General features: G+C 38.6%; 2 protein-coding genes across 2 annotated transcripts; one reads left to right on the plus strand and one right to left on the minus strand.

Annotated features, from left to right (window-relative positions):
- Positions 1 to 22,604: 22,604 nt before the first annotated feature.
- Positions 22,605 to 28,992, minus strand: LOC121907525 (carboxypeptidase O-like). Its single transcript, XM_042427133.1, has 11 exons — positions 28,925 to 28,992; positions 27,554 to 27,617; positions 27,233 to 27,334; positions 25,820 to 25,930; positions 25,608 to 25,724; positions 25,269 to 25,362; positions 24,460 to 24,552; positions 24,136 to 24,245; positions 23,688 to 23,772; positions 22,912 to 22,992; positions 22,605 to 22,817 (listed from the first exon to the last, which is right to left on the minus strand). The coding sequence occupies exons 1-11, from the start codon at positions 28,990 to 28,992 to the stop codon at positions 22,606 to 22,608; spliced, it is 1,137 nt and encodes a 378-aa protein (XP_042283067.1). The 3' UTR covers position 22,605.
- Positions 28,993 to 29,732: 740 nt separating this feature from the next.
- On the plus strand, positions 29,733 to 34,954 carry LOC121907623 (melanoregulin-like). The gene is made up of 5 exons (XM_042427288.1): positions 29,733 to 29,883; positions 30,046 to 30,301; positions 33,570 to 33,660; positions 33,794 to 33,960; positions 34,769 to 34,954. The coding sequence occupies exons 1-5, from the start codon at positions 29,807 to 29,809 to the stop codon at positions 34,844 to 34,846; spliced, it is 669 nt and encodes a 222-aa protein (XP_042283222.1). The 5' UTR covers positions 29,733 to 29,806; the 3' UTR covers positions 34,847 to 34,954.
- The last annotated feature ends 18,245 nt before the right edge of the window (positions 34,955 to 53,199 follow it).

Genomic DNA, 53,199 nt, shown 5'->3' on the forward strand with positions numbered 1-53,199 from the left:
ATGCAACAACGGTGGATTTCCCCTTAAACAAAAGTTTCATTGCTGCCCTCCCATCCGCTGTAGGATGCTAAGCAGCAAGTCTTTTTTTTCTGCAGGGTCCCCCACTCAAAAATGCAATTGCACCTATCACGATTCATCATGATGTTACTTTCAAGTAACTGAAAGACACAACTGGGGCTGCTGTAGAGGAAGGAACTGTCAAATGTGAAATTCAAGGTTTGGAAATATCATTACTAACCTACAGTGCAACTGCAACTACAGCTAAATATCATAACCAGCTATTAATGCTCAAGCAAACAGGAAAGAACATATACATGTTTCATTTAATCTTTTAGTGCATCTATTTGAGAAACTTCTCTTGAACTTTATTGTATTGTTTATTAGGAACAGTGTTTGCTGTTACCAAGGCAACAGCTCGTCTTCCTTCCTCAGCTGTGTTTACCATCCCCAAACTTGTGTTTAATAAAAAGAATAGATGAAAATAATATGAAAAAGTTTCACTTTGTGTTGCATGCATTGAACCTGTGAATACTGCTGCATTTAAGAAAATCTCTTTCCTTGTCTCCTTTAGCCACCACAACAAAAGATCTGGAAAGCCCGTTTGACACCGTTGGACTTCAGTCCCTTTTTCTGTTTTTCCCACCAACATTTCAGAATGAAGGGGCTGCAGTGGTGGGTATTAATGGAGGATATCTGCAGGGCAGATGCACAATGGAGGATTCCCAGCATGGCTACCACACAGTGTCTACACCACGCTCGTTTTATGATAAGGGAGATCTATGGCTTGAGATTGGTCCCAGGGCAGACCAGTAGACACTATAGCCATAAAAATACACAAGCCATAAAAGAATGTGTGTGTGTGTGTGTGTGTGTGTGTAAAAGACAGAGAAAACACATTTGCATTGTGTGTGTGAGCGCGTGCGCGTGTGTATGTACATAAAAGAACGAGCTTGAAGAGGCCAAAACAATCAACCAGTATCAGCACTTTATGTTAGAGAGTACTATATCACCGTGACAACAAAGGCAGTAAAGGGTTGTATGGTGCTGTAAAACATCGTGTGATTCTGCAGTGAGATGATCGTTAGCACAGCTGGTTAATTGCCTGACCACTCCTCTCCTGATGCACACACATACACTCACCGTCCCAGCGTCCTGCACATGTGTGTATAACATTATATATGTGTGTGTGTGTGTGTGTGCATCCAAAGAGACCCGACAAACAAACATAGGAGGACTGTGCGCATTGACAAACTATTCCCCAAAGAAGCCATAAAGATGTATGATGGATGAAGGGAGAGGCTGCTCAGTATAATCAGTCAAAGAGACAAGGCTGCATTCAGATGCTGCTTGTTGTTCCAAGACAAATTCATCACACCGCAATTAGTTTGCAAAGCACCAACCCTGCAGTCTCTTTATTACTTTTCTGATGTAACCTCCACATGCACTACATGTAGTGTTTGTCAATATATTGTAGCCTCTGTCCCATTAAAAAAACATCAGGGTGTTTTGCAGTAGCGTTGTCACTTGAAAGAGTTGAAACTAGGATTTTTCGTGCCATCCCCAAAAAGCATTCGTTGACTTTTTAAAGCACTAATTAGTATTTTTGTATTAACAATGGATCAAATGTCTGTATGTGTGTAAAAGTTGTTGCTTGAAGTGACTAACCCACAAAGAATTCCCCTCAGCTCTGTGGTGTTATAACATCTTTCAGTTCATTGTTATAGTTTTACAAACTACAACTTCATCAGTCTTTTGCTGGAAACAGCAGCTATTAAACCCACCTACCCTCAGGAGGCCAATAAAATCCACTAATGTCTGTTTAAGTATAGTAAGCGCTGATTTTCAAAACTTGTGATCAAGATACTGAGCCAGAAACAAAGTCCAGTACATTATACCATATTAAGTAAAAAAGTAAAGTTGGGGCAATACCATATAAGTACATCAAGCTAACATTTTTTCCTTTTTTACCCTGACTGGCCAATTCTCCTGCTCTGTTGTTCCTAACTCCCACTTTTTATCTCTAAAGGTGAACTGTAGGCATACCAGAAGTAATTGCTAGTTTGACAAGGACATGTTCCCTTACTGGCTTCTTGCCTGCCCACACTGTCAATTGAGTTTGAAGGGGCCAAACTGGACGTGCCAGCTCTGGGAATTAAACCTGTGCCTCTGTGATTGTGGACGAGTACCTTTTCCCCTGTACCATTTGGGTGCTTCAATCAGTGTGTCGAATTCACACACACTTTTTACCTTAAGCTATCACAACCACTGCACTTTGTACCTTTGGATTAAAATAATGTATCTAACAAGAGTTCATTTTGTTATTGTTCATCTGAGAGAAATGTATGTGTCATGTACCTCAATTTTTGTTTGTGTAAAGAACCTGTAAAAAATGTAGAACTGATTAATCAATTAGTTGCCAACTATTAAATTAATCACCAACTATTTTTATAATTGATTAATTGTTAATTGAGTCATTTTTTAAGAAAAAAAAGTCAAAACTCTCTGATTCCAGCTTCTCAAATGTAAATATTTTCTGGTTTCTTTAGTCTTCTATTGTAGTAAACTAAATATCTTTGGGTTGAGGACATCATCTTGGGCTTGATCGATTACTTTCACCATTTTCTGACATTTTATGGACCAAACAACTAATGAATCAAGAAAATAATCGACACATTAATTGATTATGAAAATAATCGTTAGTTGCAGCCCTAAAGCAATATAAGTAAATAATAAAAAAGCTATGGTGTATTATCATCTACTGGTTGGACATGTGGGGTACAGGTGATTGATTCTTGACCAATAAGCTTCATTCACTGATCTTTTTTGGTTTATTATACATTATTAAATTCATTTTAACATTACTACTTATTAGCCAGGGCACTCAATGATCCTCTCAGCCTTATATGCTGAGAGGATGTCCAACATGGCTTCCTATGGCATGCAACCAAACCCTAAGACAACACAGACAAGCACATAGACAAACAAAGGGAAAGCACTTCCATATGCCCCACTGTACATGTGTGTGTGTGTGTATGTGTGTGTGTGAGGTCTGATAAAACCAATGTATTCGCAAACAGAAGAACAAGTGTCAGACTCATAAAAGGCATCTGTCAAATAACTTTCGACACTGTGCATGGTTTTCTCATATGAGAGAGAGAGAGGTATCTGTAGTATAAACAGCGCCGGTATCCTGTGACCTATAAATCAGACAGTCTTGTGTTAACAGTAGTGGTTGAGTGAAGGGTGTGTGTAAAGGATCATTAATTGAACTAAAATCACACTACCACCCTGTCTTTCATCCATGAAATTCCTCTTCTCTCCATCATCCCATGTGTTCCCGGTACATTGTTTTCTAAGGTATGCCATGCAAAATTTCAGCATACATTATGTGGAACAAAAATATTCCAATAGCATCATCAAAAGTGAGAAAACTTGAGCTTGTATTTGCTTTAGGAACTAAAAAAAAGTTATAAAGATTTGCAAAATGAACATAACCTGTGACACTGTTTGAACTGAGACTTGTTTCCATTTTTCTGCAGAAAGATATGCATCACTTACGCACTGCTGGTGGATAAACAGTTGCTCCCCCGCTGTAGTTCTGAAAACAAACCTACTTTCATCTTCGAAACGGATCAGTCTGCTTTCTTTGAAACACAATAGTTATGGGCAATACCGCTGTTTTTTCTTGTCTTATAAAAAGTAAGACTTTAAAACGGCTACGATTGATATTTTTTATAATAGCAATGTATCAAATGACGATGTTTAATGTCTAGTGGTGGAAGACATATTCAGTACCAATACAGCAATATAAAAACTAAAAGAAGTTTTTGCAAGGTTGTTCCAGTCCCTCCGAGATACATGCACACTGCCAAAGTCATGGAAACTCTCAATAATCAGGCATGTGCCAGAAAAGCCGGGCACAAGTATGCTGAATAATTGAAGCTATGGATAGAGTTCTGGCCAGTCACTCAACCACCACTGTGGCCAGCATGCTACACCCCCTCCAGTTTGCCTATAAGAGCGACAGCAGCAGAGAAGATCCGGGCATATCCTTTAGGATATGCCAGAGTTCTATTTGTGGATTGTAGCTGAGCTTTTACATCAATGAAAACGGACGTTCTCTTGAAAAGTCTCATTGATCTCAACATTAACAGTGGGTTAGTTCTCTGGATCAGAGATTTTCTTTCCCGCCGCCCACAGAGGGTCTGTGTCAGTGAGAGCATGTCAGACGTGCTCACTGCAAGCACAGGCTGCCCACAAGGTTGTCTTCATTCCCCTGTGCTATTCTCTCCTTTTACTAATGCATTCATGATCAATGAGAAACATTTTAGACTGTTTAAGTATGCCATGACATGGCCTTAGTTGACCTACAGAAAACAGACCCTTTAGGTGAAGCTGCCTATCTAGCCCGCACTCTCTAAGGCTCTCTATCTGTACAAAACAAGTTTTGAAAATAGAGCCTGTTTCACTTGATGGTCAACATGTTGAAACTGTTGAAAGCTTTAAATATCTTGGTGCAGTTCTTGACTTCCAGGTGAGCTTCTCTGAAAATACGGAGTATATTTTCAAGAAATGTTCACAGTGACTTTATTTTCTCAGAAGAGTCAGCAGCCTCTGTGTTAGTCAGCAAATTTTAGAACTAGCATACAAAACTTGAGAGTTTTCATCTTCCTGCCTGGCACGGTAACTTAATTTGTAGATCTAAGAATAAACTTTCCAGGGTTGTCCTGATGGCCAGCAGGACAGTTGGCAAACCCCAAAAATCCTTGATTCAACTTTTTACGGACAAAGAAGAAAGAGAGGAGTATCCCAGCAGATAGCTCCCATCCTCTATACAGACAGTTTGAGCCTTTGAGCTCCAGGAGGCGCTATAGAGTGCCTTTGACTACTAAAAACGTATTTAAGAAGTCCTTCATCTCAAGTGCCATCAGTATTCTTAACTTTGCAAAGTGACTGATGAGATTTAAGCCACATACATGAACTGTTTAATGTGTAATGTGACCTTGTAAGAATCATGTGTGTCCTTGTGTTTTGGGCAGCTGAAGATAATTATCTACCCTGGTGGACAATAAAGATATATCGTATTCTATTCTATTCTATTCTATTCTATTCTATTCTATTCTATTCTATTCTATTCTATTCTATTCTATAAATACTCCAATACAATTAAAAAACCTGCATGAAAAATCCTACTTAAGTAGAAGTACATAAGTATTTTCAGCTTGATGTAGTGAAAGTATTGCAGTAAAAGTAGTGGTTTGGTCCCTCTGACTGATATATTATTATATATGACATCATTAGATATTTAATACTGAAGCATCAGTGCGTAAGTAGCATGTTACAAAAGTTACAAAGTTCTGATACACAAATCTGTGATTCATGATGAAATATTGGATAATTTGAACATTTATTGAAATGAAACCATGTGAGAAGTTTAGAGGGAAAAATCACTATTTGGTGGAGGTGTTAACAACTCATAGACATCTGAAATGTGACCCCGACTACACACTGCTTTATGTAAGACATCAAAAGCCAAAAAGGTTGGAAACCACTGGTTTCATCTTTAGCAATGTGTTGTATTTTAAAAGCTTGTTATATTATCCATTGTGTCAAATCTTCATCTGAAAAGTAACTAAAGCTGTCAAATAAATGTAGTGGAGTAGAAAGTACAATATTTCCCTTCAAAATGTAGTGGAGTTGAAGTATAAAATAGCATGAAATGGAAATACTCGAGTACAAGTATCTCAAAATTGTACTTAATGGCAGTACTTCAGTAAACGTACTTAGTTACTTTCCACCACTGGTAATGTGAGAGGCGTCGCGCGTAGTGATAAACCTACAGAGAATTCTCACCCAACTCTTCATCTTCCCTCAGCTCTGAGGAACTCTGTAGCAAGTTTCAGCTGCAACTTTATTATTTTGGTTCACTCTCACCACTCTCATAGAATCATTTTTGGAGGCAGCTGCTGAGAAAAAGCTCTAAAAAATCCACTGCACACTACCTGCTCAGCACCTAACGGCAAAGAGACACAATTAGTGACAAGCTGATGAACATTTCAAAGCTAAAGAGCCAGATATATCCCTCAGGAGTTGCTTGAGACAAGAGCTAAAGGAAAGTGAATATTGTACTTATCATCAGGTGGCCACGAGTGAATGATAATGTTGCTGCGTAACTGCTGGATGTGTTAATAAGCAACTGTTTGAAAACCAGGCCATTTCAACTTTAAAAAGTGATGATGTGACATTGTTGTGTTCACAAATGCAGGTTTAATGTATGGCTGTTATGAGTCGAGCCTTGTGTGACCCTTATAGGCTTTCATAGTTTGTGTCCCACCAAAATTAGCAAAGTTTTGGCTGTATGCTAAGTGCTAATAAAGCACCGTGGCTAAGCATCGACTCTGTTTTCTCTCACACGCTCCCTTTCTTACAAATACCAGGACCATCATCCAAATACCATGACTGATATAAATTAAAAAGAAAGGTTTCTGGTTACATAAAGAGGGGAAATTGCTATAAATTGACAAAATTAGATTCATAAACCACCAGATTACATTACACTAAGCGCAGAGGTTAGACTTCCTCCAGTGTCTTATGTTTAACAGAAATTCTAAAAGTTTTGTTCGTTAAACAACATTCAACCAATGATCAGTGTTCACAGGACTTTATCTTTTGTTCACAAATCAAAATTTGATGCTGATCATGGGTAGAATCAACAATGAAATGTACATATTTCATTTAATAGGCCTATTGTTCCATAATTTCTTTGCAAACAAAAAAGTCTGTTTTAATATGTTCATGTTAGATTAATTTGACTCTCAGTATTACTCTTCCTATTCTCAGTTTAAGGAATACCACTCACCTATTATGACCAACCATAGTGCATCATATAGTGAAATGCAGATATTGAGCACAGGGTCATATGGATGGTTTTAAAATCTGCATATTTTATATTATCTATCATTCAACTGTTAAGCAACAGGCAGATCTCCCAAAACCTCTGTGATTAGCTTTCACATACCATGTAGCAGTTGAGTGAAACAATGCAACATCCTCCAACTTCAGCTGTCCCCACATTGTGTTTGTGCATGCATGACCTGCTTTTGCACGTGACATATATGTGTGCAACAGTGTGTGTAAAGTTTGTGTGTGTGTGAATGTGTGTGAATGTGTGTGAGTGAGTGTGAGTCAGTTTATGGCCAGTCAGCACTAATACAGGCACTCAACCATAATGAGTAATGAAGGGGCATCAATAACAGCCATGAGCGACATATCTGACAGGACAGCTTTTAATAATGGCCACCGTCAGCAGAGAGAGACAGACAGCCAGACAGAGAGGGAAAGAAAGAAAGAAAGACTTGCAGAGTTAGACAGAGATGGAGGAAGAGATGGAGTGAGAAGGGGAAGGAAGCAGACTGTTGATATTGACGGATGGATGAAGATTAAGTAAAAGCAAAGGAGGGAATTAGAAATGAAGACAGATTAACTAGAGAAAATGTGGCATGGAAGGATCCAGGGTACATCAGGGTACAGATCTCCAGTCTATCAGATGACACAGGTTCAAACCCAGAAACTTTGGTATGTGAAATAATCTAAAAACCTCATATTCAGTTTTGGTGGTGTGACGCACATTAAAAGAGCTGCGTCTATTACTTCCCAGTAGAGCCAGAAGAAGTGCAAATACATGTTTGCACAAGATCCTTATACAAGATCCTTATATATACTATCTTGTTTGCATAGTACACAGTTTATGTTGTGCACAAAAGACATTAGATCCATCTTATTCTCAAAGGTTATTGTCTCATGAGCACAAGATGTAAGACAAAATGTTATCTTTCGGGAGGGCTTTATTTTTCAAGGTTTGGTAGTCTTGCTTGTTGTTAGCAAGCATTGGGTAAATAAGCCTCGCATAATTTTCTCCAACAATTATCACACATTGTGCCGAGCAACACTTTTGTTTATACTTTTAATCTTGGAGGCAAAGGTAATTCAGCAGAGGGCTCTCAGAAATGGCAAAAAGGTCTCTCACAAATATATATAAAAAAACTTCCTGGCCAACCACTGCATCACTTTCTCTTTGACAGTCTTTTTTGCAAATCACTTACTAGATTCCGGGCATATAAAACCCTCTTTTGCATAAAGTTAAAGAGAAAGTTCTATTCTCATGTCTTAGCTTAGCATAAAAACCGGAAGCAGGGTAGACCAGCTAACCTGGCTCTGTCCAAAATAATAGTGAGCTAGCACAGGAAAAGAAGACACTTGAGAATTTCTGATCATAACATGACAAATTTGGATCTTACTTAATCTCCTTGTGAACTACAACTCAATAAACTTTGTCCAAGATAATTTTGAATTCAAACTTCAAAAGCGACTTTTATGCTTAATCTTTATTAGTTAACTACACCAAACTCATGCTCATTTTCTTCCCCGCCGTTGTCTCGTTTTGTGTCTTATTTTCTTTCTTTAAATGCATGTTCACACAGATTTCAGAACATATGAAACTTTAAACTGAAATTTTAATGAGAGTTAGATTGTTATTGATCTATATAGAGAAGATTATGGGGCATATTGATAATTATGTTGTAAACATGGAAGGTATGGAAACCCGTTTCAATTTCCCTCATGGTCTGTAGGAAATGACTCTGCTTTATAGAAAACAAAACCAAAGGCAATTAAAGCTTTTCGCAATTCATCACTAAAATTGAATTGTGTGAAATACAACCCAGTCATTATAGGCCGGCTGCTGGGCCACTGCCAGACACTGAGATATATATAATTTTTACAAATAATTGAGAAAAGCAGAAGAAAATGGATAGCACAATTTTAATTAGTCTGAGCTTTGTATTATGTTATCATGTGTGCCATGATAATAAAGAATACCCACAGCCAAGCAGGGATAAAGTGTCTAATGAATGGTATGTCTATTATTACCTTAATCAAAGTGATATCATACAATTTGGGTTGACAGAGAGACAATTCAGTGGAAAAGTAATATGCAGTTGCAGGCGGGTATGTCTCTTTTCAGTGTCTGGTTTCATGTTTTTAATGAAAAACCCAGGTGTCTCTGCAGCAATTTCTTCTGGTTGACAGACCCACAGACTGTCTTTGGACATGAATATGCATTTAATACATTCTGGGATTGTGCAAGTATGAAAGATGGACAGAGAGAGAGAGAGAAACAGATACAGACAGGCACACAGACAGATAGACAGACAGATAAAAGCTCCATCGTCCATCTTATTTAAAATGTAAATGGTTGTGTTGGGATTGGTTAGGCTTTCCCTGCTAACGAGGCACACTGGGGTGATAAATGGTGCTTTAATTCTGAATAGGAATTGAACTACAGGCCTGGGAAACATTAGTTAAGCAGCATGACACTCTCCCCATCCATCTGTGCCTCAACGCCCTTCCTTTCAGCTTTTCTTTCCGTCCATTCTGTCACCTTGGTTTACCATTAGTCAGACACCACGTCCTTCCTCAGCCATTTATCAATCTATTGTTTCCTCCCTCTTTCAAACCATCCACTACTCTTTAAAACTCTTCTTTCATTTCTCCTCCTCCTCCTCCTTCTTCTTTAGCGTTAACAGCTTATCACAATCATTCTACCCTTGTGTTTATATTATATTCAGCTTTTAGCTTATGCATTTCTGATTAAATTGTCCAAAGGTCATATCTGAATATCTGAACTTTTTATCCCATTTTAAAATTATAATCCCTAGCATTTTTGTGATATTCAACCCCATTTTTTCATACCACTTACGGTCGGCATTTCTTCCAGCAATAGCCTTTTACATTCAGTAATTACCTCTTTATACACTGTATCACGTTTAAATATTGCAGGGAGTAATAGAAGAAGAAGGACTAGCCAGTTTGGGAGTGAGTTGTCACTGTAGATGCACACCTCCAACTCCTCAGCGAGATAACCAACTCCTTTTTACTGCTGTGTGGAAAACTACTTACGCTGTGTGCAGCGTGAAATCAGATTGCAGTTGCTCATGGCATGATGGGAAAAGGCTGATTATTGACTGACGTCTTTATTAAAACAATGTTAGTCTGTTGGGCTGCGCTGTAAAAAAATCTGATAAAATTTAATTTGACAGGCATTCACGTTCAAATATTAAGATTCTTATTTCAGAGAGACAGTTTGGGTTGCAACACAAGATTGAAAAATGTCAGAAAAATGCAACGATATTTAATAATGATATCATTAAAGTGCGAGGGAAACCCTCCATCAGTACTCCTTTCATCATTCGTTTCCTTGCCTCATCCCCTCCTCCCCCTCATCCGGCTTTCCTTACCATCCTCCCACCTACAGCATTCATCATTCACCACCCTTCATCCCGCCACTGTTTCATTCTTACCTTCTCTCCCTCCTCCCCTACAACATATTATTCCTCACACCGGCTATCCGTCCAGCCGGTACGATCCCTCCCACTTGTGCCCTTTTTCATCCCACTTTATCTCACCCTTACATCTCTCTCTTTCCTCTTTCCTGACTCTCTGCAGCACCACACCCCGCCACACATGCCTACGTGTTACATGTTCTTCCCATCTGTCAATTCCCCTCCCTTAAATCCAGACACTCGCCTCTTCACCTGTCCACCTCTACATCCCACTCTAACAGTTTATCCCTTCATCCTGTTCTCTACTTTGGTGGTGTCACAAAAACTACCATCCTGTTTGGTGGGTAAATCCTTCCTCCATCCTCCTCCACCTATTTTATAGACCTTTTGTCTCACCCATTCTTTCTACCAGTAACTCTTCCCCTTACACTTTCTGTGTATGAGCTCTTTTTGACAGCATGAGGCCATGATATTACAGGCTTAGCCATAACACAACAATCTATTCCTCTCAGCTTATGGTCAATCCATCTTCCCCTCTATACCTCTCTCTCTTGCTCCCTCCATCCATCTACCACCTCCCCTCTCCCCAGTGTTAGATATGAGCCAGCGGCAATGTAATGATTGGTTTAAACAGGTAGTCTGTATGCATGGAGGCTCACTAAACTATACTGATGGCGTGTGTGTTTGTGTGTGTGCTCTCCTCGGTGTGTATATGTGTGATATGAGGCTATGCTCACTCTTTATCACATTATCAAGTACCAGTATGATGAGTGAGTGCAGCCAGGAATTCATAGCCAAGTGTGTGTATGTGTGTGTGTGTGTGTGTGTGTGTTCAGTGGTGTTACTATCTCCTCGGGTACTCTGTCAGGGTTAAATCAGAGTTTATGGCTAATGGGGACACAGTGTGGGTCTGTGCGTTGAGTTATTCTTGCATCTGACACACACTGTAAATGAGAAAATGGAGCGTGACTATATGTGTACCTGTGTGTGTGTGCGTTCTGCATCCTTAGTATTCGATCTTGCATGTATATATAAATATTTAAAAAAAAGACTTTAAGGCCCCATGAAATGCTGTTGTCTTAAGTGTAAACCAATGGGCTGTTAGTTTGAGCAGGAAATTTGGATGTGATTGTTGAAAAATTTGTAATGACTTTATCAGACTTTTCGGTCACACTGAAGATGCACATTTTCCAGGAAGTTCTTTAAAGCTCCACTGTGAAGTTTCATGTTTTCACCTAAATGCGTTATCTGTGTATACTTGAGGCCATATATAAAAGTGTTGAATGCATTTCTTCCACATAAACCATTTCAAAGCCATTTTTTGGGGAATATTTATATAATATATATTAAAACCTTCATATTTACCCCTGTTAGAGGTCTTCTTCTACCCTTTTTGCTGGTGCATTGCTGCAACTAAACTGTCAATCAGTGGAATAGCATGAAACCACTGGCAGGAATGTGTATCCAGTCACCCATGTGCTTTTGTACTTATATGTGTGTCCTTGTATGCATGCTAGTACAAAGAAAAGGGGGACTGGCTCACCAAAACATTTCTCTGTACTACCACTAGTGGTATCAAAACTGCAGTGGAGCTTTAAGTGAGGAGAGAAGATACAGGTGTGCTTTAATAGACTACTTATAGTTTCCATTACTGTAGTTTATAGCAACATCTGTTCATCTAGCTCGTTGTGTGACCTCAGCAGTCATATATAACTTTATAGGTTTGATTCATTACCTATGCAAACCTTAGGAGAAATATCAAAACAGTATTTTTTAACCTGTTATCCAGGAGTGTCTTGTATCTTCAAAGTATTGCTGTGATCTTACAGATGTCTGTCTGGGGTGAAACCAACATCTAAATCCAATATTTCCACCAATTGCTGACTGCCATGGCCTGCACAGTGGACTTGATGTACGTTCTGGTAGAAGAAGAAGAAGAGCAGAGTTGAGCAGCACCATCCATGACGTAGGGTACGCTACGTGACTGACAGATGGAGTAATGTACAGTTAGTGGTGGCATCACAAGTGGGGCTCTGTTCTACCATCTTAAATGCAACAAGTACTGTACTACTTCTGTGCCAGTCTGATAAGACTAGTGGTAAAGATTTGTGTGTGTGTGTTTGAGTATGACAGAGAAAGAGGGAAGAGAAAGACAGAGGAAGAAGTGCTTTCTAAAGGGCACATGCTTAAATGAAAACAAAAGGGCACACCATCCCTGGCTGCTCTTGTGAGATTTGCATTAGAATTAGTTGAATAAATAAAATCCAAATGTTGTGTTTCCTCCAGGGTTGAACAAAATCACTTTTTAGTGCTGCTTGCTGTAACAATAATATCTTCTCTCTTTTGAAATCATCGAACAATCTTCATTTATCATGAAAGTCATCAGCAAGCAACCTGCCTGGTTGCTGTATCTGGTCTGACCCTGAATGTCTGCCACCAACGGCTCTGCAGCTTTATGACTCAGACATACAGCACCAGTCAAAAGTTTGGACACACCTTCCCATTCACTTGAATGAGAAAGCGTGTCCAAACTTTTGACTGGTACTGTAGCAGCATGAGAAATGATGACACCCCGACAGATGCAGGAATTTGCTGCTTATGTAGGCTATAGGGCACTCTCTCCTGAGAGGACAGGCACCGGTTGTCTCCTATGTGTGCACATCCATCCCTGATTACTCCAGAGTATTATCCATCTTCTACTGTGGATGTGTATTTGTGTGTGTGTGTGTGCACTTGTGTGTCTAGTTGCGTGAGTGGGTGAACAAGTTTATGACGTAACATTAAAGAGCACCACACTTATTAAGAGAGAGACAAAGGACAGAAAAGAGTCAGAAAGAGACAAAAATGGAGGAAAAAATGAAATATAGATGGAACTGATTTTCAGCCCAATTTTACACCTGAAAACAGTGGAAGATCAGCAGAAGTCTTTGAGATGGTTTAAACTGCTCATAAAATAAGTCAGGCTTTTAGTTCACAGTTGTATGCTCATTTGTGTGAACTGCCACCTACACACAGAGTGAGTGAGAAAGGGTTAGACTATGAACAATCCTTGTGATATCTAGCTTTCATCATTTGAAAAACAATCTAAATGAGCACACCCACAGGTTGTTGTTTTTTTTGCCTAACACAACTTATCTTGATATAATCATTTGACTCTACTTATTATGTGATGCCTGCTGTAGTATGTTAAGAAATTTAAACCTCCACAGTGTGAATGTATAATATGTGATAAATGAATGCTCTAAATCAGTCTAACTTGCAGCTGGCATACAGGATACAGACAAAGTACATCCAGATGTAATAGTTTCTGCTGTGCTTCTGTTAATCACATGTCCTTTATGTGCAAAAAGTGAAGTCGTGTAGAGTTCCACACACAATGGAGCAAACAATGCCAGACATGCTGCCTTACTCTATGGTTGTCAGCCTCTCTGTGCTATTCAACAGTGCCACCTACAGGTAGAAAAAAAGGGTTGGATTAGTGAACTTGTGGTAAAGTAGCTGAAAATCTCCTTTTTTATTTAACCAATCCAAATACTGCTGAACATTTTTTCTTGCTTCAAAGGACACAAAGACAAAGATTGGACTTTGCAGCACGGTCCCTCTGCAAGTGTTAAAGACGAGAGTTTCTGGAATATATGGAAGGGGAGGGAGAGGATGATGGTGTTTGTGTGTGTGTGTGTGTGTGTGTGTGTGTGTGTGTGTGTGTGTGTGTGTGTGTGTGTGTGTGAGAGTGTACACTTTGATCACTTTTAGCCAATCAAATTGGTCAAGGACCTGTGCAGCTACTGATTACCATCGTTATTCATGATCAACTGTCAGGTCGTGACACATATGCATACACTAGGGAAAACAAGGGCACACACACGCACAACAGACCTTCAGAAACACACCTACACATCTACACACACACACACACACAGACATGCAGGGAGCATGCCCAATAATATCACGTTAGTGTTAGTTTAAGTTTATTCTTTCAATTTTCTCTTAAAACAGAGTAATTTTAACTCTAAGAATTGAGTCATTTTTAGATAGATCGATACACAAACTTAACGTTATTACTGTAATCCCCAGAGAGGAAACTAGTTTGAAACATTAATGTAAATTAGTTATTCTGTGTTTGGATTCAGAACTTGTCTTGATCAAACACCATTTCTGCTTCTTTTATAATCTAGTCAGTGTTAGTCAGAGAAATACTGTTTTTCCATATTAAAGATAGCACTTGTCCAACTAAACATACTATAAAGCAATCCACTGGCTAAACATACACACATGCACACGCACTAACACAGTTTCCCCAGAGTATGTACAATAACATAAAGTCGAAGTTTATTCTCTCCATTTTCTCTTGAAACAGAGTAATTCAAACACTATTCAATAATTGAGTCATTCCTAGATAGATAGATAGATAGATAGACAGACAGATAGATAGCTTTATTAATCCCCAGAGGGGCAACTAGTTTGAAATATTGCTCTTAGTTAGTCTGTGTTTAATTACAGAACTTGTCTTCATCAAATACGATTTCTGCTTCTTTCATTATCTAGTCAGTGTTAGTCAGAGAAATATCATGTTGAAGTTAGCACTTGTCAACACAATTTAAGACTAAATGTGCTCTACAGTAATCCATTGGCTACACACACACAAACAAAATGCACGTGCAAATTACACATTTGGGCATCCGTACAGTATCAACAGACACAAACAGCACATTCAAGCATGCACAAATCAGACCTGCACACAAACACAGAGAATAGTATCCGAACAGAGATTTCCATCACAGCATTCTGTGTGTTCCCCTGGTGTATTAGTGTGATATTGGCTATCTCCTGCTTTGATGGCAAGTCATTTTACAGGCGGACAGAGACACAGATGGCCTGGTCACCTCTCGGTGATGGTTTGTGACTGGCATGATTGCTGTGTGGTCTCTGTTAGTTTGTCTGCCTCTTTCTATTCCACTGTGATGTTCCTCATTCACTCTTTATCAGTTCCCTTTCCTCTGTATCTTGGTTTCTACTCTCTCTCTCTCTCTGTTGCTCTATCTCTTGGTGTATGAGCAGGAAAAAAAGGATGTGAGTTATTTTCATAGTTATCTCATGCGGAGAATGTAGGGTCAACCGTTTGAGCCAGCGTGCCAGGCAGGAAGTGGAGGGAATACGTCTTGCCTTGTTTTCAAGGTTCAGGGAGATGAAGAGAGATCATAGGTGAAAAAGAGCTGTCAGTCACGAAGGTTAAAATAATAACTTTAAGAAGTGAGGTGGCTGTCTGAGAGACAAGGAGACAAGGGAAACTTTTCATATTCCATAATGAAACATCTTAGAGGATTAAGAGAGAGACAAATTTAAGCTAATGAGAAGAAGATGAAGGGTTATTTCTCACAGGGGCATATTTCTACACTTGTAAAATAGAGGAAGTTGGCTTCAGTTGGAAAGTTCATCCTGGTTAAGTAAATAAAATAAATCACCCTTGTGCTCACACGGTCACTGGTGAGAACTGGGACAAGAGAAGCAGTACATTTTTCATGTTTATACAGGAGCACCACACCTATCACATGTCTGTACATCAGCATATCCTCTCTCACTGAACAGAAGAAGTGATTCACTCTGCTAAGAGGAGCTGCTACCCATTTTAGAATAACATCATGTGGTTATAAAGGAAATCTTAATTATTACGTGATCTACCACTGATGAAACTCCTGTAGGCTTTTTAGCCACCTGTGGTAATGTAGTGGGAGGAATACTGACACATACTGTATGCATACTCATGCACAAGCACATTTACACTTAAATAGACAGAGATACAGATGGGAAAGTGAAGCTAATAGCATGAGATATTCATGACTAAATAACAATAAACAATAACCAACGTTGGGAGTAAAACACATCCATAATTATTATTTAATGAGTTTAACACTGAAAAACTTGGCTAATTGGCTCATTGTGTGTGGCTCTATCTGGTTTAATTATCAGCCATGGATGCTAGATGGATGCAGCTAGCTAGTAAGTGGGCTTCTGATTATTTTCTTAAAGCTGCTCTAATAAGTTATTTATTTTAACAATGGATAAAATTATTATGTATAATGTGAAAAGGGGTTACTTGTATCAACAAATAGCAGCAGCTGTTCTAAGCTAAAAGCTCTAAAAACCCACCATACCCTACCTGCCTAGCACCAAATGACAGACAGACAAAATGAGCGACTAGCTGGTCAACATATTGGAGCATTAAGCAGCTAAGGAGTCAGTTATTTCTCACAGGAAAACAAAACCAGAGAGGGAACATTCTCCAGGTGGACACAAACAGAACTCCAACTGAGTGACAGTGTCTGGTGGATGTATTAATTAGGCAACTGTCTGTTAACATGCCACTACAACTTTGTAAGATGATAACATGTCAGAGTTTTTTGTGATTATTGCAGCCAAAAATGGAATTAAAAATCGCAATGCAACTTGCAGTGTTTTATGTTCCCTTGTGGTGTGGTGAAATTGCGGGCATTGGGAAAAATTGCAAGCAAAGGAAAATAATGCCATTTCTTAAAAACTACTACCAATGAAGAGTCATATGTAATCACTTCCTTTGATAAAAAGCATGCTTCATTTCACAGAAACAAAATAAAACCAGTCAATAATGCCATTAAAATAAATTCATTAACATAAAAATATAGTTTAATTTACAAAGTATCCATTTTTATGTTTGAGGTCGATTATGTCCATCTTTGCTGTCTGAACAACATCCACTTGTAATCCTCTGACTAACTGAATGCAGACTTCATTTGGGAACTTTTGGGAATTGTTTTGCTTGGTCTATGGCATCATATTTGTTGGCGGGTGAGATTTGTCCATCTTCCACCTGAATCCCTGCTGAATGCATGCTACGATGATATAAGTAACCACAACACAGAATGCGACAATTGGTCCAAATCACAAATATTGCGAGGTTTACTGAATTTGCGTTTATTATTGCATGTGCAATTTCCTGGTGGGGCTGTCTAGAAATACTAAGACAATATTTATTTCAACAAGTCATTATGGTCTCAATCAAAAAAACCATGCCCTCAAATAAGTGTGCTGGTGGTCATTTTGGAAATTATTGCTCCATTAATAAGATTTGAAGACTTATAGTAGCTTTGATTCACAGCTGTGACTGACAGTTTGCTCACCTGCTGCTCTCTCTGGCTCCGGGACTCGCACTGAGTTGGACAGTTTAGCTAAAGTAGCTAATGTTAGGCCATGTAAGCTAGCGTTTGCTTTGGTCTTGGTTCCAGAGAGTAAAAGGCAACACCTGGCAGTCCTTATTTGGAAGGTCTGGGATCCAAACAGGAACGATGGCGCCGACCATAAGCTGAAACTCTGGGCTTCAAACTAGCACCAATACAAACCAATAGATGATGTCACACCTCGCTACTTCCATCTTTATATACAATCTGTGGTTGCGCTGACCCCAAGTGGCAAAAAAGTCAATTTTTCAATGATAATCACCTACGTGAACACCTAGACAGTCTGTTTGACAGAAAGGAAGGAAGGAAGGGAGGGAGGTTGTGTTGTCTACTCTACTGTCTGTTGACAGCTTTGACAGAATCATAGCTTGAAATATGGCTGCTCCATTTCCTCAACTTTGTGTCTCTCTAGTGTCAATTAAATTCTTTCCAGCCACCTTTGTGTGTGTTCTTGTTTTTATGAGTTCTCTCTCTTTGTCTTCCACTTGGCTTCACACATTTCCTTTCTCGCATATCATATCATATCTTATCACACACGCACACACTCACACACACACACACATATCTATCTATCATCATGGCCTACCAGTATGATGATCATGTGTCATCCTGAGCCAGCTTTGTTATTGATGACCAGTTGTAATGATCAGTAGATGCAGATGATGGCGCCACTGTCATTGATTGCCAGTGACAGTTTTAAAAAATGGCATAATTCTCATTGATCGTCCATGACAGTGTGTAAAAAATGGTGTCATCTACATTGATTAGCGATAAAAATTATGTGGCAAAGATATGTCATGGGTGCACAGCAGAGAAGCCCTCTCACACACACTCCTATTCATCATCTGAATGTGTGTGGCACACATGTGAATGCACGTGTTTTAGAGGAGCTGAGGAGCCCCATGAAACCCTCCACAGCTTAAAAAAATGTGAAAGTATCCGTGGTGAAACATGTAGACATAGTGGGGATATCATCTTGGAGACACTCTGAGTTGAAAAGAGAACAGTAACATGGGTGTTTTCCCATTGGTGTCTGTGTGAAACAGAGTGAAACAGACAAATGACAACCAAATCGGGGCAAGCTCCGCAACATTCACGGAAACAAAAACATGATTTCTCCTCTTTTAACCTCAAACGTCTGGAAATGAAACCCTTGGCTGCCACCTGGGGGGATTCACACAGAGTTTGTGAGACTTTGGGTGTATTCACACACTAGAAATAAAATACATACAAGCCTGAATAAACATATTACTATCATTTCCTCATTTCCTTTAGCTGCATGGCTGTAATTAACTTTTCAACAGGATCTTCATTGTTGAGACCTTACAGGAAATGTCCAATCATCAAAATTTCTCTGGATAAACCTAACTAGATTCTGTGAAACTTTCTGCTCTCCCTCTCTTTTTTACTAACTTTCCCAATGTATCACAGTCTGACACGGAGGCAGAGCGCTCCCTGTCACACGTGTCCCCTGGTGACTGGTTTCATATTGATCGGGGACTAAAATAGTCCGTGGAACTGTTGCTTCAAGGTGCCAACAATGTCACTGCACCAGTATGATTTAATGAGCTTCCACTCGGGACAAAATAGGAATAAAAATTGGTTATGAAAAAGTCTCAACTCCATCCACTGTTGAATCATCTTTTCAATAAAGGCTCGGCTGAATTTTAAAAGCACTCAGAAAAAGATCCCCTTTTGCACCGTCCTCATTCAGCCACTTTCTCTCACAAGATTGGTGAACTGGAGGAGTCAAAATCTGGAACATACTGTGTGCTCACATTGTTTTATTGTTGAACCATGCTTATTTCTTCCCTTTGTGGAAGACCTGAGTGAAATCATCAGTCTTTACTTTCACTAAGTCATGTTTTTAATCACACTCTGCTCTATCTTATACATTATTTCTCCCTCCTTTTGTTTTTTTCTATACCTATCTCTTTGTCCCTTCCATTCATACTTCATTCACCTCTTCCTTGATGTTAGGCTTGATTATTTTCTCCCCCTCTTTCTCTATCTTTGTGATTTATATGTCCACAGTGTGTTTTTTCCTCCTGCTACCTTGATGAGTGCTCAACCACACATGCGCACACACACACATAGATGGATGAGCTGGTGACAACTAAACCAGCCAGACTTCACTGTGAATTATAATCACCTTCAATCTGTGTCTCTGAATCCCTGCCCAGTTCTTATGTTCATGTGTGTGTGTGTCATGTGGATATGTGTGTGTGTGAGAGTATCTTCCATGGCGGTAAGTGATGGAACAGTGAATAGTTCCCCGAAGGGCTGTATGTGAGTGTGTGTGTCAGTTTTCCTGCTTATTATTCTCTTGCTCCCATGGTGTTTGACCAGTCTCTCTGTTCTGTTTTTGTGAGCTGGAATATAATTTTATTTCCATTGCTGCTCAAATACAGCATACACACACACACACACACACACACACACATGTACGCACACCTTTAGGGAACAGCCATCAGGGTGAGTGGTCCATCACTCACACTCACATAAGGTATTCAACTGCACTGTGTCAATGTCACATTGTCAATGACGTGGTGTGTGTGTGCGCATGTGTGTCTGAATAACTGGTGGTCTAGCAGTCACTGAGGTAGCAGGGGAGAATAGGCTCTGGAAATATAAATCTCAGAGAGAAAGACAGGGGGAGAGAGGACGTCTGAGGGGAAATCTGTATATCTAAAGTTCTCGACAGAAACTTACTCTTCTACACAAACAAATATGCTTGCAAGCAAAATTAACTGTTAACAAGGGACTTTTTTCCGAATAGATCAAAGACTTTCAAATCCAAAGAGAAAATTTCAGAAGAAGGATAAAGCCATCCATTGTAGAAAAAAGTAAGTGATGTGAGAAAGTAAGGAAGACTTGACTTTGAACCGTGAATCAGAGAAGTTCAGGTTCAAGTTAACCATGACAGGAATGAGGTGTTTCCACCTAATTTCCACTGGTTCTGTGGGTTGCAACGTAATCTCTGAAACACTAAAAGACACTACAATGAAAAACTGAATCTCAGTCAGGAATGATGCGGAACTGGATCTGAAAGAGGACATATGCACGTTTCCAGGTCTATATTTTCATTCTGGGGCTCTACTGGAATAACCCCAACCCTAACCCTTTGCATGATTTACAGTTCAAAGTGCCTCAGTTCAGCCTCTGTCTGAAACAGGCTACCTCCTGTCTCTTTAAGGCCCCCCTCCCAATGAGCCCACTCATACATAAACAAACAATAGCAGTCAGATTTTGCTTCTTTTTCCTGTTCTTTACTCAATATATAAACTTCTCAAATACATCCATACATGTTCGACCCCGAATCTGATAAGGCGAACAACATGTGGAACAACCTTTGGAATGCAAATGAAGCGTTCAGAGCAGGTTGAAGCCCTGGCTTTTGACTTGAAAGCAGCTTTTTTACACAACTTTGATTATGTTTAAGAGAGACACCTGACATAATAACAGTATATAAATGATAAAAAAACACAAAAAGCATGTTATGTCCCCTTTAAGGACATCTGCAGAAAAAAAATACACTTTATACATCTTCTAATGCACCTTAAATTGAATTTCAGACCAGCTATTAAATAAAGTGGCTGCCTCCAAAACGTAGTCTAGGCTTGGATGCTTGGATGATTAACATTGTGAAATTGTAAGTAGATGAAATAAAAAGGACAACAGCAAATAAAGATACCACTGTGTTCTGTAAAGCAGATAGATACAGCAAAGCTTTGGCAGTACAAGCTACAATTAACAATTAGAGATTGTTATGGTTGTTGGCCAATAGAGGTATTTTTCATTCAGTTACAGTGTTTATTACACTGTAACAGTGATTTTTTCATGTAGATGCATTTTCCATGTAGATGCCTGCTTTATTACTACCTGTCCTGATACACTACACTGATTCAAAAAGTGAGACAAAAATATTTAATTATTTAATTGATCATCTGATACTGTACATCCTTATTAGGACCTTTTACCATCTGGTCCCATGACATGTAGTTAATGTCTGAGGCCTTTGTGTTAACAAACACCGACCCTGAAAGTCTAATATGATCATGCTGTAATGAATTAATTTGGGGGCATGGATAATATGTGTATAAAGGGCTTAATCACTGTGGTATGTTTATAATAGGGTTTTTTGGGGGGATTTGGGAAAGCACGGTAGCCATGGACAAAGGCAGTCAAAACAGTCCAACACAGGAATGCATGCACACACACCCAAGTCTGTGGTCATGCCAATAATCAGTCAGGAATGAAAAAAAACATATTTGTTTTTCAGTCGTTATAAAGGCTGTTAAAACAGAAGAGAACCAGATGTGATGACGAACAATAAGATGTTTATAGCAGAGGAGGCTGCTATACTCCACCAGCCATAGTCACAAACTGTTTTCTGCTATCTTTATTCCTGTTTATATAGCATATGTCTGCCAGATATTATAATTTTACAACCCCAAATTTAGATGCACATTTTAAGTTATACATATACTGTATATACTGGAGATAATACAAGCTCACATGGATATGTAAGACTGCGGTGTTTAAAATGGGACAATACTGCCCCCTGCTGTGGAAAACAGGAACAAAATTACAATCATGCTTTTCTGTATATTTAGCTATCTTTTTGAAGTAAAATATAGAAATAAATAAGAATGATAATAATAGAATGATAATGTAGTTGTTTAAGCATAGATATTAAGACTTTTGGTATCAGGCTTATTTCATTATATCATTCCTAAAATTAACACTAATGATTATAAAATGTGGGCAAACATATTTTTGTCAGAAAGACTACAATACATTACAAACAGCATAGATGCAGAAATAAATATTTCGGTTGTAAGCACAATTATCATCTCTAAACTTTTTGAATATAGATCATCCTCTTGAATGTCAGCTGTGCAAGCCTTTGCAAGCATACAGCAAAAATATTTTTATTCAAAGACAGACATGCCGGCTGTTCTCAGAGAGGTTTGACGCCACAAAAATGTATAGTATCTCTTTCTGTCTACTAATTTGGTGGCACAACCTTATATGATGACGTTTTCACTGTCTTACACCAAGACCCCTGTGGTGAGAAACACAGCCATCATAGTGCTCCATATCTTCATAACATTACCAGTAACTGTGATGACAGCAGCGTTAGGGAGGGTACTGCTGTTAAAGGCCTTGTCGTGAACGTATGTAATGATGGAAAGAGCTCCTGCGTAGGCCTCCTCACAGGCTGGCTGAATCTGCTCTTCTGGCAGCAAGTGGCTGAAGTTACCTGGAGGACCATTTAATGACACCAAAATATAGTAAAAGCCAGCACATAACGTTTGACAGATGACTACAGTCCACGTTAACAAGGTCCAACTCACCTTTGTCTCGCAGCTCAAAGGTGTAAGAGAAAGGGATGCCACTGAGACGAGCCCAGTCACGACTTGAACCTGAATTCGCATCTGAGGATGAAAGAGACAAAGAGAGAACATTTTTCAGAGGAGGGAGAGAAGGTGGGATAAAAGCAAAAAAGCATCTGTTAAGTTGATCCTACGGCCCTATTTTCCTTCTTCGCACATTCCTCTGATATCAAAGTAATCATCTCCCTTTTGGTTTGAATAATCTAATCATTATGTCATTTTTGTTGCCTTTCTTTTTGGCTGGACTGCAGGGACCAGCCCTATAAATGCGAATGTCTGTCCCTGACCGACAAAGGCTGACCAATGGTGTAACTTCACAGCCATTTTATACACAGTCCAGTCATATTTAGTCAATTACTAGGCCTTGATCTAGTCTTGTTGTACAAACACTAACTTGTGCGCTATTTGTATATCCATTTAGCTGTTGCTGTATCTTGGCTCCCTATTGTCCAAAATGGGGTATGCTGCATATCACAGTCTGCTCAAATCAACAAAGCTTTGAAATTAGAATCCAGTTACTCCAAACTAAACTGTATGTTGTACAGAAGGACTGAAAAGGAGGACAAGATGTTGTTGTTTCATGCAATTGCACTCATTCACGATGAACATTAACACATCTCATTATTTATATTTAGGGTGCTCAAGAATAAGAACCTCAAAGTGACTTATTAAAGATTGAACTGTGCGCTAGTATCTGCTATTTATGACAGGTAAGGACAGGAGAGAACAGGTCTTACAGAGGATCTGTGGAGATGTTCCTACGGTGTAGTTCATTCCATGCACCTTCTTCATTTCGGCTGCTGCTGCCTCACCAACTGAAACCTGTACAGTTCACAAAGACTTTGGTTAACCAAATTCCCATACTCTCTGTTAGATGAAATCTTACTAGGGAATATGGCTGATACAGTATAGTATGGCTGACAATGGGAAGTGTCTAAAATGTTTTAGCAGTGCACTGCACAAAATTTCAGATGGATACTGTTAAGAAATGGTTAGCAGTTAAAATCAGGAGAAGACATAGCATAGCTTGGACTATAGTGACCTTTTTGATAATGTCGACATCTCTCAACCAACATCTTTCTTTCTCAACTGTACTCAAAAACCTCGACAGCTGTAGATCATAAAAGCTGTGTATCATTTGCCCAAAAGTCTACTCCTCAACTCAATACAAATTCACACACTAACCAGTTCATTGTAGTTGGGTGCATAAATCTCAGGGTGGCCATATGGAAGGAGTATAAGTTGTCCAGCAGAATGGATGGTGAGGAAAAGTAGAGTCTGCTTAATCATCTTACCTACATGCATACATACATACATACAGAGCAAACAAAACAAAAAATGAATGATTGATATCACACTGAAGTAATGACGTTTAACCTCTTAAAGGTACATCTTTGAGCTGAGAGACCTAGGTAATTTATGATCATAAAGAAAATCCACCTTCCTCATTTTTTAAATGTAATTTTCATGCCATTTTATAGATAGATAGTTAGCTAGCTAGATAATTACCGACAAAGTCCATCACAGCTTTAGCCTCAGGCTCTGATCCTGGTGATTCCCCACAGTAGGTGAGTGCACAACTGTTAAATGACACTCCAACCGCTGAGGAAAGAAACAAAAGAGCTTCAGATTAAACTATAAATGTTGAGGTTAATTCTGAAAGGAACAACAAAAAACATCAACACATTACTCACAGATGTTTTTTTTATTTTTATTTTTATAAAACACTGTTAGGTTTGGTTTAAGTTTAAGTTGGATAAAAATAAATTGTATATGAATGTGAATTCATTGAGACAAGTTTGTTAACACTGTAGATGTCAGAGAGATTGAGTGGTGAGTATCAGTAACATGTGAATTGACTTGGGAGTCTCTTAAAAGTTTAGTATTCGTCAAGGTTTTGTTACAAACCAGAGTACAGATCAGAAAATGAGCTACAGCAGTAATCATTGAAACACAGGTATTGATCGACAACCTTATTAACATCCATGTAGATTTATTGTGGTAATTATGTGCTTTGGGGACAGTAAAGATGCCCTTTTGCATCTTTTAAGTATAGCAGCCTGACATGACAATATCAAGCTAGTTTTTGTTAGTAGAAAAATTAGACATCTTGTTGAAAATTGGTTGAGTCTATGTGTTGTTTTAAGCACATTCTGCCTGTCTGTGAAATTTGTAACACTAAATTTGAATATGACACCATGTTTTATGTGTAATTGGCCTTTATGGTTTGGTAGTCTGACAAAGTGAACATAGATAGATAGCTGGTGCCACCAAATAAAATCATATAATCAAATATTATTCAACTTAGTCATACTCACTTCCCCAGTTGGCATTAAAGTTTCTGTTGAGGTCAACACCGTAACAGCTACCACCTGGAGGAGGGGGGGAACGAGACTTTCTCCACAGACGAGTCTACATGGAAATCACATGCAAAGAGGTCAGTTTGATTGTGCATGGTTAATGAATTGTGAAGTCACTCAGTTATTGTCACAGCTGTGACTATAATATAATTCTAAGTTAACTAAGGAAACATAAGTTGCAAGAAGTCATTCAGTAAGTCAGTGTCTTCACAGTGTTGCTTCCTGGATCTAAATGAATTAAATGAACCATATTAACTGAAAAATGATTATCAATAATAAAACCTGAAAAGGACTCACACTGTCATTGGCCCAGGTGAATATATATCCATCCACATTGATCACAGGAGTAACATAGACGTCAACATTCTGCAGCATCTGCTCCAGCTTTTCATTGGTTTTGTATGACTGCACAATCTGACCAGAAGGAAATTTAAACACTGTTAATGCTGATAATGTATTCATTGTTTTTGTGCATATGTAGCATCCAAATTATGTTTCAATGTACAAACCTCTTTGACAAACCACTGACAGAAAGCGGGGGCGATCCACTCCCGAGCGTGAATACCACAGTCCACCCATATCACCTTCTTCTCTTTGCCCTTCGGGTTTTCTAGTCCCAACTAGAGATGCACAACAGAACCATGAGTATTGTCAACATACCCTGGTTTAATTATCTATTCTACCATTTTGTTTGAGATACTGCTTTTCAAAATTGCAGCTAACAGCCACCTTACAACATTCCTCCCACCTACATTAATGTTTCACGTCTTGTTCTCAGGTTTCAATCTATCACAGAGCACATACAACACATACAGACAGACAGACAAATAACATGATTTCTGTCCAGTCTTAAGCTGGACATTGGCCTTTGAACATGTCAGGGATTTTGGATATTTATGTTTCAGGGATCAAAGTGACCTGTTTTTTGTGGGTTGAATTTGTAGTAGTGCCCCTGTGACATAGCATACATGTAATTGTTTTGTAACGACACATCTCGTTAATTTCCTCAGTGTTGCTCTCATCTACAGAGCTCTATATTGCAAAAATCACAATCACCTCCTCACCTACAAGACAAACACTATAACAACACAGCATTAACAACATAAACCAGACAAACAAAACAGAGAAAACACAGGCGTCTGTTTTCAAGGATATTGATCCAAAATGTGGCAGCCAGTGTGGCCTTCAATTTGTGCTTATTAGTAGCTCCTATCACCTCCAAGAGCCTGCTGATAGCTGTGCTATAAAGCACAGTCTGAGCTCCAGCGAGACGTTTCTGATCTACTGCTTGCCTTCAGCCTCTCATAAATGTCCTTGCAAAAATATGAGATTCTGCTCTGCTCTTGTAACCCGCTGGTTGTACATGTTCCTTCCAGACACCATGACTGCAATCTTAAAATATTCACCAAATCCCCACATCACAGCCCATCCTTGTTGGCTCCTGAGTTAAGTAGTCATTTACACCACAGACTCCTGTATTTTCTGTTTGAAGGAAGGTAATTTATTCTAAAGGACCTATATTTGTACGACTGGATCTTGTGCACTCTTTAATTTAGATCATTTGTTCTTTGGTTTAGCACACAATTTTACCCCTTATAACAACACTTGCAGTTGCAGTGAGCTAAACACCGGGATGATCCTTAACTTAATCTGACCATGTTGCTTAAAAGCAGTAGGAGTATCTGGCATTTGCATAAACGTGAGACACAATAGTTCATATATCACAAGTAGGATTACATGTGAAGGTATAGAAGTCAGCAGAGTTTCAGTGTGTTGTACATCATCATGACGAACAGGGACACTTGGAATAAAACATCACACTCTTTACTGGTGATTTCATACTCATATGTGGCTACAAACCACTAGATGTCACTGTTTTTGTTGCTCCAAAACAAGAAGATACAAAGAAATGTGTCAAATACCTTCAGCAGTGTGATGTTTCTTCCTTCATAGGTGTGTCCATAGACAGTAGAGGAAATCAGTTCGGGGTTCCTTTGCTTCACATCTTCCATCCAGCGGTATATCTGTATTGCAATTCAATTAGTGTGATAATTAAATTTGATAATGGCATTTATAGCTTCATGTGTCCAAGGTTCATGTGTAATCTACAAAGATTAAAGCGATAAAAGCAAACATGATTTCAAATTAAAACTACAGAGGAGACTAATTGAATGTGTGCAATCTCAACTAATAAAACTACAGAATGTACAACTTAGAGTACATGTATTTGAATATAACCTTACCTCATCCATAGGGTGATATTTGGTGTAGTCATAATTCCACATCGATTCCAAACCATCCACTAAACTGAGAAAGTAAAAAATGAACAGAATTACAAATACATGATTTATTAGATTTTTAATTATCAAAAAATACCCCTTCATTATGTCAACATTTAGCATATTTAACAGTGAATTAGCAAAAGTTTGTGTTAAATCTAAGGCCATTAAATACTTTCTATGAGAAAAGGAAAACGTCAGATACGGTATAAAGTTCAGGGAAATGGTGTAACAGCCTAGCTGTGAATACACACAGCAACATATTAACCCTTACATACTATTCAGGTCTAATTTCACCCATATTTGCATTTAGTAAGAGTAAAACATCCTAAACACCATTCTTTTAAAATTAAGTTTTGTGACTTCCCCAAAAGTGACCCATAATATAAAGAAATTAAAATTTTAACTTTTAAAAAAAAAAAACTTATTAAAAAAAAATCACCATTCAAAACTGTTGCTGCATTCATCACATTCAATAACATTCACTGAAATCATGATGGCTGTCATGTTCTCATGTTTTATGTAACACAGGACTATAATAGTGTGATTATCTCTGCCAGATGTAAGCCTGGAGGGGATAATAAGTTTGATTGTGTGAGTGAGTGTGTCTGTGTATTTGTCTGCAATTAATCTAAAATACTACTGGACCTATCAGCCTAATATTTTTTGCGCACATTTATGACTGTATGCTCAAGGACCTCTCGTGGTTACTGTAGTTCACAATTTTTGAAAAAACCTATTTACGTCATTCCTTATTAGCCTATCATAAAGCTTAGACTTTCCAGCAGTCCTCGCAATATAACAACATGATTTATTCCATACCCGATATATCATGATCCACTAAAGTTAGGCATGATATGACATGAATAAATCCCCATTTTTGTTATATTCACCACCATCTTGAATGTACACACCTGGCGGAGATCTGCACTCCTCTGAGTGCATTCTTCTAGTTGTGGACATTTTTCCTCCATAATTAAATAATTTAAAATCTAAAGAATGCTCTCTCTGCTCTTTTAAAGCTTAATTTATGACACATGTATTAATTAATAATGATATATTTATGTATTGAATGAAAAATATATTTGTGATTCAGATGTTACTGTGGGGATACTGTGAAGAGTCAGAATATGAACAGTATGTAAGGGTTAAATATATTCTGAGCATCTAAAATGATGTGTATCCTTGACTCAGAAAGGAGAAGCAACTGCAGATAATTTGAGGTATTGTCACTTTTGTTTAATAAATTTCTAAATTCATTCACAAAATGAAATAAAAATTGCTTGGACACAATAATAACTTTAATAGTTAAGCAGTAAACTCAACACAACTCACCCATGAGAAGTCTCCAAACCACCGTTTATTAGCAGGAACAAACCTAGAATCCAAAGTTTACCTTTCATTTTCTCCGTTTGCTTGCTTATATTTCTCCTGTCAAGCAGACACCTTACTCAGTGTTGTACCTGCTCCAGCTGCACTAACACTGCTGTCAGTCTCTTCCTGTAGCAGCAGTAGCTTTTGTTCAAACAGGTGACCTTAGATCATCATGTCACCATGTTGACAAAAATATTTACAGCTACATATTAACAGCTATGAGGGATTATGGGAGCGAGAACTACAAATCAGTTATGTATTAACCTTTATGAATTGTCCAGTAAAGTTATATAACAGCTGATATCACAAGGTATTAGGCCTATGGTAGCAGTGCAATGAGCAATACTTACCAACTGCCTCTCACGTCAGAACATAGACATTTAACATGACCAAAGTCATCTTTCCAATCACAAATCAGGGAGTACATGATAGTAAAAATACATATTTAAACTACAAATTTTGCAGTGAGCCTGTGTTTTGCAGTGACAGAGCTAGACTGCATTCTGCACCATCAGGCGCTGCTGGATAAACGTGCCATTCATTCCTGAACTGTCCTGTGTGTCTGTTGTTGTTGTTGTTGTCCCCCTGTTTCTACTCACGTGGATAATGTAATTGACAGACTCATTCAGGCTAGGATAAGTGCAGGGAAAGGGGGGAGGGGGGGGAGGATGGACATTACAAGTTAGGATATTGTGTGGCTTCGTAGTCTTGGACATTTACAGACTTTTCAGTTTGGAAATATTTTGATTTCCTGAGGATTGTGGAAGGAACCTGTGGCAGGAGGTGTGACTGTCGTGAGATCAGGAAGGATATCCATTGTTGAAACCTTTCGGAAAGAAGCCAATGGGTGCCAAGTATACCGTCTGCTGCTGTCGCTACTATCTGAACCACAGCAGAGAGGAGAAAAATGCTATTTTGCGGTGAGACACTTCTTTCCTGCAGTGATCCTAAATCTTTAGATTTTTCTTTTAATCTTCATTCATTTTAATGCACTCAAATCAAACACAATTTGTTGAGTTTCAAGATCTTAATGTCCTGCTTTTAAACCAGTCAATGTCCTCTTATTCTTTTCTCGTATCCAGAATGCGCACCACCAAAGTTTCCAGGCCACCAGAGCAGTTATCCAGTGAGTCCAGCGACAGTGACAGAGAGGTGGAGAGCCTTTTTGGGCCGCAGCCTTCGAGAAGGAGTCCACGCAGCAACCAGCAAAGCCAGATGATCAGTGAAAACCCATGGGCGAGCATAAACAGACCCTGTGACTCTCCCATCAGGCAAGGATCCGACAGAGAGTTAGAGGCTTTTATCAACATGAGAGACCGGGCTGACAAGGCAACAGAGGTGAGACGAAGCTGTGTTGTTGGGATAAACACACACACATAGACACAAAGAGAAAGCAGAAGTGTATGTTATTTTTTCATTCATAAAAATGACAAAAATCAGGCATTTACAGATTATTACAGAGCTCCCTCACCAAGATGTAACACATACTAGAGTAGAACTGAATCTAGACAGGACATAGGATACACTTTTTAAAGTTTCTTACTGTTATTTCGTTATTTAGATTCACCATATGGTTGAATCCTGAATGTTTTTGAGATTAAGTATGGTTTTTATTGTTAACTTTACACTAAAAATGTTGTGAAATAATGATTTACAAGAAAAGATTACTGTTGTAATCATCTACAGTATCAATCACTTTCATCTGTTCCTTAGCACATTCTTTGAAATGATCTGTGAGAGCTCCTCATCACCTTTTTGGGTGATATGGTGTCTGGAAAATGGAGTCACAGTAGAGGGCACCACTTTTTTCTATGTATAGTACATGCACAACTGCGAGTGTACATAGAAGACTAACGGGATGCTGGACATGCAGCAACAGATTTTATATTTTACACTTGAAAGCCATTTTTATAAGTATCAGTTTAATTGTTTGTGTTTTTATCAATATAACACTCTTATTAAATTGATATTAGCTTTATTGATGATTAGCTTTATTACTGAAATGTGAAGAACTGTGAAAGAGACCCATCTAACATCATCTATTGTCTCAGTTATAGTGAATCCATGAATCCTTTTTGCATTATTTTTGTGCATATAGCTTTAGTTTCCCCACAGTGAACATTTACATTCTCACAAAGATATACTGTGTATCTTAGTACCCAAAAGGTTGTACTACCGGGAGGTACCATAATTCAGTAATTCACTCCCTCTTTCTTATCTGCTTCACCGCAGCTCTCTAATGTCATTATCCAATGAGGGGAGAGGACATACACAGGTGGTGGCTCTCAAAGAAGTCTTTCATGTTGACTCATATCCGTAAACGAACTTGAGCCAGATTCCAAAATAACTTAATATCAACCTTATCGCATTAGAAGAAATGAACTTTAGAAGAAGCGTGTTTACGGCTACATCTTGTGCTTAAATATTTTAAAAGGATGTTTGAAGAGTGCCATACAGGCACCATGTGGTTTGTGTATATGTTTAACACATCATTCAGTATTCAGTATAGCTATATCTGATGCCTGACAAGTAGGATGTTGTCATAGGTCTGCTAAAGCTTCAAATGGGTTGACCAGTAGGCATGAAGCTTTTCATTAACATTTATGGAGGAAGGGCAAGTCTGGTCAATTTAATTGAGTTGTTTTAATTGACAATGAACTTTGTGAGAAACAGCTTCTCAGCACTGATCTTACCACAGGTCAGTGTAGGTGATTGAGCTTTTTTCTAGTTTGTGGTCTGTCCTCATTCCAAAAGAAGACACACACACACACACACACACACACACACACACACACACACACACACACACGCACACACAGAGGCAACATGCTACTTTATTCACTTACTCAATCAGTGAGCCAGGAATTCTCACACAGTGAGTTACTGTAGGTTTTTTTTATCACAAAGTTAAAATCCCTTAAACTTCATAACTGAATTTTAAAAACTGCCTCCTCCTCGTCATACTAGGAATAATTTTGTGAGGGCGGCACCACTGAAGAAGAATGAACTGTAGCTGACCCCAGGTCTTCAGCAGAAAACTTTCTTGTGGAGCTGTGCTTGATTCATTTAAATAATGTGACCAGAAAGTTGTTATTGCTATTTGCATACACTCAAACACGGTTTTTAATAATTGATGAGTCATTTTTTCTTCAGAGGGAATTCATCGGGAATGTCGTTCAGAGGACGTTTTCTCAAAATGTCAGGACTGCACCTCTGTGAAACTCCACAAAAGAGCTGTCAGTGTCTGAGCAGATATTGAGTTTGATGAACATGTGATAGGCAGTTTTCAAATTCAGAATAGCAGGCTGCAGGACACAGAGGGTACATTGTTATTAAATGAATTCCCTGGTGGAGATGTGGGCCAAACAGTCTGGCTGGCCATTCAAAGAGAATATTCACTGAAACCTTGCAATCGTGCTGCGAAACTGCGTTTAATATTAGCACAAACAAACTGGGAATGGCTCTGCTACATTCAAAGGCGATTAAGCTCTCAGGGAATAAAAATAGCTCAGTAAATAAAGTAGGACATGCCAGTCGGTAAACTTTCTGCTTTTTATAATTAACAGTTACAGTTTTATTTAACAGGTAACCTGGTGTCAATGTACAGTTTAAAGGATGGGTTGACAAATTTTCAAGTCTATTTTTAAACAACAGTCAGGTGCCTGAATGAACCGAAATGAATTGAAATAGGTTTTTCTTGCTGTAATCATTCCTCTTGTTCATACTGACCATTAGTAGATCCCTTCATTATGCACTTACAATGTAAGTGATGGGGGACAAAATCCACAGTCCTCTATTTAAGAGTTGATTTAAAAGTTGATCTGAAGCTAACATGAAGCTTCAGCCATCCAAAATAGTCAAATTGAGTAAATATCTTTCAACGTTACAGTCTTTTTAGTGCCAAAGTCTCTGTTTTTGTTACTATATTTCCACCGCAGCTCAACAGGGAAACACAAAAAGGGAATTTGATGCTGAAACGACTGTAAATGTGTCAGATATCTACTTGATATGACAAAACGACTGTGTGGACACACTGTGGATTTTGGCCCCCATCACTTACATTGAAAGCACATTTAAAGAAAATCTTTTAATAGCCGGTATGAACAGTAGGAATGATTACAGTGAAGAAAACCTCTCTCACTGTTCATTGGGGTTGTGCTAGCATTACATGATGTCACCAAACTCCCATGAACTAAAGAGATTGATATAATCAAAAATATTTTGTCTCACAACAGGCCTTTTCCATGGAAAACCTGTTGACATGTTACAGAAGGAAAAACACAGGTGTAAATAATAAGGCTTTCTGGGACACTTGAATGGAACAGAGCAGAGCCATTGTTAATGTTGAATTGCTGAAATTCATCAAGGGAAGCCTGACTGATTTATTAGTTTGATTGATTAGTTGATTATCATACATATCTCTCTCTAATCTTGTTTTTTTTTTAAATACATTTATATGTGGGTTATTGTGTGTATATATAGTTATTGACTATTTATTAATTAATTCTCTCTCTCCTAAACAAGCTTTGTCTCACACTATTTCCACATCATTTAAAAAATACCTGTTGTATATGATATATTTGTATTTGTGTGTATGTACCTTTAGGAATGGGAAAAGCTGAATTATGACATATACACCCTGCGCTATGCCCGACGTGAAGTCAGAACTCGATGGAAGAAAATCCTGCTGCAGCTCGGTGAGACACTCTGATGCTTTCCTGTTCAGTTAATATTCGCTCCGGTCAGCTCCAATTTACTACATTCTGTTACATCCTGTCTGCCCGTCCCTATACCTGGGAAGGGTGGGTTCCCTCATATTTCTCTCTGCAGGTTATCAGTGTGAGGTGGACGCCTTGTTGTGTGTGAACAGACAGAGCCGGCTCAGTCGAGACCAGGATCATCTTAACAGAGCTACTGAACTGTTCAAACAGCTGCTGGACCAGACCTCTCTGTTCCCTCCAGGAACGGGACACCAGAACAGATACCTCTATGTCATGGTACAGACTCACACACACACAAATGTATTTTTCATTCATACATACCTCATCAGTCATTAGTAATGGGTGATTAATCCCTAACTAAGCTTTCAGAGAGCAGAGCAAGTGTATTCTTTAGGTTTTATGCAATTTGTTTATGGAGAAAAAACATGCACAGTCACACCATATTATGGTCTCCAGTTACCTAAAACAGGAGAACATAACAGCCGTAATTCATTGATTTCAGTGAATGTTATTGATTGTGAAGAATGCAACAACATTTTTGAATGATTTTTGAATTTTTTAATAAATATGGGTCATATTTAACCTGTTACGCCCATTATGTACAAAAGTGTGTATCAGCTGCACAGAATTTTTGTAAAAAGTTGAAACATTTCCATATTTTTGGTATATTATGGCTTATTTTAGGAGAAGTCATAAAATTTAAGGCTGAAAGAAAGGTGTTAAGGATTTTTCTACTGCTCTCATATGTAAAAAATGGTTCAAGTTTGACCTGAACAGTGTGTAAGGGTTAAACAACGGCCCATTTTGGCTTGTTAAAATGTCATTTCCCATTCTAAGAAAATTGATTTTTTTTAATCTCCATAACTTAATAAAAAGAAGGGATGGCTCTGTACTACTCTTAAAAGATGTCATTACATTAATGCTATGTGCAGTGGATCTTACAAAGCATCCATTGTGTCTAATATTAGAACTACAGAACATTTTCACTCTCTTCCTTTTACTCTATCCTCTTTATCTCCCTTCTTGTCTCTCATGATGACTCGCCTGCCTCCATCTTTTTGTCCTCTGCTCACATCTTCTTCAGGACCGCCTGGTGTCCCTGGACAGTGCTGAGGACTTTGTCAGACTGGCCAAAGAAAAATATCCCCAGAAAGACAGCTGAGAGACAGCGACACAAACAAAAAACCAAATAAAGAAACTATAAAAAAATCTTGAGAAGATTAAAAATGTGTCAGCCATTTTGATAGCTTTTTAATCATTTTCACATGTTTATTTTATAACACTCCAGCATTTTTCCAGAGTTTTTCTCCACAGTTTTTCTTTAGTTGTGGTGTTATTTTAATGGAAATACTTTCTATTTGATATTTTGGCTGAATTCATTTATTCCACTGCGTATTTGTAAGTTGCACATTTACTGTTAAGCCATGCATGTAACGCTGTATAGAATATTATGCTTAATTTATTTATTTGCTCAAGTTTTACTCAATTTGTTGCACTAGTACACTGTTGTTCAACTATTAAAAAAAAGACAAATAATAAGGCATGGGATGGTGGCATTTCCTCAGTGACTGACACTGTGCAGAGGTAGAAAAACAAAAGAATGAAGCACTGCTCTGGTATGGTAAAAATGTATGCAAACAAGTGTCCTTGTGAGTTTGAGTCTATCAACAAACAAGTGGAGAAACTTTCTGGAAAATTTTTTGTTTGTTTGTGTTGCCTTTTTGGTTTTAGGTACATATGAACACTTTGATAAAAAAAAGAAACTTAAAAACTTCCTTAACACAGATAACTATTGATTGTACCAATGATAACAAAACAAGCTGTGTGTTTCTCTAATAGTATTTTGTTATTTCTTGTTCACCTTGTCACTAATAAAGTATAATCCAGAGGCAGGAGCTGCCTCAGTCTGTCTCATTCAAACTTACTTGCCTCAGTTTGACACTTTGCTACTAGTTTTGTCCAAAAGATGGCAGCATACAGTCATATTCCAGTGACTTAAACTGACAGTTAAAAAAAACAAAACTTCAATACTGGCTGGAAACTTCTATATCACGGATGGTGTGAAACTCTTTTACATTATTTAACCCATGAAGTTGTTTCTTTAGAAAAATAAAAAGACAGTGAATACTGAGCATTTGCATTATTGTTTATGATGATGCTGAGGAATCAAGTTAATCAGTAATGTTTAGGAGAGCTTGAAATGCAATTTTGTTTGTTTCAGATTCAAAATAGGAGACGTCACAACATTTTTCCAAACAATAAAAAAGATGAAAATAAAAATTTGCATGAACTTCTCATTCTTTGGTTTCTGAACAGAGATTCAAGATCTGTGCACAATGCAGATGATACTGAGAACCATTTTTTGAATAATTTTAGGGGTGTTACTGTATACACTCTCTGAACTGCACACACCCACTTGGGTGACTGCACTGTCTTCAAGTCCAAGGAGTGAGAGACGGCTGATGGTTTTGGTATGTCAAACACACACACACACATACATGCTTGTGCACACACTTACACAGAAAGAGAGTTTACTCTGACCCAGATATTGTTCTCTCCAAGGCCCCTTCCCAAGTTAGGGAAACAGATGTGGAACTAAAAGAGGGGAGTCATTGGGGGAGGGGAGCAGTACGAGGGGCGGACCAATAGTCTGGCAGCACTGAAAGGCATTGTGCAGCCTGCACCTTTTTCTCATTAAACCACTGTATGTGTGTGCATGTGTGCATTTTACATTGTGCAATGCTGACATCATTCTTTAAACTTTCACTGAAATATTATCCCCCCCTCCCCGAAGTGTGCGGGAGGCAGTGATCAGTGTTCTTCTATTTATTGGACTGAAATGTGACTGAAGAAAGAAGTGAATGATTAAGAGGTATGATGTTGGCGCACAAAGAAGAGGAAAAAAAAAAAGACTACACCATCAAATTCTGGTAGCTGCATGTGTCCACTTTTTAGGGTCAACTGCTCATCTACCTCTGTGTGTGTGTTTGTGTGTGTGTAAGCAGTGGACAGTAACTAAGTACATTTATTCAAGCACTGTAATTAGGTACAGTTTTGAGGTACTTGTACTTTATTTGAGTATTTCCATTTAGTGCTACTTTATACTTCCACTCCACTACATTTCAGAGGTAATATTGTACTTTCTACTCCACTACATTTATTTGACAACTTTAGTTACTTTTCAGATGAAAATTTGACACAATGGAAAATATAACAAGCTTTTAGAATACAACACATTGTTAAAGATGAAACCAGTGGTTTCCAACCTTTTTGGCTTTTGACATTTTACAAAAAGCAGTGTGTAGTCAGCGTCACATTTCACATGTCTATGAGTTGTTAACAGCTCCACCACATTGTGATTTTTCCCTCTAAACTTCTCACATGGTTTCATTTCAATAAATGTTCAAATGATCCAATATTTCATCATGAATCGAAGATTAGAGAACTAACCTTTTTTTCCTTACTCTTCCATTAATCATCTCACGACCCCTCAGATTTATCTGGTGACCCTTTGACCCCTACGTTGGGGACCACTGGACTAAACTAGCTTAATGTATATGAAGTAGTTCAAACTAGCTCCACCTCCAGCAGCTACAACAGTAGCACGCTGCTTACATGCTGATGCTAATGAGGTCATATATGATAATATATCAGTCAGAGGGACCAAACCACTACTTTTACTGCAATACTTTCACTACATCAAGCTGATAATACTTATGTACTTTTACTTGAGTAGGATTTTTCATGCAGGACTTTAACTTGTAATGGAGTATTTTTTACATTGCTGTATTGGTTGTTTTACTTAAGTAAATATGTAAATCTGTGTACCCCTGTGTGTAAGACAAAATCTGACAAAGTCCAGCGGTCAGGGTGTGGGCATTATGGTCACACACACTCATGGAGACAGTGAGTGTCCCTCTGTGACTCCTGTTGATGGTCAAAAATAATTAGGCTCCAGGAGGTCGTTGTCCACATCACTGCACACAAACACACACACACCCAGAGTGGTGAGCAATGGTGTTCTTGTCATAGCTTTGGGTATTCAGGATGAAGTTATGTCTGAGTAAATTGTCTGTTCATCTTGTCTGTATCCTTACTTTCCATCTCTGCTTGTGTTGTCATTAAATTTTAAGGAATACTTCAATATTTTGGGAAATAACGCCTATTTGCCTTCTTGCTGAGAGAAGATCAATACATGACTGTTCATTAAATAGGACGCCAGAGACAGCAGCCTGTTAGCTTAGCTTATCATGAAGACTGCAAAAAAGGGGGGAAATTTGCCACGAAACATTTTTTGGCACCTTTGGCTCATCCTCAAGAGCCACTTTGGGAATCACTGGTGTAGAATCAGCTGTCCTAAATATGTGTGGGTTAAGCATATCATATTGGATTTTGTGATAAAACTGGTGTCATTTACTGCCCAATTGCTTCTGTGTTATTGGTATGATGTCTCCTTGGTGTCCTTCTCTGTGAAGGTCTCATTCTTCTCAGCCTCTCTCTTGTGTGTGTTTGTGACTAAAAACACTAATAAACAGACATGTTCCTAAGTGTGTGCTGTCTTTCATTGGAACTTCAAAGCTCAAGCAGTTAATAATGCAACTCCATGATTCATGAGGTAGGGAACTTCGTGTTTATGTCTGGATTGAAATCACTGTGCTGCAGTGACTAATGGTTTACTTAATTAAATATCTGTAATGATAAACTATAAAGTGGCACCTAGATTTGGAGGCTATACAGTTGATTCAAGTAAACAAAAGCACTTAAACTACTGATTGGATTATGCAATTAATGTTGGTCAATATAACACTGCTTATTTATTTCCACTGGAGACCAAATATGGTTGTAATCAGTTGACCTTAAGATTGAGTACTCCATAAATAATTCCTAAGTTTGTATAAACAAGTGATGAGTGACGCATCCACACCAGGTTAGTCAGACGCTTTAGGACTGCTGTTGATACAGCAGCATACGCAATTCTATGATGAAGGCACAAAGAATCTGACTTGGTTAACCATAATTAACTCAGCATTTGAGCATATACAGTAGATTATAAACATCATCTGCTAAACATCAGAGTGTCAACATTCTCACCGTGACCATGTTAGCACGCTAACATTAGCAATAATCTATACAGCTTCAGTCCTGCTAGTGTGGCTGTAGACTTGGCAAAGATGCTGTAATTTTTTTTATTTTCAAGGCGTTTTGGGATGGGGATAAGGGACTGAGCTAGCAGGCAAGAGAAGTCACAAGAGAAAAAGGTTTTATTTACCCAAAACACAAAAAAAATTTACAAAAGATGTGTAGCAAAAGTTCTGGGCCCTTAAAAAAGAGATTAACTAAACAGAACTCAACTCATGGTGTGCTAATTTAACAAACTGAACACAATGGGGAACATAATGGCTGATCAGAACAACGCACTACCAACTGAACTACAAATTACTTTTGTGTGTACTTGTGTGTATTTATTTAATTATGTTTAAATTAATGTTTCTGAAACTTTCTTAATATTTTTAGGAATCTTATATTTTTATTAGTTAAGTTTGTTTAAATCGTTTATTCTACAAGTGCACTGTTTTTGGTTGGGAGAAAGGGAATTTCATTTCAATGTATGCGAGTACTGAGAAATGACAATAAAGTTATCTTGGATCTTGAAATAAAAAACAGGACAACTCTTCAAAAGGTTTATTAATTAACCAAAGCAAAATTACCAAAACCTTATATACTCTAAAGAAACAAACAAAATATCTAAACTAAGACTTATATTCCCCCCATGATGTGGCGGGCATTTGGTAGAGTCTGACTGGCCACTTCCTGTACTTTGTGGCTCTGCTCTCTGGAGCACATCTTTGCTCAGGCGTGGTAAAATGTCCTCCAGCAGCGGCAACCACAGCACTGGTCATTTTAAAATCAGTTGTGTGGCTGCGAATGCGGCTATCACAGGCAGCAATTATACTGTACATTGTGTCATACTGATTATGTCATAGGGAAGGCAGTTAAGACAATTAAGGCAATTAAATATTTAGCCTGTTCCCCTGAGATGTCTTCTCCTAGTGCAAATGTATCGTAAATACAAGCGGTAACTCCCATGGCTTGAGGTTGAAGCTGCTAGATGCTGGCCGCAAAAAATCACTGGCTCCAACTGACTCCCATTCAAAAAGTGTCAACTTCCTACCAGAGATACTAAGTCAATGATTTTTTTTAAACAAGTCATTATGGTCTCAGTCAGTAAATGCAGACCCTCTAATAAGTGTACTGGTGGTCATTTTGGAAATTATTGCTCTGTTAATAAGATTTAAAGACTTAAAGTAGCTTTGATGTCTGCCTTGTGGTCTGCTGCTCTCCCTGGCTCCAGGACTCGCACTGAGTCAGACTATTGTCACAATATTTTGGTATTTTGGTAAGTTTAATGGTACTTGATTATGATACCTGCCCAGTTAGCACAATTTAGCTAAAGTAGCTAAGGTTAGACCATGAAACTGTGAAATTGTTACCGTGAAAGGAGACACCCTGCACTCCTTATTTGGAAGGTCATCCATATGAAAAAGATGATGTCGACCATAAGCTGCAACTCTGGGCTTCAAACAGCTCCAATGCAAACGTCCATCTTTATATAAAGTCTATGGTATCTGATTATTGTAGACAACAAAAATTTAATTTTATGATTAAACTAAAAATTACCATCAATTAACTAGTTAATCTTATTAAAAATAAGATTAACATTTATATCTCTGTCATCAACTGATGTATATTGATGTTTTCTTAAATTGACCAGTAAGATGCTGATTGAAGTTGACAGATTGAGGTTGAGTGGAAATACACATCAGGTCACTTTGATGTACCTCCATTTAATTGTGAGGCTTAATTATAAATTATCTTCAAACCAAAATTGTAACTCTACATGTTAAATTTGTTCACCTTTTGTTAGAGGACTAGGGAATATATACACACTAAAAAACATCCCATTTTAATCCCTCTTGAAGTCTACATGGTTTATCTCAGAAAGTAATTTATGATAAGACAGTGTTGACAGCAGAGTTACACCCATGCACACAAACATTAACAGATACATACATATGTGCACATGCACGCTCAGTAATTTGTAACGGATGTTTAGAGAAGCGAGAAAAGAAACCAGGCTATGGTGTGCTGGCCTCTGTGACTCCTTTCAGAGAGTCAAAGGTCAAGAGTCTGTTCAGGAAAAGCAAGATTATTATACCGCTTTCAAGTAGAACCCAACGACTGCAATTTTAATATTGTCTGAAAGGGAAAGCAGGGTGGGGTTTTAAGTTATAATCTGTACCATCTTAACTGTATTACCAGGCAAAATTCATTATGAAACAAAATGTACCAATGTTTTTGCAACTGCACTTAATATAATAGCCTGCTTTTATGTAGCTTACAACAATAACAAAGGAAATTCTTTTTTTCAGTGTTTGTCACCTGATCTCCATTTCCTATTGCGTTGTTACAATTTTACAATTTTATGATTGGATTTCAACAACTCCTGTAACACAGACACACACACACACACACACACACACACACACACACACACACACACACACACACACACACACACACACAGAGACAGCCCAGATGGGTTGAGCAAGCCGTTGGGCAGGGTTGGGTGTGTTCTATAGCATGTCTGTGGTCATCAGTGGTGGATCAGTAATTACACAAGTCCACTGATGCTCTTGAAATATCCTGATTTATTAACACCAACATACATATTGTTAACTTTTGAGAAGTGAAACAATCCTCTGTTGCCTGAGATGAAAATTCATACATACATATATACAAACCCCCTAAAGAAATGCAGATAGAACAAATAAAACAATTATCATGAAATTCAGTATTCCACTGACAATAAACAGATAATAAGGATGCATATTGATTGACATTGATGAGAACTCAAAAGATCACAGGATGATGACTGTATAGTGGATCAGCATCTGACAATAATACTTTATAAGACTGTATTTTTTTTTTTATTAAGCTTCCAGGACAAGACAGTAAAGTACTCTTTAAACAGAAGAGCTGTGCTTAGGGATTACAGCAGAATATAAGAACTCACTTCTCATTCACATGAGTTGGGAAGGTCCCTTTTTGGATACTAATAATCAGTATTACCTTGGGAGTAAAAAGATATATACATAGATACCAGATGCAGTTGTGTGTATGCACGGTATAAATACATGTCTATGTGTATTACAGCATTCACTGATGTGGTTTTGGATGTTCGAGTCATCTCACACAGCTGTTGAAGCCAGGCCCCCCACCCCCCCCAAACCCAAAAAACCTGCCAAAACTCACTTCCACATGCGTATGTATTCATCTTCCTGTGTGTATGTTTTCTCTTGAGTCCACAAGTGCCGTTACTAAACGATAGCACCAATTTGGAGCTATCCTCGTCACAAAAGCAATTGCGGTTAGCTGAAAAAATAATAGAGAGGAGATGAAAACCCCCACACAAATTATCCAAGCTGGAGAGGCTTCTTTCATTTTTCTGGACATAGCACTATGACTATTATCTTGAAGGCACTGCAGTAAAAATAAACAAGTCTCCAACACAGAATTTTGAGAGGCTGCGTTGATGAGGATCAGATCCTATGTGTAATCACACATGGCGTCCAAATGGGTAAAAGAAATTTAGCAGCAAAAAAAAAGATAATAGTGGAGATTCTTTTTGTCAGCTTCATCTCCCTCCTCTCTCTACTCTTTCCAGGAAAAAGTCAGACAGTGATTCATTCCCCCTTACGATCACCTGGCTAGGGTTTTCAAACTCACTTCACCGTTCCTTTGAGATGATTCAGAGGTTGTATCAACACATTCTTCTGATGCCATAATGTATAGACTGTATCCACACCGACAAAAGAAGACTTCTGTTGTGACAGGCTGACTGTTCGTGGATGATGTCATGTAATGATGGTGCAGATGAAAAAAAAAGTGGTTCTGCTTTTGTTTATAGAGATTATGACATACAAAGACAAACAAACAGGAAGACACACACACACACACACACACACACAGGTATATAGCCACTGTACAGCATAAACATATGGTGTTCCTACCTTAAAATAGTCAGTCCGAGCCCTCAGTCCTGTGTTTAAGACATCACCACTAGACGTGTGTGTGTGTGTGTGTGAGTTAATACCACATAAGAATGAATGCACCACAGCTGGGAGGTTAATCGTAGAAAGTGCAGCGAGTCGCCTGTAGAAATGAAACAGCTCTGGAATACTAATAATTTCTACTTGTGACTCCATGGTTGTATCTACCACAGGACTGTGATCTCATGTTCTATGTCTGTCTCTTTAGCTGAGTTTCCATGCAAGCATTCCTCTTTCTCTAATTATGATGTATTGAATTATACAAGTTGGATGAAGCGCCGTACAACATAAACAAGAAGACTGAGGTTCCAATTTTTAAAGCAAAATGACACTAAATATTTACTACTTAAATTACTTGAATAAACAAGTTGGTCATTTACACATCTATCAGTTATGGAACAACATTATCATTCATTTTATGTCGTATTTCTGTCCACCTGATGAATTTAAGTCCAATATTCACTCTCTTTTAGCTCTGTTTTTGCTCTCTACCAACTCCTGAGGAAAATATATCTGGCTGTTGAGCTGCTAAATACTCCACTTGGTTCACCAGCTAGTTGCCAACTGTGTCTGTTTTCTGTTTGGTGCTGAGCAGTTAGTGTACAGTGGATTTTTTTTAAAGCTTTTCCATCTGAATACAGCTGGCGAAAAGAAGTCTAAGACCGGTGAGAGTGAACCAAAAATAGAGTAAAAGTAAAATTACAGCCAGACAGCTAAACAATGAGCTAAAACTGTAAAACTGAGGGGGAGCTGCAGAGTCGGGTGATAATTTTCTGTTGGTTCATCACTACGAGCAACGTGTCTGACATTACACATTGTCATATGATACAATGTTATATTAAAAAATATTGATTATAGCCACTTTAAAGCTACAATATGCATTTTTCTTACATTTTTTAAAGTTAAAATATGCTCTAAAACATTTCTTAATATGGAGAGGTGTTGCTCATTGAACAGCCTGGCAGCAGTAGAGATGTTCCCTTCCCAAGTTTTTCAGCGAGCTTCGCCCTTCTGACCAATCAGAGAAGGCCAAAGTCAAGGGCCCAGGAGCTCACGTCTGTCAATCAACTTATAACTTGACGCTTGGTACACCAGAAAGAACACCACATTTGAAAACTTGGACAAGTGACACGGAGATTTAGTTTTAATTTTATTTTTAGAACTGTTTGCAAGCTATTTTTTCTGTTTTACAAGAGAAAGGGAGGATGTGGACTTTTTTGGTTGGTTTGGAAATTTTACAAATGACTAACTTCCGTTAAAAAGCACTACACAGCCCCTTCACTGGGTTTGGGACTTTCCAGGATTCTGAGGTACTGTAAAGTGGAATTAACAGTTCACAGTAATTTCAGTAGCAACGGTTTTGTTATCTAAAATAAATATTTTGAAAATGCGTAAAAGATTACGCTTGTCTATAGTTTCTCAGTAAGAAGACACAAGTAAATGCTGTGTATTTTAAAGCAGAAAACAAATACTGACTTTGAAAAACGTAATCTGACGTGTGATGTGAATGTTTTGTCAGCAACTAGCGAAATATTTCCTACACCTGTTGACGCTGTAGTAGTATAGCTAGATCCCTCCAGAGTACATGAATGAGACCCAGTCTGACCATAAAAGAGAGTGTGTGTGTGTGTGTGTAGGCAGGGGCAGGGGGTTGTATTTTTGCTCGGGGACACTGGGATATGTATCTGCCTGACTCTGCAATCTCCACTTTCTGACTCACCGCCCAGAAATCCACTCTGGTAGGTCTACACACATACACACACACACACACACGCCCGCACACACACATAAGCAGACATGACAAATACTGGGCTTCCACCATCATGAGCTCACTGAAAAACAGCTGCCATTCGCTCACAGAGGTCAAATGAGGGGGAAAGCCTTGTATGTCTAACTGCCTGCCTGCATCTCTCCTTATCTGACTCCCATATTTATGTCTGTAAACTCTGTCTGTATCACTCTTGTTTCAGTCTATTCAACTAGTTAAAGAATAATTGTGTGATTACTTTGTTCTTTGTTCTTTTTATTGTTATTTTCATTCCATCGTCAGTGGTGCTTAACTAGTCCCAGACGCTTACAGCTAGAAAGGAGGTTCCAATTGTTGAACATGTTCCCACAATGTGTGCTATTACTATGATTTTTTTTTCTAGCATATTCCAGTGATTTTATATACATTTTTAAAATATTACTACTCACTCCCACAGTTTTAACTCTTCAAGCACATATCATACCTCAAAATGTTGCCACAAGCCTACTCTCTCTCAAAACGTGACTATATTTCCCATAGGAAGTAAAGTTTTTGAGATCTAAACCTTAATTGATAGGGAGAGTGCTGTTAGATTCTCAGTAGCCCCTTTTATACAGAGATCCCACAACATTGCCATAAAGAAGACCCGTCATCATGCCAGCTTTGCTTTTTTTCAAACAAATAATAATAATAATGCCGCCCCCTTGTGTGATTTTAGATAGCATGCTGGCGTTGCAAATCAGAGACGTGACTTGTAACACAACTGTGTCTAATGTGTGTAGTCCCACAATGCCAGCTGTCCCATTTACACAGAAGTCGATCCGGCAATCCGACATTAAGCCACTGCCGGCTTAATGGCGGAACAACAATGGCCCCCCATTCCGTGTTTGTATGTTTTATACCGAACGGCGAGGCGGAATAACGGTGCAACATTCCCGCCTTGAACAGGCTGTGTGAAAGGGGCTATTAACCGCAGTGCATTCTGCAGAAACTTACAGATTCTCTCTTCTTTCAAACACTTTGTGCACACATTGTACTTCCACATGCTCAGCAAGTCCTGCTGCCACTAATAATATACAAATCTCTGCTTTGTTTTAGGCAAATCAATTTTTTCTTAACAAAATGTGAATTTGCGCTCTGCATTTCGGGGATTCCCTGTGGTTAAGCCCTGGTAATGGTCAGCTTTCCCTGTTAGATTGTAAGGTTCTGAGTGCACCTCATAACACTGCTATTATGAACAGAGGTGCTTTAGATATTTATCATATACCATCATTCAATGCGACTCCAGCACCCAGAATGTCAGAGCTGCTCTTATTTTCTATGCAATTAAAGGTCTAAATATCAGAATCAGCTCTTGCTTAGTGCTTGCTGTGTCACGTGTTAGCTCAGTGTGAAGCATTGCTCTCTTACAAGCTTTGGTTTTGAGGTTTGATCCCACCTGCAGGCAATGTTAGTCTTGGAAGTATCTTAATACAATTCAGCTTCCAGCAGCACAATCATTCTCAGCTTTCAGCAATCAAACGCAATTTCTTCAGTAATTGCTGGTTCTGGTTTATTATGTCTTAGATCTTATTTCTGTAACTTTGGCTATCGTTTCTATAGGTTATCATAGAACTATACTCACCTAAGTAATTGCTGAGATGTGGGAACATGGTGACATTATAACAAAACTAATGGAACAAGAAACACAAGCATTGAGATAGTCAAATAGATTTGAAATTTTATCTGGCCGTAAAACCCCAAAGTAAGTGCACCCAAGATGTCAAAAATAACTCAGTGAACAGGAAAACTGTGCTGTGTGCACGAAACTATGTTCAGTGTGCAGCTAGTTATAATATCATTATTGGAATACATGTAAGTGTATGAGTAGGGATAAGTAATTTTTAAATCTGTTTAAAGGATATAGCTGGCTGTTAGGGATGTGCAGAGGGCCCAGTATTTGTATTTGTATATGTATTTGTTGAGGCAGAAAAATTATTTGTATTTGTATTTGTATTAGAATAATAGTGGAAAGAGGCTTAAAAATCCAGTTTTTGTTTTTATTATGCTTTTAATTTTAGAAAATTAAAGTGTTACTGTAAGTGTTCATGAAGTGTTCCCTTGGGAGCATTTCGCGTGTGTCAGTAGCTCAGCTTTATCTCTGGGGAACACCCCCAACTCAAGGACTGGTGTCCAAATTAGGAAATGTGCGTCATGTAGCAGGTGGATGTGACTCCCCTCGTTGAGACCTGCTAATACACGTAACAGTGGAGCAGAGGACAGAGACTGAGATAGCGATGTGACCGACCTGCGTGCTGGTATTTGACGTGTTTTTTTTTCTTCCCGAAAACAAATAATTTTTAAAATATTTGTATGAAACAAATATTCGTTAAAAAAAAACAAAAAAACATTATTTGTGCTTTGCCGAATAACTTATTTGTATTCAGGCACACCCCGCTGGCTATTTTATATATATTTTTCTTATTGTCAACAAATCTTGTGCAGAGCCAAACCAACAATGAATCAATCCTACTTGGAAGTATAAAAGTAAGCCTGATTTATCTCATTCTTCTGTGTGGTCCAATGTTGTCCAAAAACTATTAAAAACAAGTCAGACAGTCAGTATGGGCATGTTAGTTTGTTTAGAAACAGCTCCAAAGTCAAATGAGAGCATTTCAGTTTCCGTTGAGTAAGACAGATGCCACTGTGTTTATGCTTAGCTATCTTGTTGTGCTACATATCACAAACTCTAGACTTTGTACTACACTGTAAATTTCTCAAAGAACTAGCTATATCCCTTAAGATAAGTATAAATACAATGTAAAACAAAAGTTAAACATATTATTGATATGATTAGTATTATCTCTGAGCTGCAGTGGCTTTTCTCTTTCTTTCTGTGGGCCTGTGTGTGTGAGTGTTTCTTTGCATGAATGTCAGTTGGCTCAGCATCCTATCTGACTCAAAAACCTTGCTCCTCCCTACCCTGTGGGAGGCATTAAACACACACAAATGCACACACACACACACATGCACGCACACACGCACACACACACACACACACACACACACAGAGAGGTAGGCCCATCAAAAAGGAGGCTTTTCCCAGTGTGGCATGGTAAATGATAGAGAGCGAGCGAGTGGTGGTTAAGCAGAGAGAAATGAAGGAGAGCAAAGGGGAAAGTAGAGTCAGCTGCTTTGCCATGAAGGCGGAGAGGGAGTGATACTGAAACCACACCTAGAAGTGCATGAAGAGAAGAAGTGATGAATAGATGCAGATGGAAAAGATGTTCTAAGGGGCTCTTATGCCTGTTAGATTTTTTTTTTTTTTTTTTTTAAGCAATGCAACCAAAAAACCTGAGAGAACACATGCTGCTATCATGTGAAAACCACATGACTGCTAATTTTAGTGCTTGGAATCCAATTTTTCCTTGAGCTGAAAGTTCATGTTGTCTATGGCAATCTTGTGTTTTCAATTATTTCTTTTAAAGCCAGCTGAATGATTTAGATTGTTTTTTTTTGTTGTTTTTTTTGACTTTTATTCCTAAAAATCTGAGATTTTCCTCCAGCAGAGGAAATACGTTTATTTTAAGACAAATGCTGGAAACTTGGAAATGTATGTGTGTGTCTGTTTGTGTGTGTGTGTGTGTGTGTGTGTGTGTGTGTGTGGTGAAGCACAATGGGCTGTAAAAACATTTTGAGTCATCTGAAATCCCCTCTTACCTCTTAAATTGTCCACAAATCATCTTTTTTTTTTTTTTATTGCATCACTATGCTTTGCATCTGTACACTCTCACTCTTCCTCCCTCTCCTCCTCTCACTATATACCTCGTTCCTTCTCTCCACTCTGTGTGAACTCAAGTCAGTGTTGATACAAGACTTACATATACGAAACCCCCCTCTAATGACCCACACTGGGATCAGAGTGTTTAAGACAACACAGCAAGGGAGTTTTTGGTTTGTTTTCTCTGGCTATGATTCATAAAGCCTTTAGTATCATAAATGAATCATGCCTGGCTCTAGGTCTCTCAAAAGGCCCTCTCTTTCTCAATGAAATCATGTTGGACCCAAGCAAAGGAAGGATTAAGTTTGCATGTGTAACTTGAAGTAAAATGAATGCACAAAATTGTTTTATTATTGAGATTAAATAATAGTTCAAGGGTCTTTGATACACAGTGCAGTAACTGGTGAATCATACCTTGATGCTTGACAGTTGCTAGAAATTTTTCTCCTTTCATATCTTCATTGAATCTTCTTCAAAGTTGTTTGAGCTCAGTGGGGATTATTACTGTCACAGATGCCTGGAGGCAGTTTTGTCTTTGTACAAAGATTTTCAGCAGAATTTCAACAAGAACAAAACATAAAACAAGATGTAGTATTTCCTTTTTGGCATGTTCTACAAAAATATGACACTGCTCATCAAAATCTTAATATTTCAGAAACACACTTTAATGGAAAACAGACTATACTTGAACACAAGCAAAGTTTGCAGGCCTCATTTATTTCTTCTTTGACTAAAAGACTGATACAGAGGAGGATGAGGAGGAGGGACAGATAGGGGCAGGCGGAAGGTGAAATTAGAGAAGAAATGGAGGAGGAGGGAGAGGAGGTGAGAGCAGAGGAAGTGGCTGGGGATAAGATAGATGTCTGAAAAAAAGAAAGACAGGGAGGAGGAGATGAGGGATGTCAAAGAAGGGTAATGGAGGAGGAGGGGGAGGAGGAGGAGTGGGGGGCGGGGGGGAGTCTGATATACAGATTGTGAATAGAGGGCTAGTCTGGCAAACTTCCTGCCCTGTGAGAAAAGGAAAAAGCCAAACTTGGTCTCATGCTCTTTCTCTTCTTTTGCCCTCTGTTCGCTCAGAAAAGTTGCCAAGTTCAACTGTAACTATAATGCTCGGTTTCTTTCCCTTTGCTTCATTGGCTGGTACTTCTCTTTCTCATGATTTTGTATCTGCATCATCTGAAAATTGAGTCTCATGAGGGCTGCATGATGCTTTTAGGTCAGTGCAATTATGCTCATTAGGGACTGCTATACTCGCTGCATCTACTGTCTGTGCGTGTATGTGCATACATTTGCTGCTGAGTAAAAGTCTTGCATCTTCACGAGTAACGCCTTTAATTATTTTTTTCATCCATCAACAGCATAACGTCAACATTATGACATGCATAAAGACGTTTTGAGCTGAGGAAATTTCTCACAATGTGGATTATTCAGAGCCCTGCAGCTCTCCGTAGATTAACCTCAAAAGTAAGACATGCACTGTTTTGATGAATGACAGGATATGTAAAGAAATTAAAAACTAAATTTTGTGTTTATATGACTGATTACAGTGGATATCACTTTCAGATTAGGTTTAAATTAACATAATGTCTGGGTTGCGGAAATGGTTTGTCTCTGTTTGTTTACAGAGGAGAAGATGAAGAAACAGAGAGAAACAGGAGAAAGGGAGAGAGAAAAACAGAGAGCAGAGGGGAGGGGACGAGTAAATTAAGAGGAAGAGAGATAAAACGTGAGAAATTAGGGCAGCATCTGTTTCTCTTTGATGTGAAATAAAATCTCTCTGGGGGGAAATAAGTTTTCTGCCTAGCAACCCCAGCAGAAGTCTAATTAACTGTTTATCTTTATTGGATAATGGCCAACTCGTGAAGCGATGGTTTTCCTGGATGAGACGCACACACACACAAATACGCAGTTTCTGTAACTCCTTGAGGACCAGATTCAGATCCAGACTCATCCCATACTGCTGTTATCATGATGTATTAACTGGGTGTGACACACAGTCTTGCACACATAGTTACAGTAGACACACACACACACACACACACAAATTAGAGGTTTCAGCAAAAGGATGAATAAAAACTCTGCAGCTCTCAGATCAACCCAGGTCAACCAGACAAGGAGGAGGATGAAACTGATTACAGACAAGAAGAGGAAGAGACAATGGGTGTGAGAGAAAAAAAAGAAGAAGAATGGATAGCAGTAAGGGTGGGAACATTGGCTGAAAGAAGCAGTGAAAGCAGTGACAGAAAATAAGGAGAAGTAACTTGACGTAAGCAACAAAAAGAGAAACAATATGCAAACGTGACAATAGAAAGCAGAGGAAGAGGGTAAATTAATATTACATCTACCCTCGCAGAAAGAAACAGACCATAGACTGTGTATAAAGATGGACGCAGCAAGGTGTCACATCACTCATCGCTCCACTTGCATTGGAGCTGGTTTGAAGCCCAGAGTCGTAGCTTATGGTCAGCACCATCTTTTCTATTTAGAGCCAGGAGCTTCCAAATAAATTTTGCTGAGTGTTGCCTTTCTCTCTCTGGAAACGCCCCACTACCTTGGACTGAAGCTAACGCTAGCTTACTGGGAACACCTGGCAGTGCACTGTGGGGCTAATGTCAGCTACTTAAAGTAAATTGTGCTAACAGGGCAGGTGTCATCATCAAGTAATATTAAACTTACCGAAATACTGTGACAATAATCCGACTCAGTGCGAGTCCTGGAGCCAGATAGAGCAGCAGGTGAGCCAACTGTCAATCAACACCAAAAAGGCAGACAATAAAGCTACTACAAGTCTGCAAATCTTATTAACGGAGCAATAATTCCAAAGTGAGAGCTGGAATTTAGCGATTGAGACCATAATGACTTGAAAAACAAAGATTGACTTATTATTTCTAAAATGAAGTTGACACTTTTTAAAAGGGAGTCAATTCCAGCCAGCATCTAGCGGCCATATTTTTGGCATTGCACTTTAAGGTACTTCCACATCTGCGTCAACGTCAAGCTGTGGTAGTTGCTGCTTGAAACAGACAAATGCCTCTGCCAGCCAACCTGGACACAGTTTTAGTACTTCAGTTCCAGTCGCTGCAAACCTCCTGTGTGGCTGTACGGCTGATTATAAAAGGCTGTTGTTGCTGGAAGCGGTGTCAGTTTCCATCAAGTTCAAATGTGAGCAGGGAAGCAATATTGGCAAAGTTGATACACATATCAGATGCGTTCAGTCAGATATGCATCTAAGCTGGATCTACACACAATGCGGATATATCTAATTATCAAACACTATAAGTGTACATTATATAATAGCTATAAAACAAGTCCTGTCAGGACCAAACAGGGTTTTAAATGTCCGTTTAGAGAGTGTTACAAAATCAAATAGAGCACAGGTTTGCACAACTTTATTCATACTGTTTACCACTTGACTTCAAGGACTTCTACGCCATACACTTTGAGTAAATATTAAATATTTGCAGGCTGCTCTGCTTTTAGGGGTTAGATTAGGTGAAACATATGTTGTAAATCAATGTAGATACAAAAGCTGTGATTAAAGGAAAACCATAATTAAGAATTAAGATAAGATTGAATCAGATTAAGGGGATGTTTGCTAAAAAGTGTATTAGCTGAAAATGTTTTGTTTAAAAGTGTATATAAGAAACTGTGAGCAGGCCGGGAATCTGGACTGGAAAAGAAAGAAGTGGGATATGTGAGAGAAAGAAAATTCTTTCCTGAAAATACCAGTGACCATTATATAATTAATAGCTGTTACAGCATGCTTTTCGTCTAGTCTGAGTAAAAGTGTCTACTGTATGTCTATTTGCTTCAGTCCCCTCGTCTTCAGCATGGCACCATCTAGTCATAGCCTGTCTTTCCTGTGTTTTCTTCCTCTGGTGGGTCCCCCACCTCTGTGGAGCCATGTGAGATGGCAAAACTAAGAGAGGACAGTGTCATCATGAGCAACATGTGCAGAGATCTGCAACAAGGGCTACAACTCATGTTCCTGTTTTCACTGTTGCACATTTACTGTGGCTGTAATGTTAGTGGATAGTTACTTCCTCTTTGCAAGATTTAACATATAGTTTCTGTATCCTAAAACACAGTAGGATAAATCATCTTCGTATATCCTTCTCAGTTGTTGCTACTTGGAGAGGGCCTGAAATCCACTTCCACGTTTCCACAAAGTTCACTTTCACAGTCTTAATTTGTGCATGTCTGAGATGTTGTAAGGTGACCCTTCTCAAATTCTGTGTTTGAAAGTGAGATGTGATATGATAAAGCTTGCATTGATGCAGATTTTACAGTGGTCATCTAGCCAAATCTCCTCATGACTCCTTATGACTTGTAGAGAATAGGACTATCGGCAACAGAAGGAGAGCAGAGACACTTACAGTGAGAGTGTCTCCCATATTCAGCCTCCTCTCATTGATATATATAGGGTGGCCTAAAACTGCATTCAGATCAACTTTAGCCTGGCGTGAAAAAACGCAGCCCTCTCATTCATTTGTAAGAGTCAGTCCTGCAACAAAGGAACGAATCAAAGATTTGTATACACTGACTATATAGTTTGTTCAGTTTTTCCTAAGCTAAGCGGCCACATAACAGATCAAATGCACTTCAGTAAGTACGCCGGCATCATCATTCAAATGGCCCAGTGCTGATTTTGACTTCCTTTAGTTCAGCGTGCATTCAGCACTGCGCACAAATTTAATAGCTCAACATCCAACTATTTACAGTTATCAGATTATGGTTCTTTCTGTGGTTATTGTGGTCTTTTAATGCGCTTTAATGAGGTGGTAACGTACTGTGAATCGCAGCTGAACTGACAACAGCACTCTCAGTCACCAGTGAGGACCTCCGCAGCTAAAAGCTACTTATTCAGTCAGTGACAATATTGACTCATTATAATCAGC

Source organism: Thunnus maccoyii, chromosome 11 (genome assembly GCF_910596095.1).
Source record: "Thunnus maccoyii chromosome 11, fThuMac1.1, whole genome shotgun sequence".
In the NCBI taxonomy this organism is placed as follows: domain Eukaryota; kingdom Metazoa; phylum Chordata; class Actinopteri; order Scombriformes; family Scombridae; genus Thunnus; species Thunnus maccoyii.

What these genes read in the sequence shown, in the direction of transcription:
- LOC121907623 (XM_042427288.1), top strand. Translation starts at nt 29,807, where the DNA reads ATGGGTGCCAAGTATACCGTCTGCTGCTGTCGCTACTATCTGAACCAC. An exon ending in GAAAATCCTGCTGCAGCTCG is followed by an intron (nt 33,661 to 33,793) that starts GTGAGACACTCT and finishes TTCTCTCTGCAG; the next exon opens with GTTATCAGTGTGAGGTGGAC. An exon ending in ACAGATACCTCTATGTCATG is followed by an intron (nt 33,961 to 34,768) that starts GTACAGACTCAC and finishes CATCTTCTTCAG; the next exon opens with GACCGCCTGGTGTCCCTGGA.
- LOC121907525 (XM_042427133.1), bottom strand. Translation starts at nt 28,992, where the DNA reads ATGAAAGGTAAACTTTGGATTCTAGGTTTGTTCCTGCTAATAAACGGT. An exon ending in AATATCACCCTATGGATGAG is followed by an intron (nt 27,335 to 27,553) that starts GTAAGGTTATAT and finishes ATTGCAATACAG; the next exon opens with ATATACCGCTGGATGGAAGA. An exon ending in AACATCTCCACAGATCCTCT is followed by an intron (nt 22,993 to 23,687) that starts GTAAGACCTGTT and finishes TTTCATCCTCAG; the next exon opens with ATGCGAATTCAGGTTCAAGT.